The sequence below is a fragment of the Taudactylus pleione genome, unplaced genomic scaffold, assembly GCF_031769625.1.
Source record: "Taudactylus pleione unplaced genomic scaffold, aTauple2 ptg000248l, whole genome shotgun sequence".
Taxonomy (NCBI): domain Eukaryota; kingdom Metazoa; phylum Chordata; class Amphibia; order Anura; family Myobatrachidae; genus Taudactylus; species Taudactylus pleione.
This window is the reverse complement of record NW_028284650.1, coordinates 3,754,579-3,826,667: the sequence shown is the minus strand read 5'-3', so window position 1 is coordinate 3,826,667 and position 72,089 is coordinate 3,754,579. Positions and strand designations below refer to the sequence as shown.

The following is a 72,089-nucleotide window of genomic DNA, read 5'->3' as shown; positions in this document are numbered from 1 at the left end:
ACAACAATCAGCTTCCAACTGTCATCTGTTTGAAAAATGACAGTTGGGATCTGATTGGCTGGAGAACCATTTATCATACACAACGAGTTTTAAAACTCGTTGCATATGATAAAACTTGTTGATAAATGGGCCCCTTAAATTTGTAACCAGCTGTGTTTGTGAAGTCCTGATTATGAGCGTGGTGCACTCCTGGACCACAACGTCATGGAGGCTCCAGCATTAATTAGAGCCTTCCACAGCATTAGGTGGCTGTGGGCCACCAGGGGTTAAAATTTGTGGGTGCAAGCAGAAATCCAACCCAAATAGGACTTTTGGGCACCTTAACCCTATCGCGCCCAGCTTTTTTAGGGATTAGATACTTTATGCGGCTATTCCCTTGCATTGTAGGTTTGCCATCTGTAATAAGTGATGGGTACCCCCTACCCGTGGTCCCGCGAATCACGGCATTTCCCTGTGGTGGGGCGGGGCCTAGTTACATATACACTCCGGCCCCCGCCCCCCAAAGTAATCAACAGAATCTCCTCCACGGGCTTCTCCCAGGGATATACAAGTGTCACATATCAAATTAATCAGTACTGTCTTCTGGTGCGTCCTAGTTGTATTGCATTGCGACTAAGATGCATGGCAAAAAAGACACCCATTGCTAGCAGAGTTGCACGGGATCTGGCGGCTCATTCACATCAGACGTATTGAGGCTAGATTTACGAGGGGGAAGCAGTTGGGAAGCCGGGAGAACTTAGGGTCAGGCACCCCCCCCGGGAGGTTTAGGCAAGGGGAGGTTAGGGTTAGGCACCCCACCCGGGAGGGTTATGTTAGATCCTCCCGGGGGGACTTAGGGTTAGGCACCCCCCCGGGAGGGTTAGGCAAGGGAAAGGGGAGGTTAGGGTTAAGCACCACCAGGGGGAGGGTTAGGTTAGAGGCTCCCGTGGAGAGGTTAGGGTATGGCACCTCCCCGGGAGACTTAGGTATAGGCTGCGGGGAAGGGGGGTTAGGGTTAGGCACTTGGGGGGGAGGTTAGGGTTAGGCACCCCTAAAGGAGGGTTAGGGTAGGGAATTAGGTTAGCGATACTTACCAGAAAGAACGATCAGGATTTTCACCTCTGACAGGCTGCCGCTGTCGGGATTAGAAGGTAACTCATACTGATTCCGTACAAGGACAGCTCTGTAGATGCTATTCCCCTTTATTTATGTTAACTGTACAAATCTTGCAGTTCTTTACTAAATACTAAAGATTTTTAGATCAACACTTTATACTGTTCCTTATCTGTATGCACCATCTTGTAAACAAAGATCTTTTTATTCCTAAATAATGCATTTTATATATACTGTAGGAACATCTAAAGACCTTAAACACTTTAGTCTAGCTGGCATATAATTCAATATTACTTATTAATGCTTTTAGCCTTACTCTATCTTAGTTTGCATATAAGATTGTGTTAATGCTTGATATCTGCTGGTCCTTAGAATTATAGATTATTAATGTGTGGTCAAACAGACTTAATCATTAAATATATAGAAAAATCAGCATTTCTGCGTTATCAGCTCCAACACGAACCGTGGTCCTCAGCCAGTCCTGTCTCCCAGGACATCACTCTGTTCTGGTTCCCACTTTAGTGGGTTGTGGGTTCTATAAGGGGGTCAGTCTCCAAGATTGTACCAGTTGATGGTCCTTATCTGAGGGGGGGTTTAGGGACTTTGTATCTGCCTTTGATCTCTAGGACCATGTGCCTGTGGATGGCACCCCAATGACTAGAGGTAAAGGGCGCATAAAACGGGCACTAGCCTTATCTAACAAATGACATTCAACACTTTAGATAATTCATAGTATTTATAATCTCCAATATTTTTTCCATGCTTGTCATTATGGAGCCTTTGATAGATTGGAACTTACAGGTATTTCCAGTCGCCATGTGCTTGGCCATTGCAGAATGATGTCTGGACACATAGAGGTCAGTGATTGTTTGAAATGGTGCTGGGGAGCGCCACTGATAGTTTGTTAGGATGAGTAACTCAGGGTGACTAAGACTATTGAAGTTCAAAATATAGTTTTATACTCCATGCATACATTAATTCAGAGCCGGATTTATACCTCATGGGGCCCTAGGCAAGATACCAGTTTGGGGCCCCCCTCCCTCAAACAATCCATAGCACTTTATTTGCATTCCTGATTCATGCAAAGCATCCCTATCCTAATCCTTACCCTAACTCAACCCTAAGCTCAAACCTGACCCTAACCATAAGCTCTAACACTAATACCCTAACTGCTGAACCCTACACCGTCCCTAATACAACAACTCAAACACCTAACCTGACCCTAATGCCCTAACCCAAACTGATACACCAACCCTAATACCTTATCCCTAATGCCAAATCCCAAACTAAACCTAATACCCTAAAGTTTTACTCCTCATTATCCATTGAATACATCACATAAGCCTGAGAAGTGCTAAGGATTAGAAGGTGGCTGCGAGGTGGCATCTGCAGTGGGGGTTGTGGTGTGGCCATGCCCAGTATTGTGTGTGACTGTGCTCAGCTGAGTACAATGATGGGGATGAGTCATCACCATTACACCCCTCCCCCCCCCCCTTTTTTTTTTTTAAAGTACACTATAGGATTTAATTTTGTAATGGTAGGTGGGGAGTGGACAGTATATGCATTATAGTACAAGTATATTGCAAGTACCTAACATGAAAATACCATCATCCTGGATTGATGTACTAATAATATCATGATCATCATAATGTATATTACTATATGCTTGTAATACAAGGCAGTCCTGTCCACTTCCCAGACCCCATCTACCATAAAAAATAAATCCTACATAATTCAATCTATATTAGAGTAGTTGAGAATAGCACAGTACTTGACCCTACCTGCCTGGCTGCGGTGCTCCACTCTGATCTGGATCCCCAGTCACTGTCTCATTCAGCCAGACTCTGCCTTGGCCTGTCCCTCTGCTCCTCGCTGGGTGCCACCGATGCATGCTGCTGGTGGCAAGCTGCAAGCCTGGCAGTCAGTGGCAGAGGCTGCTGTGCTGGGGGTGGGCTGGAGCTGGATGGGGCTGGTCGGAGGACCCGGTGACCCTCCTCCTCCCTCTTATGCACAGTCACTCTGTGACAATGCAGACAGTGGTGCCGCAGCGGGACTCTATTTCCGGGTCCTCATGACATCATGATGTCATGCGGTACTTGTACAGTGCTCCTCTGGGAGCATTTTGACCGGACAGGTTTCTTGAGGAAAAGGGGCCTGTCTAGGGCCCCGCGAGTCAAAAGGGGCCCTAGGGTGCCTTGTGGGAAATCCGGGCCTGCATTAATTCCATATGGCTTCATTTAAGAAACTTAGGGTGGGTACACACTGCATGATTTGTTGTTTCCAGGCAAATTGGAACGACAAATTGCGCGTATCCTGCAGTGTGCGTGCACAATTGCGTGGTCCCGCGGGTTGTGCACAATACAGTATCTTTTGGCTGGCTGTGCTACACGGCCAATAAGAAGTTATCATGTACGAGGTGGTGCAGAGATATTGGTCCATCGTTCATTAAATTGCACAGTGTGTACGGGCAATCACGGATGGTCTAGAACGGGGGTATTCATCCTCACCATCATCCTGATTGTCCATAGTTGTTGTATGTAACCAGCTTTATATACAATGGGCTCTATTTATTAATATTATTTTTACTAAAATAAAGTGAAAAAGGGTGTTTTCACACCCTTTTCACATTATTTTAGTTTCACCTGTAGTTATTACAGGGCAATTGGAGTAGAATTAGTAAAATTCTACTCCAACCCCCAGTATCACTTATTTTTAGTAAAGCAGATCGCATTTCCCATAATTGTAATGGGAAATGTGATCTGTGTGCAAGTTACTAAAAATAAATTGTAAAAAAATACCGGGGAAGCCCTGTGATAATAACGCCACCTGGGGGTGGCGTTAACCAGGGTCTCCCCCGGTTACCGGGCTCCCACTCTGCTCTAACGGGGAGAGCAGAGGCGGGAGCCGGTACCAGTAATCAGCTATGTGGTCTAAGCAGACCGCAAGCTGATTGCTGTAAAACTTACCTGAATCCAGGGACCGGTGATCGGGCCTCCGATGATGGCTCCTCTCCGGTCAGCTGGTCTCCCATAGTACACTGGGGCCCGGTCATCAGGTGATCGGGTCCCAGTGCAGTATGGGAGATCACCTGATCGGGGAGCCCGGAGAAGATCACCTGAGGCCAGGAGGATGCAGGTAAGTGTAATGAAGGGAGGGGGGGGTTGCGGGGGGGGGGGCGCGGGGGGTCCGCGATCGCGGGGGGCGGGGCTTAGTGCCGGGGGCGGGGCTTAGCGTCGGTGGGGGGTAGTAGCGGTGGTTGGTCGGCGCATGCGCGGGCTCTTAGTCGCGGTATTTTTTCCGAAAATACCGCGACTAGAGTGCGGATGGGATCCGCAGGGACAGAGCTTTATCGCAAGCTCTGTCCCTGCAAGGGATTTATAGTAAATCCCTGTGATATTGCCTGAATTCGCAATGCGAATTCACTCGGTAATATCACACTACAATCCGCATTCAATATGCGGATTGTAGTAAATAGAGCCCAATGTCACCAGGACTTCTGCCAGGAGAGGGTAGAGGTATAGCAGACATTACTAGGACCTCCCAGCAGAAAGCATTCTAAAGGTGCCCATACATGGTGCGATAAAGCAGCCGCTCCGACGGATTGGTACGATTTGGCTGCTATATCGCACTGTGTATGGGCATGATATCGGACAGAGAGCGCACCCGTGGGGTCGTACATCGCACCCCCAGATCTTACTGCAGGTTCAGTCGATCTGGAGATGCGTTATGCGATCCCATGCAGCGCTATGCGGGTGGGGGAGAAGGGAGCAAACATATCTGGCTGTCGGCCACTCGATCGCACCGTGTGTGGGAACCACCCGATATGTCGGACGTCAGATCCCCCGTCGCGTTGCACGGTGCATATCGCACAGTGTATGGCCCGCTTTAGAGAAAACTTAACGTAGACTTTTTCCGGCAGAGGGCAGTGTTATGGCAGACCTTGCCTGGACTTCTCAAAGCAGGGAATAGTGTTATGGCAGACATCACCAGGACTTCTCCCAGCAGGGGGCAGTATCATTGCAAGCATTGCCAGAACTTATCCAACAGATCTAATAGCACAGTGATACTAACAATTTAACATAACTTATCTCCCTGGTGAGTTCCAACGTTGTCCTGCTCAACGCTCCACTGTCTGTGTAGTACACTTTAACCCAGTGGGGACTCTGCAAAGCCTGGAAAGTCGGAAATGATTGTACTGTGTTCCCATTGTTGGTGACAGGCTAGGGCTAAAGGTGATTATGAAATGGAACCCACCTTTGCTCACCGTGCTATAGACTGGTAAATTAATTGTATTTTACTTACTTGACATTCCCAGTATCCTTCATACCTGCATTCCCTGTAAACCATAATTCGTTTTTTCTAGGTCCATAGTAACCTGCAGTCTTTATCATGCTCTCCATTTCTATGTGTCTTCTGTCTGTTTGAGTCTTTGGGTTGCTTACTTGCCAGCCGCTGCTTCTCAGCCTGCGCCCCACATTTTAAAATAAAATTATTTTAATAGCAAAACAATGTGCTGTCATTTTAAATCTGGGGCCGAGAAGCGCTGGCTTGCTTAGTAAATAAGCCTCTTCATCTCTATTTGTTTCAATCCCAGCTGGGGACTTCTCCAACACATTCTTTTGACTTTTCACCCACTTTTGCAACATTATATTTTTTTCCGTTTTTTTTTTTCTTTCCTCTCACAATTTGGTTACTGTTATTATTCTATATTATCTTGTCACTGTTCTCCAGTCACCTGTAACTACCCCAACCTCATTCATTTGTTGTGTGCTGCTGACTGCTATTACATAGCACAGTGCAGCACATTTTCTTCCCACCTGCTTCCATTTGTCTGTATACACATATTTTTACAGTAGCATCTAATTATGTTTCCTAGATTGCTATCACAGGAGCTGATTCAGACCCGGACGCTAAGCTGCGCTCTCACGCTGCCAAAAGAGGCCGGGTATGCAAATGCCGCAATCGCACTGTCTGGTGTAAGGACGCCCTCTATGCCTTAGAGAGTGACGGCAGAGTGAGCGCACGCCGGTATAAAGACGCCCACTTTTCTTTCTCAGCACACGTCATCTCCAGGAAGTGTGTGATTAATCAGAACCATCGAGAGCCATCGGAGCTGCACGCAGCGCTTGAGGTAGACCCTACCCCGCCGCAAGCACTGTGATCACTGCTGGCTAAAATACAACCAAATGACGTGTACAATGACGTCTCCATGCTAATTATGCACACCCATAAAACTCTGCCCAGACACGCCTGCGTTTGCAGCACCACTGCCCCGTTCACAAGCACTTTCCCGTTACCACCCACAAATGGCGCTATCTGTCACTCAAAGTAGCGTCCAGTCTGTGTACTACGAGCACACAATTCCCAAGCGCAGTGAGTGAGCCGCGCATGCGCATATTGATGCATACGCATGCGCAAACGTGCGTTTATCGGCCATAGCATGTGTTCACGGCTTAGCGTCCGGGTCTGAATCAGGCCCACAGTTCACAATTGATCTCAGGTCACGATGTCAGCTATTATTTATGCGGAACACTGCTAAGAGTCTTCATGCTTGATGGCATACCATACTTTTATTCTGTTTAACCTTTGAACAGTAACTCGGAAGTATGGGGGTGGTGTGTTAGGTCGACAGTTCTCATGTTGACATGCATTACGCATGGTGAGAATGTTTACATTCATGTCTACACGGATGACATGTCGACATGATAGATTGGCGACCTAATGTCCCTGGTGGCCCAGCGCTTACTTACCTGGTCCCATGGCAGAGGCGTCTTCAGCATCACCATTCGGGTCCCGGCAGTCATGTGATCGTCAGTTCCATAGGAATGATCTGATGGACCAAAGTTCCGGTAAGTATACCAGTCCTTTCCCTAACCCCTACCCCCTAACTTCCCCTCCAACAGCCTATCCCTAACCTCCCACTGCAGCCTATCCCTAACCTCCCACTGCAGCCTATCCCTAACCTCCCACTGCAGCCTATCCCTAACCTCCCACTGCAGCCTATCCCTAACCTCCCACTGCAGCCTATCCCTAACCTCCCACTGCAGCCTATCCCTAACCTCCCACTGCAGCCTATCCCTAACCTCCCACTGCAGCCTATCCCTAACCTCCCACTGCAGCCTATCCCTAACCTCCCACTGCAGCCTATCCCTAACCTCCCACTGCAGCCTATCCCTAACCTCCCACTGCAGCCTATCCCTAACCTCCCACTGCAGCCTATCCCTAACCTCCCACTGCAGCCTATCCCTAACCTCCCACTGCAGCCTATCCCTAACCTCCCACTGCAGCCTATCCCTAACCTCCCACTGCAGCCTATCCCTAACCTCCCACTGCAGCCTATCCCTAACCATCTGCATTCTGTGAATGTCGACATTTCACATGGCAACATTTCAGTTGTTGACATTGTGAACATGTTGGCATTCTGAGGATGTGTACTTGGTGACTGTCGACATGTCTAACCATAATGACATTCTAGTGTTGACATTGTGGTGTCGGCATTATGAATATGGACATGGTAAATGTCGACTATGAGACTGGATATCCAAAACCATATGTTTTGTCTCTTTTCAAGGGCTTATCTACACCAATATGTTAGAATAGCACTCCTGGTCTAGATAAATATGCAAACCCTCTTTTTGTATTTTGTCACTATATTGGGGGTACCCCCGGAACTGAGCAGCTTTAAGTCCTTTTTTACATACTGTAGGACACAATAGATTGCTGCTATCTCATATCCTGTTCCTAATTTTAATCATAGCCTAAAATTCGGGCCTTAGCAGGTGGCAGGAGTGTTGAAAAAGCATCTAAAATTAATCTCACCTAAAGCTTCAAGGGTCCTAGGCAGCCCCCCGGCTTCTGGCCATTTCCATTCCCCAACAGTGTGTGCATGCGGCATACATCCCTGCTCTTGCGCTTCCCTTAGCAGGGTCTATATGAGAGTTCAGTGTAATACCCCTTTTCCACCTAAATTCCGGGTCTGACCCGGAGTTGGAACAAAGGCGGAGTGCATTGTTCTCACAGCAGGGTTTCATGGGCTACGCCCGTGTTAAACCCTGCTAGTTACCTGGGTTGGATTGCCGGGTCACTCGACCCGGCGATCCAACTCTCTCTCCTTTTACACCAGGGAGCTGCCTGGGTTAACCCTTCAATTCTCAAGATACACCATTTATACCCCTTTCAGACAGAGAAAAGAACCCGGTAATTTTCCAGCTCTAGCCGGGTCGACCCGGGTTTTTTTTCTGTCTGAAAGGGTCAACACGGGATCTAATTCCCGGTACTTCGACCCAGGTATTTACCTGGGTTTTTCCCGGGTCTTACACGGGTTGGTGGCTGTCTGAAAGGTGCCGACCCGGGTTTTTCTACTCCGGGCATAGTAAGCAGCACTTATTGGCTGAGATGGCGGTGCACGGGCTGCACTTTTCATGGCCTCATCTCTGTGTGCCATAAAAGCAGTCCATTTATTATGACACACTGTATATTGCAGGGATAATCTGTGTTCTCTGTGAAAGGGGTTGACCCGGGAATTTCCAGGGAATTATGTGCTGTGTGAAAGGGGATTAGGAGCAAATTCCCGGGTCCTTCCCGGGTAGAAAGATATGGGAAAAACACAGGTTTTAGGGATTTTTCTGTCTGAAAGTGGTATTATTTATTTATTTGCTCAGGGTGCCCTCAAATTTATACCCCTTTTACACCGATATAAAAATCTCAGGTTGATGCACGTGAACGCACATCAAACCGGAATTTTTGTCAGTGTAAATGGATCCACCCTGTCCAGGGACCCGGGGATCCAACTCGGGTAATTTGCAGGATTGGCCACGGGTCATTGTCGTGGCACCCTGCAGTGTAAATGTCGCAATCCGGGTCACAATGACCCGGATTGTGGCGCATGCTGCCCTATTGGCCGGCTTCAGTGGTGCTTGGAGATTACATCATCTCCAACTGTCCTCTGCAACGCCGGAAGAGCCGGGTCACTGCAGACCCGGCTCCGGTGTGAACGGTGCCGACTCTGGAATATCCTGGGTCGGCACCGCAATATGAAAGGGTTCTGTGCCGGGTCTGATCCAGGTTGGAACAGTGTTCTAACTCCCAGATCAGACCCGGCACTTTGGTGTAAAAGTGGTATTAGTTATGCCTCTAGTGTTATGGCAGATACCATCAGGACTTCTCCCAGCAGGGTCAGTGTTATGGCAGATATCACCAGGACTTCTCCCAGCAGAGTCAGTGTTATGGCAGACATCACCAGGACTTCTCCAGCAGGGTCAGTGTTATGGCAGAGATCACCAGGACTTCTCCCAGCAGGGTCAGTGTTATGGCAGACATTATAAGGACTTCTCCCAGCAGGGTCAGTGTTATGGCAGACATCGCCAGGACTTCCACCAGCAGGGTCAGTGTTATGGCAGACATCACCAGGACTCCTACCAGCAGGGTCAATGTTATGGCAGACATCACCAGGACTTCTACCAGCAGGGTCAATGTTATGGCAGACATCATAAGGACTTCTCCCAGCAGGGTCAGTGTCATGGCAGACATCGCCAGGACTTCTCCGAGCAGGATCAGTGTTACGGCAGACATCGCCAGGACTTCTCCCAGCAGGGTCAGTGTTATGGCAGACATTGCCAGGACTTCTCCCAGCAGGGTCAGTGTTATGGCAGACATCACCAGGACTTCTCCCAGCAGAGTCAGTGTTATGGCAGACATCACCAGGACTTCTCCAGCAGGGTCAGTGTTATGGCAGAGATCACCAGGACTTCTCCCAGCAGGGTCAGTGTTATGGCAGACATTATAAGGACTTCTACCAGCAGGGTCAGTGTTATGGCAGACATCACCAGGACTTCTCCCATCAGGATCAGTGTTATGGCAGACATCGCCAGGACTTCTCCCAGCTGGGTCAGTGTTATGGCAGACATCGCAGGACTTCTCCCAGCAGGGTCAGTGTTACAGCAAACATCACCAGGACTTCTCCCAGCAGGGTCAGTGTTATGGCAGACATCACCAGGACTTCTACCAGCAGGGTCAATGTTATGGCAGACATCACCAGGACTTCTACCAGCAGGGTCAATGTTATGGCAGGCATCATACGGACTCCTACAAGCAGGGTCAGTGTTATGGCAGACATTACCAGGACTTCTCCCATCAGGATCAGTGTTATGGCAGACATCACCAGAAGTTCTCCCATCAGGATCAGTGTTATGGCAGACATCGCCAGGACTCCTCCCAGCAGGGTCAGTGTTACGGCAAACATCACCAGGACTTCCACCAGCAGGGTCAATGTTATGGCAGACATCACCAGGACTTCTACCAGCAGGGTCAATGTTATGGCAGACATCATAAGGACTTCTACAAGCAGGGTCAGTGTTATGGCAGACATCACCAGGACTTCTCCCAGCAGGGTCAGTGTTATGGCAGACATCATAAGGACTTCTACAAGCAGGGTCAGTGATATGGCAGACATCATAAGGACTTCTACAAGCAGGGTCAGTGTTATGGCAGACATCACCAGGACTTCTACCAGCAGGGTCAATGTTATGGCAGACATCATAAGGACTTCTACAAGCAGGGGGCAATGTTAGTGTATCGCAGGACAGACCTGTTTCCTATTTTTCCTGCTTGTCTGCTAGACAACCATGAAAAACTGATTTGTCTAAACTGACGATAAAGATATTAGCTGTATTAGATTATGTTAACACTGAATCCATAGTCTTGGCCAAAGGTGAGACACATGTAAAAAAAATAAAGGTGAATAAGATTATCATAAAAACTTTAAAAAATAAAAGAAAGAAAAATCAGATTCTAGCTGTTATCTTCTAGAAGGTACTAGATAAAAATGGGCAACAACCCGCACTTTAGTAAATATGCACCTAAGAGTATGATTCATGCTATTGCACCTACTGTGTAAAAGGGGTATTTTCTTAATTGCTCCTTATCACTTACAAGAAAAACAAGTAATAAGGAATATTACAGTCACAATATGATGGTAGGGTAATATACTGCAGTCATTATGTAGTAAATCTACCTGTGGACTGTACCTTTTATCTAGCTGTGCTCGGTCATCAGTCTAGCTGTGGACTGTAGTGTTTAGATGTAAACTGTACCGTTACTAGCCAATGACTGTGCCAATCACCTACAGTAGCTGTGCTCTATGTAATAAATGTACCTGCTGAATGTACCATGCATCTGGCTGTAGACTGTACCATTAATTTATATGTAAACTATACTGTCACTATCTATGGACTGTGCATCATAAGTAATCCAGTTGTGAATTTCTCCTTTGATCCAAAGGGGAGAGGGCAAAACCAGGATAGGGGAGAGTTATATACATATCTCTTGCCCAAATTAACTTTTGTATTTTCTTTCATGCTTTCCTGTGTATTCTAGGCGTTACAGAGACGATGGCGTATAATGTATGAACAACTCATTTTACAAGGTTTTCTGCCAATGGACAGAAAATTCAAAACATACAGTAATATAAAAGTGTGGTTACATCAGTGGAAAATTACAGCTGAATTCTCAGCCATTATGCAAATCATCTCCTTGTGCAAATACATCTATGTTACTAAACTAAAATGTAGCAGCACAGGTATGCAAATCTATAGCAGTCTTCTGCTCCTGCTAATGTAGTTTTGTAGTGCAGGGCTGCCAGGACATCAGGTGGGCCCCAGTGCTAAAGAAGGGGTGTGGCCAATCATGGGGGCGTGGTCATAGCCTGCACAGTGTACTGTTAAGAATGTGCACGCAGAAATGAGAACATTGATCCATCTCTCTGAATGAACCTGGCTCCCGCCAAGCCCCCCCCCACCTGAAAGGCCTAGGACTCAGTAAACTGTACCGACACCACCCTCAGAGTTGGACTGGCCCACAAGTGTACAGAGGAAATCCCCTGTTGGCCCCATTGCCTGAGGGACCCACCCCTCCGCTTGGGGTCAGTGACTTGGTTGAGCAGGATCATGGATGAACTTGGGTGCTTGGTTTATTTCTATGGAAACTACACCAGGATTAACCCTACTACCAATCCTGACACACCCCAGCCCTCTCCTTTGTATAGGGGTCCTGTATTTTTCATGTACTATTTAATAGTTGGCCAAGTCCCTCTGTGATGGCTGCCCACACCCGCCTTTGGTGGCTGGCCAAAACCCTTAAGCTTGGGCCCCTACCACTGCTTTCCCTGGTGGCCCCTATACGGCCCAGTCCGACTCTGGTCTTCCATGGTTTTGATTGCAGAAGCAGTGACCACAGCTTTCTATGGGGACTGAAAAAATGACTGATTTATTCAACTCCGAGAAGCTTAGCTGTTCGGAACACAGCCCCTATAGCTGGGATGCAATCAGGAAGCCGGCTGACATTATACCGACAGCCGGCTTCCCGACTGTCATATTCCGACGATGGTGAAATGCCCGGCGTCTAGATGTAGACGCCGCTAATTTCACCGATGCCGGGAGACAGGCGCCCGGCATCCCGATCGAAGGGATGCCGGGTGCCGCGAGCGGACAGCCGTGGGAGGGGGGAGGGTTAGGTTTAGGGCACCCGGGGGGGACTTAGGCACCACCCGGGAGGGTTAGGCTAGGGGGAGGGAGGGTTAGGCACCCCCCGGGGGGACTTAGGGTTAGGCTCCCCCCCGGGGGACTTAGGTTTAGGCAGCGGGGAAGGGGGGGTTAGGGTTAGGCACCTGGGTGGGACGTTAGGGTTAGGCACCCCTAAGGAGGGTTAGGGTTAGGGGGTTAGGTTAGTCATTACTTATGACGATCGGGATTTCCAGCGCTGTCGGGCTGCCGCTGCCGGGATCTGTACCAGTGTCAGGCTTCCGCTGCTGGGAATCGAGCCGCCGGCCATTTCATACTGATTCCCTATAGCTAATGTCATTGTAGCCTTAAGGATCCCTATCCACTAGCCTCAATATGCACATGTGTAGTAAGCAAGCCCGGGTCTAAACCTAACAGTAAACTGATCGCTCTAGCTAAAGCTTTATTATTTACTTCATGGTGACAGAGAGCATTTTGTTACATGGCCAACTAAGACAATTTCTTAATGGCTGCGATATGTAGCAATCAGAAATGACAGATAACGGAAGACTTTGCTGATTTTCGATAAGCCACCCCCATGTATAAATAAATCATGCTGTATATGACATTATAATGTTAGTAGACGTATCAACGTATCATGCCATTTAAAAACAGTAGCAAAAAAACAAACAGTAATAGTACAGTGTGAATAAAACCTGCAAACAAATCTTTTGAAAAAAAAACCTGATATGTAAATGTGCACAGACTTCTCTGTTACTTCCGCCAGTGCTGCAGGAAATCAGCTGTTTGTCTTGGAAGCTGCATTATTTCTCACCATTTTATATCGCAGAGAGTCTCTGGACTGCAGGGAACATGTTTGCTCCCAGTATATGGGATGTTCACGCTCATTAACAATTTCAGAGCCAGAGTTTTCACTTGTTATGGTTACTCAGGAGGCTAGAGAAATTGTTGTTTCCTTCTTTGTAAACAGAGCTGAGAGGGATGTTCCAAAGTCATCAGACTGTGGTTGCTATGGTAGTCAATGACACTGCCCGGAATTCAAAATAATTGACAGCAGTCTGATTAAACAAATCAAGGAAAAGGGTAATTGCCAACATTCTTTTTACAGCAATCTATGTTAGATAGATCAATCTCTCCCACTCCCTCTTTTTTTTTTTTTTTTTTAAATTAGGCTAGTTTAGCAATCTGCATCATTATGTAGCTGCATATGTAACAGGTTCAGTATTATTATTAACAGTTATTTATATAGTGCACACAAATTCCACAGCGCTTTACAGAGAATATTTGTCCATTCACATCAGTCCCTGCCCCAGTGGAGCTTAGGGTTAGGAACCTGGGTGGGAGGTTAGGGTATTCCCTACCACATATACAAACTAGGGTTAATTTTTTTGGTGGGAGCCAACCAGTATATTTTTTGGTGTGTGAGAGGAAATCCAAGCAAGCACAGGGAGAATATACAAACTCCACACAGGTAGGGCTGTGGAGGGAATCGAACCCACAACCTCAGTGCTGTGAGGCAGTAATGCTAACCATTACACCATCTGTGCTTCAGCACACGGATACCATGTAGAGCAGTGTTTCCCAAACTTTCTTGAATCGCGGTGCTCTAGAGTATAAGCATTTTTTCTACGGCACCCCTAGGTCAAATGTTTCCATTTGGGAAATTCACAAAAAAATATATTAAGTTAAGTAAATGGTGATTACTAGGGGTGAGCGGGTTCGGATTTCTGAAATCCGAACCCCCCCGAGCCCCCCCGATCCGAGTCCGATCCGAGTCAGGCTCGACTTTTCCCGCCTGACTCGGATCTGACATCGAGGCAAAACGTCATCATCCCGCCTTCCGAGTCTCGCGGGTTTTGGATCCTATATAAGGTACCCGCGTCGGCGCCATTTTCTCACTCGGCTGTGGACAGTGAAGAGGGAGGGTGGGAGTTAGTGCTGTGTAGTGTAGTGTAGTGTAGTGCTGCTGTTGTCCACTACTTCAAAGTCCATAGGGGCTGGCTGTGTTGTGCTGTGCTGCTGTTGTTAATAGGGGCTGTGTCCACTACTTCAAAGTCCATAGGGGCTGGCTGGACTGTGTTGTGCAGTCAGTTCCAAAGTCCTGTGCAGTGTCCCAGTCCTAAAGGGGTGCTGTAGTGTTGTCCAGGGGGTGCTCTGTCCATCAGGGGTGCTCCCCCCAAGTGCTAAAAAAATAATATATTTTCTGTGTTTGTGAATTGTGTGCGCAGTAGCCGCACGTGCATCAACAAAGTAGTGCCAAGCGTGCGCCTGTGTCATAAGTAAAGGGCCGGCTGGCTTGACCGTTAAGGGTGCTGTAACCCCCGAAAGTACACTCCAGTCCAAACCAAAAAAAAAATTATTTTCTGTGTTTGTGAATTGTGTGCGCAGTAGCCGCACGTGCATCAACAAAGTAGTGCCAAGCGTGCGCCTGTGTCATAAGTAAAGGGCCGGCTGGCTTGACCGTTAAGGGTGCTGTAACCCCCGAAAGTACACTCCAGTCCAAACCTAAAAAAAAATTATTTTCTGTGTTTGTGAATTGTGTGCGCAGTAGCCGCACGTGCATCAACAAAGTAGTGCCAAGCGTGCGCCTGTGTCATAAGTAAAGGGCCGGCTGGCTTGACCGTTAAAGGGTGCTGTAACCCCCGAAAGTACACTCCAGTCCAAACCAAAAAAAAATTATTTTCTGTGTTTGTTAATTGTGTGCGCAGTAGCCGCACGTGCATCAACAAAGTAGTGCCAAGCGTGCGCCTGTGTCATAAGTAAAGGGCCGGCTGGCTTGACCGTTAAGGGTGCTGTAACCCCCGAAAGTACACTCCAGTCCAAACCTAAAAAAAAATTATTTTCTGTGTTTGTGAATTGTGTGCGCAGTAGCCGCACGTGCATCAACAAAGTAGTGCCAAGAGTGCCCCTGTGTCATAAGTAAAGGGCCGGCTGGCTTGACCGTTAAGGGTGCTGTAACCCCCGAAAGTACACTCCAGTCCAAACCTAAAAAAAAATTATTTTCTGTGTTTGTGAATTGTGTGCGCAGTAGCCGCACGTGCATCAACAAAGTAGTGCCAAGCGTGCGCCTGTGTCATAAGTAAAGGGCCGGCTGGCTTGACCGTTAAGGGTGCTGTAACCCCCGAAAGTACACTCCAGTCCAAACCAAAAAAAAAATTATTTTCTGTGTTTGTGAATTGTGTGCGCAGTAGCCGCACGTGCATCAACAAAGTAGTGCCAAGCGTGCGCCTGTGTCATAAGTAAAGGGCCGGCTGGCTTGACCGTTAAAGGGTGCTGTAACCCCCGAAAGTACACTCCAGTCCAAACCAAAAAAAAATTATTTTCTGTGGTTGTGAATTGTGTGCGCAGTAGCCGCACGTGCATCAACAAAGTAGTGCCAAGCGTGCGCCTGTGTCATAAGTAAAGGGCCGGCTGGCTTGACCGTTAAGGGTGCTGTAACCCCCGAAAGTACACTCCAGTCCAAACCTAAAAAAAAATTATTTTCTGTGTTTGTGAATTGTGTGCGCAGTAGCCGCACGTGCATCAACAAAGTAGTGCCAAGAGTGCGCCTGTGTCATAAGTAAAGGGCCGGCTGGCTTGACCGTTAAAGGGTGCTGTAACCCCCGAAAGTACACTCCAGTCCAAACCAAAAAAAAATTATTTTCTGTGTTTGTGAATTGTGTGCGCAGTAGCCGCACGTGCATCAACAAAGTAGTGCCAAGCGTGCGCCTGTGTCATAAGTAAAGGGCCGGCTGGCTTGACCGTTAAAGGGTGCTGTAACCCCTGAAAGTACACTCCAGTCCAAACCAAAAAAAAATTATTTTCTGTGTTTGTGAATTGTGTGCGCAGTAGCCGCACGTGCATCAACAAAGTAGTGCCAAGCGTGCGCCTGTGTCATAAGTAAAGGGCCGGCTGGCTTGACCGTTAAGGGTGCTGTAACTCCCGAAAGTACACTCCAGTCCAAACCAAAAAAAAAATTATTTTCTGTGTTTGTGAATTGTGTGCGCAGTAGCCGCACGTGCATCAACAAAGTAGTGCCAAGCGTGCGCCTGTGTCATAAGTAAAGGGCCGGCTGGCTTGACCGTTAAGGGTGCTGTAACCCCCGAAAGTACACTCCAGTCCAAACCAAAAAAAAAATTATTTTCTGTGTTTGTGAATTGTGTGCGCAGTAGCCGCACGTGCATCAACAAAGTAGTGCCAAGCGTGCGCCTGTGTCATAAGTAAAGGGCCGGCTGGCTTGACCGTTAAGGGTGCTGTAACCCCCGAAAGTACACTCCAGTCCAAACCTAAAAAAAAATTATTTTCTGTGTTTGTGAATTGTGTGCGCAGTAGCCGCACGTGCATCAACAAAGTAGTGCCAAGCGTGCGCCTGTGTCATAAGTAAAGGGCCGGCTGGCTTGACCGTTAAAGGGTGCTGTAACCCCCGAAAGTACACTCCAGTCCAAACCAAAAAAAAATTATTTTCTGTGTTTGTGAATTGTGTGCGCAGTAGCCGCACGTGCATCAACAAAGTAGTGCCAAGCGTGCGCCTGTGTCATAAGTAAAGGGCCGGCTGGCTTGACCGTTAAAGGGTGCTGTAACCCCCAAAGTACACTCCAGTCCAAACCAAAAAAAAATTATTTTCTGTGTTTGTGAATTGTGTGCGCAGTAGCCGCACGTGCATCAACAAAGTAGTGCCAAGAGTGCACCTGTGTCATAAGTAAAGGGCCGGCTGGCTTGACCGTTAAAGGGTGCTGTAACCCACAAAGTACACTCCAGTCCGAACCAAAAAAAAATTTATTTTCTGTGTTTAGCCGCACGTATATATCAAATCGATATAACATAAATGGAGGACCAAACTTTCTCCGATAAAAATAAAATAGAGAAAGATCAAGAACCACTTCCTCCTAGTGCTGAAGCTGCTGCCACTAGTCATGACATAGACGATAACATGCCATCAACGTCGTCTGCCAAGGCCGATGCCCAATGTCATAGTAGAGGGCACATACAATCCCAAATGGCAAAGTTCAGGAAAATGACCTTGAAAAAGACATTTAAATCAGCTGAAGAGAAACGTAAACTTGCCAATATGCCATTTACGACACGGAGTGGCAAGGAACGGCTAAGGTCGATCCCTAGTATGTTCATGACTAGTGGTTCAGCTTCACATGACGATGGAAGCACTCCTCCCACTAAAAAAATCAAAAGAGTTAAGCTGGCAAAAGCACAGCGAAGAACTGTGCTTTCTAAGAAGATATCACAAATCCCCAAAGAGAGTCCAAGTGTGGTGGTGGTTGCGATGCCTGACCTTCCCAGCACTGGACGGGAAGAGGTGGCTCTTTCCACCATTTGCACGCCCCCTGCAAGTGCTGAAAGGAGCACCCACAGTCCACTTGCTGATATGCAAATTGAAGATGTCACTGTTGAAGTACAACAGGATGAGGATACTGGTGTAGCTGGCGCTGAGGAGGAAGTTGGCGAGGAGGATTCTGATGGTGATGTGGTTTGTTTAAATCAGGCTCCGGGGGAGACAGTTGTTGTCCGTGGGATGAAAAAGCCCATCACGGTCATGCCTGGGCAGAAGACCAAACATTCCACCTCTTTGGTCTGGCAATATTTCTATCCAAATCCGGACAACAACTGTCTTGCCATATGTACCATATGTAAAGGTGAAATAAGTAGGGGTAGGGACGTCAACCACCTAGGAACATCCTCCCTTATACGGCACCTGCAGCGCGTTCATAAAAAGTTACTGTCAAGTTCAGAAACTTTGGCTCAGACCGTAAGCAGTCCAGGGACACCTAAATCCCGTTGTCCTGTTGTATCCAAGCGCCTGCAAACCACACCGTCAACTCCCTCCTCGTCAATTTCCTCCTTAGTCAGGATCGGAAGTAGTCCTGCAGGCCATATCACTGGCATGACTGACTCTCCTATCCGGGATTCCTCCGGAGGATCCTGCATTGCTACGCCTACTGCTGCCGCTGCTGCTGTTGCTGCTGCTGCTGGGAGTCGTTCATCATCCCAGAGAGGAAGTAGGAACACCACTACTTTTACTAAACAATTGACCCTCCAACAGTCCTTAGCGAGGAGGATGAAGTACGACAGCAGTCATCCTGAAGCAAAACGTATAACTGAGGCCTTGACTGCTATGTTGGTGTTAGACGTGCGTCCGGTATCCGCCATTAGTGCAGTGGGATTTAGACAATTGATGGAGGTAGTGTGTCCCCGGTTCCAAATCCCGTCTAGATTCCACTTCACTAGGCAGGCGATACCGAGACTGTACAGAAACGTCAGAAAAAGTGTCCTCAGTGTCCTGAAAAATGCCGTTGTACACAATGTCCACTTAACCACGGACATGTGGACAAGTGGAACAGGGCAGACTAAGGACTATATGACTGTGACAGCCCACTGGGTAGATGTATCACCTTACGCAGCAACAGCAGCAGCGTCACCAGTAGCAGCATCTCAGAAACGCCAGCTCGTTACAAGGCAGGCTACGCTGTGTATCACCGGTTTCAGTAAGAGGCACACCGCCGACAACCTCTTAGAGAAACTGAGGGAAATCATCGCCCAGTGGCTTACCCCACTTAGACTCTCCTGGGGATTTGTGATATCTGACAACGCCACCAATATTGTGCGGGCATTACATCTGGGCAAATTCCAGCACGTCCCATGTTTTGCTCACACAATAAACTTGGTGGTGCAGAATTTTCTGAAAAGCGACAGGGGCGTGCAGGAGACGCTTTGGGTGGCCCGAAAAATTTCTGGCCACTTTCGCCATTCAGCGACTGCGTGCCGAAGACTGGAGCGCCAGCAAACACTCTTGAACCTGCCCCGCCATCACCTGAAGCAAGAGGTTGTGACGCGGTGGAACTCAACCCTCTATATGCTTCAGAGGATGGAGGAGCAGCAAAAGGCCATACAAGCCTATACATCCACCTATGACATAGGCAAAGGAGGGGGTATGCACCTGACTCAAGCGCAGTGGAGAATGATTTCCGTGTTGTGCAAGGTTCTTCAGCCCTTCGAACTTGCCACACGTGAAGTCAGTTCAGACACTGCCAGCTTGAGTCAGGTCATTCCCCTCATCAGGCTTTTGCAGAAGCAGCTGGAGAAAGTGAAGGAGGAGCTAAGACGGAGCGATTCCGCTCGGCATGTGGGACTTGTGGATGAAGCCCTTCATTCGCTTTGCCAGGATTCCAGGGTGGTCAATCTGTTGAAATCAGACCACTACATTTTGGCCACCGTGCTCGATCCTAGGTTTAAAGCCTATGTGGTGTCTCTCTTTCCGGCCGACACAAGCCTGCAGAGGTGCAAAGACCTGCTGGTGAACACACTGTCAGCTGAAGCGGAACGTGACACGTCAACGGCTCCTTCTTCATTTTCTCCCGCAACTGGGGCTGCCAGGAAAAAACTTAGGTATCCTAAGCAACCCGCTGGCGGTGATGCAGGGCAGGCAGGACCAAGTTTGGACATCTGGTCCGGACTGAAGGACCTGGCAACAATTTCTGACATGTCTACTGTCACTGCATATGATACTGTCACCATTGACAGAATGGTGGAGGATTACATCGGTGACAGCATCCAAGTAGGCATGTCAGACAGTCCATACCTGTACTGGCAGGAAAAAGAGGCAATTTGGAGGCCCCTGTACAAACTGGCTCTATTTTACCTGAGTTGCCCCCCCTCCAGTGTGTACTCCGAAAGAGTGTTTAGTGCAGCCGGGAACCTTGTCAGCGAAAGGCGTAGGAGGTTGCTTCCACAGAATGTGGAGAAGATGATGTTCATCAAAATGAATTATCAGCTCTTCCAGGGAGACCAGCCTCCAGAAGGTACAGAGGGACCTGTGGTGGTGGATTCAAGTGGGGACGAGTTAATACTTTGTGAGGATGAGGATGTACACACTGAAGAGGGTGAGGAATCGGTGGATGAGGAGGATGAGGATGACATCTTGCCTCCGTAGAGCCAGTTTGTGCAGGGACACATTAATTGCCAGCTTGTTTTGTGGGGGCCCAAACGAACCAATCATTTCAGCCACAGTTGTGTGGCAGACCCTGGCGCTGAAATGATTGATTTGTTAAAGTGTGCATGTCCTGTTTATACAACATAAGGGTGGGTGGGAGGGCCCAAGGACAATTCCATCTTGCACCTCTTTTTTTCTTTGCATTATGTACAGTTTGGGGCCTAGTTTTTCTAACTGCCATCCTGCCTGCCACTGCAGTGTCACTCCTAGATGGGTCACGTGTTTGTGCCGCCCACTCGTGTCGCTTAGCATAGTCATCCAGCTACCTCGGTGCAACCTTTTGGACATAAAAACACTATTGTGAGGTGTGAGGTGTTCAGAATAGACTGGAAATGAGTGGAAATTAAGGTTATTGAGGTTAATAATAGCATAGGAGCAGAAAAACCTACAAATTCTGTGATTTTAGCTGTTTTTATGCTTTTTTTCAAAAAAATACAGATCCAAAACACAAAACCCAGAACCCAAAACACGGAAGGGTGGTTTTGGCAAAACCAATCCAGATCCAAAACACGAAGAAAGATCCAGATCCAAAACCAAAACACAAAACACGAAAAGTGGCCGGTGCACACCCCTAGTGATTACCTGTCATCATTAGGGTCAGTTATCATTAGGGTCAGTTATCATTAGGGTTAGTCATCATTAGGGTCAGTCATCATTAGGGTCAGTCATCATTAGGGTCAGTTATCATTAGGGTCAGTCATCATTAGGGTCAGTTATCATTAGGGTCAGTTATCATTAGGGTCAGTCATCATTAGGTTCAGTCATCATTAGGGTCAGTTATCATTAGGGTCAGTCATCATTAGGGTCAGTTATCATTAGGGTCAGTCATCATTAGGGTCAGTCATCATTAGGGTCAGTTATCATTAGGGTCAGTCATCATTAGGGTCAGTTATCATTAGGGTCAGTCATCATTAGGGTCAGTTATCATTAGGGTCAGTTATCATTAGGGTCAGTCATCATTAGGGTCAGTTATCATTAGGGTCAGTCATCATTAGGGTCAGTCATCATTAGGGTCAGTTATCATTAGGGTCAGTCATCATTAGGGTCAGTTATCATTAGGGTCAGTTATCATTAGGGTCAGTCATCATTAGGGTCAGTTATCATTAGAGTCAGTTATCATTAGGGTCAGTCATCATTAGGGTCAGTCATCATTATGTGCTTCTGTTTGTCCACGTATTTTCTGATTGGCAGCCGCCAGCACTGGTTTTGCCTATCACAATGATCAGAAATAATTGTATTTGGTCATGGTTCATCAACCCATGGCACCCTTGCAAGTGCCCCACGGTGCCATGGTACCAGGGAACCACTGATGTAAAGTATTTCTAAAGGTGCCAAAAGGCTTAGCCCTCATTTATTGTCAAACTCGCAAACATAACAATAATATTATCAAAATAGTATTACATTAATAATAATATGTTACATAATAAATCTGAATTTAATAAATAACAACAGAGCATTATATAAAGCTGTTGTCACACCTGTGTTTTGGAAGCAGTGTTTTTATTTGTCACGAAAAATTATGAATATCAGTAAAGCTTATAGGTTCTGCTCATTACTAGGCGTTTCCAAAGCGTCTGACCCAGGGCGCTACAAGCAGTGCGTTCGCCCACCAGATGATAAAGCTGCTGAAATATAGATCCATTAAAATTATTATAACACTTTATCCGTTCACACAGAAAGCGTAAATTATTATTTAAGTATCAAAGCAGCATTTTCCCACTTAAATAACAATTGCTCTTCATTCCCAATATGCTTTTGAACTTTTGTTAGCAGCAGAAATGCTTTGCTCTAAAATGCAGGTATGACACCAACCTTTTACAGTACAGAGGTAATACATTAATCTGTGAAAACTGTATATGAATTTCCTTGTATTTAACATTCACATGCCAAATTGTTCATTAATAATTTATAAATACACATCGGTAAGAAAATGTCAGATTTAAATATTAAAATATGTTTAATAAACTATGTATTTTTTTTTTTAATACATTACATCATCAGTTCATTTTGTATCATTAAAGTGGCAAGTGGATAAGTATTGTTCGGTAAAAGAGAGAAGCAAAAACGTTCATTACAGTTTGACATTTTCTACATTCTGTTGGATTTGTTGAAAAAAAAATATTTAAACTGTAGTTGTAAAATTGCAAATTCTAAAAAATAAAACTTTATTAAACTCATTTATAACAAATACATTTTTAATGCTTGCACAATGTATTATAAATAACTTTTTTTAACCAGTTACAAGAATTTGTAATTGATATTGGAAAATAAAAAACTAAGTGTATATTTGTTTATCTTTAGTAGTTAAACCTTATGGTGAGCTGCAGGGCAGGCAGTTTGTCCAGAAAGGTATATATATCACCTACCAGACCCCACACTTACATCCCACATTACATAAAATTGTTTAATAAAATTCATATTATCCAGTTGAAGATTAATACGTTCTGCAGACAATGGCCCCTATTTATTAACGAGTTGTATCACCAAAACGAGTGATAAATGTCACTGTATATGATAAATGATGCTCCAGCCAATCACATCCCAACTGTCAATTTTACTAACAGTTGACAGTTGGGAGTGATTAGCTGGAGCATCATTTATCATAGACAATGACAATTATCACTCATTAATAAATTAGGCCCAATGTTGCTTATTATTTTCTGATATCTTTTGGTGCAAAAACAATATTTAAATTTATTATCATATCTGCAGTACTATGATTTAAACGTTTTGCATTGGTGAAGGTGGTTTTAGAGTCTGAACTGCTGCTTGATATGTGATACCTGATAATTTAGCTTACAAGTAGATATTACTATTACTTTGTTATTATTTTATGCTATGGTTGTATACACGTTGCTTTCCAGAGTACATGAACCCTGCATCAGATGCAGCTGGCCTGAAAGGCGCCACAAAGCTGTTTTCGCTCACCTCTCCGCTGCAAGGGGGCGCAGGGGCCTGCCCCTCCCAGTACCTTCCTATCTCTAGGTGTTGGTTGAAACCCCCCTAGTCAGTTTTCCCGCCGCCTGCGTGGAGTGCAGCAGTGACCTTCCTGGCCTCTCAGGCTCATTGCGCCCAAACTCGTCTGACTGTTGAAGGGACGTATTTCTGTTTATTTTCTCACAATTTTGTGTGTTTTGCTCATTTTATGAATGAAAATTACAAAGGTTGTGGGTATTTTACGGAAATATGTAGGTTTGTCCAGGGTGGCCTCTTAGGCACACTGCGCCTTTTAAAATTAAGTATTTTTTGTTTTACTTGCTTTAAGGTTAATAAATATGGTTTTGTGAATCAGATTTCCATATATTCTCTCTTTGTACATCCTAATGAAGGTCACTGATCACTTTAAGAACGTTAGAATTGAGTTAATTAGGTGGTAATGATGATTTTATAACAGGCGCCTGTCAGGCACACTGCGCCCGAACCTGGGAGTCCCAGAGGTTTGCCTGACGCAGGGTTAGGGGCCGTATTCAATTAGTTTCGCAACCGCGATACTTTTTCACATGCCGGACTTATCGCCTACATCGCGTATTTTAGCTGCGGAAACTTATCGTGCGCGCCCACGCTATTCGCCGTATTCAATTCCAATACACGCAAAGGCGCAAGCCGGCGAATGCAAACCAGCCGAAAAGTGCTGTCAGAATTGGGGAAATCAGCCTGACAACCCCTAAAACATGCACTAACATTGGGGATCAATGTACAGGCCCCCGATTAGCCCTAATAAAGCTATTTGGGGTACTTAAAGTTTGTCAATTTCTTCTAATTAGCGTCTTTGCACTAGTGGTGAAGAATAATATTAAGCAGTTTTTTTCTATAAAATAAGTAGTCCTGTCAATTTTGGGGTACATGAAAATGGGTGCAAGCATGGTTCAAAGTCGCTAGAGTAAAGTTTTTAAAAATCTAAAAAATGCACCTCAAGCAAACACCTGCAATCAAAAAAACACCTCCCCCATACTTACAGACCCCCCAAAAGTCTATTTCACTAGTTTAAAAGTTTGTACCCCCACTGTGCACTGTTTTGTCACCATTTTCAAAGTGCTTTTTTGGGGTGTTCCTCGCTTTTTATGTTTTTTTTTTTACAGAGTTATCCTTTGGGGGCTGTCCCAAGGGTGCTGAGTGGTTTCCCACCTTTGCACCCAAAAATAGCGATTTTGCCCTTTTTTTCGACCCCTATTCATATTAGAACCTTTTTCGCCTATTACATTGCATTGCGTTTCGTGTAAGCGAAAAGAGTTTGCAGTTGAATGTGAAGATAAGTTTCCGCCTGGCGAAAAGTCGCAATCGGCGATACTTTTTCGCAGATTCCGACTTTTCGCGGCTAATTGAATACGGGCCTAAGGGCCTAATTCAGACCCGCTCGCAAGCGCAGGACACTCGCAAGCGGGTCGATGGTGCCCGAATGCGCATGCACACGATGTAGGGAGCTCCATCGTGCGCATGCGCGAGACCCGGCGAGCGACGAGGAAGCCGTCGCTCGGGGTCTCGCACCAAAGGGGGCGTGCTGTCGATGTTGAGTGACAGCACACCCCCTTTGGTGGGCGTGCCGGGGGCGTGGCTGCCAGACGGAGGCGTTCTCCTGGGAACGCCTACCGTCTGGGTCCGGCCCCACTGACATCACTAGTGATGTCAGTGGGAGTGATTTTGGCTCTGATAGAGCCAAAATCACTCCAGGGCTTGCGGCAGCGAGACCCTACCGCAGGGTCTCATCGCAAGCCCGATGGTCGCGATGGTCTTGACCATCGCGACCAACATCATGGACGCTCGCTATAGCTGTGGGTGGTAACCCACAGCTATGCGAGCGTCCAAGAGGCCGCTCCATTTTTAGGTAGGAGGGCCCTGATTCAGAGCGAGCGCTCTGGTCAGAGCGTCTGGCTCTGAATCAGGACCTAAATGTGTTATTATTTAATATTATGGTTAAATCATAATACCCATTGCTTTCCAAACTATATTAAATTGTCCACACTAATCCCTGCCCTATTGGAGCTGACTGTCTAAATTCCCTACCGATGGATGCCAAGACAGTGTGTGGTGGGAGCAAAGTGTCTGGGCCAGTCCGGGAGTCTGGCCTGCAATGACCCTAATTTAATCCAGCCACGCCCCCTCCATACTCACAATGTTTTAATAGCCACGCCCCCAACACTTCTCACTGCCGTCATGTCCCCTGAGAACTGGGCTCCTGTCCCTATTATTCAAACGCACACACATTAGGGTCTATTCTTTGGATAACATCAGAGAAATTATAAGGTGTTTTACTTTCTATTAGTAATAACAGTGGTTATTAATAAGAGGATTCATTTTCCTTTAAAGCAATAATATTGCGCTAGGATATGTATTTATATACACTATCTGTAAGGTATACTTTTGTTTTCGGAATTTGGACGCATTTTCCATATGTACCAAGCTTCGGAATGCGATACCCAGAGGTGGCCAATAGAAGCCTATGGGCTTCTTATCACATTCTCCTTTGGGAGGGATCCCACCCAGTGTCTCCCCTGCGGGGATCCCACCCAGTGTCTCCCCTGCGGCACGGATCCCACACAGTGTCTCCCCCGCGGCACGCGGCATTGTGTGCATGCGCAGAAGGATGCCAGGAGGAATTCTGGGTCATAAACCCAGAGTCCCTCTATCACAAAGGACAGCTCTTATCGGGAGAGCCGTCTTTTGCGAGTGTAAGTGCATTTCTAGGTAAATACCAACATTATTTACGCCGATATGTACCCAATAAGTGGCGGAATGTGCGGCATCCACAATGCAATGCTTACTACATCCCACCCTTAGAGTATTTGCCCTTCGATACAGGTTCTCTATTAAGAACCCGTATCTAAGGGGAAATATCAGAACCATTATAATATACTTTAGATCAGTCTGAACCAGAAGAGTTACAGAAGGTTCCTTCCAATGCTATGAGAGGCATTATCCTAAAAGTGATACCCACATCTGACACCATTTTATTTCTAGAGAGTAGTACCGCCATACCGTCTACAAATGTGACTGCTGTTGTCTGCACAGATATTTAGCTGTTGACGAATGTAGGCTGTAATAAGGGGCTAATAAAATGCTGCAACATAAAATCAGTATTTTAGAATAATTACATCTGTGCACTGATTGTACATTATAATGAGAACACCAGGCAAAAAAAAAAAAGTATAAGTAAACATCCATAAAAACTAGTAGAACCAGAGGTCTGACACCCAGGATCTGGATTTTGGTACCCGGTCGTCACTTATAGCTAGCACCAGCAATTGGTAACTCCCTAATGTTACGCCTGGTGAGGTGTCAGAGAATATATATGACACTGACTAGACGGGCTACAGCAGCCATTTAATGATCTACTTTGACAACCATTAAATCCAGGGCAACCAGCAGCGGGAGAGCAGCCACTGAACTTCAGACATCAGACTGCCATCATTTTACTAGTTATAGTTTTATAATTCATCTACTATGACATTCTTAGAAAGTACTGCGTTATCACACAATCCTGCCTTAGTGTAAAGTGACTATTTAATACATTAATGGTCAGAATGATCGCCTTTTTTCTCTTAGCTGCATTAAATGACATCAATACCGTGAGCTATAATGTTATTGCTTAGTCAGCGTTGTTCCTATGTTAGGTATCTAGTCTGCCTGTAAGGACAAGTATTCACAAGATAAACAGAGGGCTGAATATGGGCCCTATAGCTCCAGGCGCTCAGACAGGCATAACCCTCCTGCGGAAGCAGTTGCAGGTAATACATTTTAGGAGGTTGAGGCTAAAGTGAAAGAGGGAGCCGTAGTTGAAGAGAAGATTGTAGTAGGTCCTCACAGAGAGATTACCACTGTTATCTGCATATTTCATGGCTGTCAGGGGAGTGTACAGAGGGTTGGTCTGATGGCGTAAGGCCGGCTGCTCCATTCCGATCACCTTCACCGTAGCCTGCAGGAAAGTAGATATATAGTTTGTAAATACAAATAAGAGCTTCAAAGAGCATCATATCTCTTATTGTCATAGTCCTGAGAGTCATTCAGCTCGTATGTACAGTTTGGTTCTTCATCCACAATCACATTCACAATGTCAGCATAGACATAATGTCGACAGTCCATTTCAGGCTTAGGCTGCGGCTACGGTTAAAGCTATAATCGACTGAAAATGCGGTGTCGACATGCCGACTGTCAACAGGCACAGTGTAAACAATATGTTAATGTTGACACTGTGAATGTCAACATAATGTGAATGTCGACTTTCTGAATATCGACATTTCATAAAACACCCTTGCAGACAACTGGTAGGCACAAAATGCATGGCTCAGCCTGAGCACTTCTCTCTCCCCTGAGCAGAGGCATCGGAGCCATGGCATATGGGGAAGGGGGCACTAGTACTGCTCTGAGCTGCTGGAAAGTCCTTTAGGGGTGATTGTGGCAGTAAATGGTCCTCCACATGATCATCATGGACCGTCTTATAGCATTTCTATAATGTGTTCCTGCAATATGACATATTGTGCAGAAATGTACCCACTGTCTAATCCAGACTGAGGGGGAGATGTACCAAGGTTTGGAGAGAGGTAAAGTGGAGAAGTCGCCCAAAGCAACCTATCAGCTTCTGTCATTTACCCAGCACAGTATTTGAAATGACAGTTAGAAGTTGATTGGTTGCTTTGGGTAACTTCTCCACTCTACCTCTCTCCAAGGCTTGGTACATCTCCTTGCGAGAAACTCCTCTGACCTGCACAACTCTCCTGGCACCTGCCACAAACACCTCCATCGTAGGTGGCATACCCATGCCAGTACAGGTGTATGATGGCACAGGGGAGCGCTCGGGCTGCCATTTTCCACTTTTCTGGCTTTTCCATGTTCATAGACTTATTATAATCAATATATTATTAAATTCTTATTAATACATGAAATTTATAGAGCGCCTACAAACAGTCCAGCACATATAGCACTACAAATCTCAGCACAGCCACTGATGTAATGTGTGCAATAGAGAAGTACAGCGTCAGCTGAAACCTGTAGATGTCAGTGTTGGGGCAAATGACAGGTCTAGTTCCACTGAATAAACAAAAACAGATGATTGGGGTCCAGGGACAGAGAACCCAAGGAGGATGTGTAGCAGGTGAGAAGTAGGTGATGAGAACAGGAGGGAGGAGGGCCCTGCTCATAGAGTTCCAGTCTAAGAGGACGGGGGAGACAAATGGTGTATGAAGAATGGATGGTGCAGAGCTTAGTGCTCACACATACACCTCAGGAGAAAAGTGTGAGGGATGCAGGAGGGTAGCCCTCCATCCCAGGAGCCTTGGGGAAAGGGGGTGGAGCCTCAGAGCATCCCGTAAGCATCACTGTAGGAGCGTGCCCAGCATTCTCCAAGATGCTGAGCTGCCCCCAGGCTCCCCCTACCCTGTGAATAGATGTGTGTTAACCCCAACCCCCCCCCCCCCGTCTGCCACAGCGGACACTGCAGTCTGCAGGTGGGACAGCTGGACAGTCCCAGAAAATGGGACTGTCCCACTGAAAGCGTGTAACACACAGGGCAGTCTCGGCAGGCCTCGTTGCACTACAGGCCCCATAAGGACATACTGTGATCTTATGTTTGCATTTTAGATGCTAATCTTAAGTAACCATTAACTTACCAGACAGACAATCACAACAGATAGTGAGAATTGCATCACTGTTTGTCATTTATGGAATAAAGGGAATGGGAACATTTCCGGGATCAAAGATTCACAGGAACAAATTTCTAAAGACTTTGGTTTCATATAAATAATGTTGCTGAACAAACATTTTGGTTTACACACAACATAGGAAATAGGACAGGTGTAGATTTTGTCATAGCAACCAATCCAATTGTAGCTATCATTCATCTAGTACATTCTATGAAATGATACCTAGGATCAGTGGCGTAACTATGAATTTTGCTTCCCCCTGCCAAAAATATTCCTGATGCCCCCTAATGGCATGTTGGTAAAATAATTACAGGGCCATTTATACGCAATTTGGCTCCCAGTGCAAAAGTAAAAATGTGCCCCACCCCCTTAGACAGTTTGCAGTACCACACACCGTAATGCCCCTTACACATTATTCTACACACCATAATGCCCATTACACATTATACCGCACACTGTAATGCCTATTACCAAAGTGCCACTTACATATTTACCCCCTGACACCATTTTATACCCCATAGTAAGGCTTCTAATTACTTTTAAATTACCTGCTCATTGTCAGGGGTCTTATACAGTGCCCCCAGTAGTGGCCTCCCTATGCAGTGCCCCTTATATAATTCCCCCAGTAGTAGTCCCACCAGTGCAGTGCCCCCAGTAGTAGTCCCACCAGTGCAGTACTCCCAGTAGTGGCCCCCCCAGCAATGCCCCCAGTAGTAGTCCCCCACAGCAATGCCCCCAGGAGCAGTCCACCCCCCAGCAGTGCACCCAGTGGTAGTCCCCCAGCAGTACTCCTAGCAGCAGTCCCACCCAGTAGTGCCCCCAGTAGTAGTCCCACCCAGCAGTGCCCCCAGTAGTCCCCCCCAGCAGTGCCCCCCAGTAGTAATCCCCCCAGCAGTACCAGTAGTAGTAACCCCCCCAGCATTGCCCCCCCAGTAGTCCCCCGCAGAAGTACCACTAGTAGTAACCCCCCCCAGCGTTGCCCCCAGTAGTCCCCCCAGCAGTACCAGTAGTAGTACCCCCCAGCAATGCCCCCAGTAGTCCCCCCCAGCAGTACCAGTAGTAGTAACCCCCCCAGAAATGCCCCCCAGTAGTAGTCCCCCCCAGCAGTACCAGTAGTAGTAACCCCCCTGAGCAATGCCCCCCAGTAGTAGTCCCTCCCCCCAGCAGTGCCAGTAGTTAACCCCCCCACCCCCCCGCCGGCCAGACAGACACACACAAAAAAAAAGACCTCCACTTACCTTGATCCCCGCACCGGCATCAGCTCCTCCATCTGCCGTCCATCTGGGCCGGCCCACTCTGCATGATGGGAGAGCTCTCCCATCAGCCACTGCGGGAGCCAGAAGATGCCCAACTCTGGCAGTGGGCGCAGCAGCCGATGAGAGTCTGTTTGACTCTCATCGGCTGCTAAAACAAACACACAGCAGCCGGCGCTGGTGGCTGTGTGTTTGTTATACTAATAGTGAAGTGCAGACGGCACTTATGTACTGTCCGAACTACCGCCCTGCCTGGGTGACTAACAGATGCTAGAGGTCCAGTAGGACCTCTAGCATCTGTCTCCTCCGAGGCGGCCGCCATTTTTGGAGGGCCTTTTTCTGCAGATTTCATGCGGACAGCTAGTCCGCATGGAATCCGCAGCCACAGTGCCCCACAAGCCCCCGCGCCCCCAAACCACCGCGGGGTCTGCGGGGGCTGTAATTACGCCACTGCCTAGGATCTCATTGGTTGTTAGGGGCAACAACTACACTTGTCATCTATAGAAGGTTTGATACATCTCCCCCTTTATTTCTTTGTGCTTGGTTAAGAGCAGGGGTATTCAACATGCTGCTTTCCAGCTGCTGTGGAACTACACATCCAAGCATGTCCTGCCACAGTTTTGCTATTAGGGTATGCTAAAACTGTGGCAGGACATTCTGGGAGGTGTAGTTCCTTCTATAGAGGACAAGTGTGGATGTTGCCATAGCAACCAATGAGATTCTAGCTATCGTTTTATATAATGTACTAGATAAATGATAGCTAGAAGCTGATTGGTTGCTATGGTCTACATCTACACTTGTCCTCTTTAGAAGGTTTTATACATCTCCCCCCCCCAAGAGCGATTACTAACCTTGGCTACTGCATCTGGTGTCTGCCCCATAGTGACAAAGATCTCGTGTGCAGCAGGGAGATAGACCTCCTTAAAGTATCTTATGGTTTCAGCATCGGTTCCAGGAAAGTCCGAGCGAGACACCTCCTCCATCAGCTTCATCTCAAACTCTGTATTCACAGGGCCTGGCTCTATTAATGAAACACTGCACACCCATAAACATGCATTAGCCAAGTTTGCCACATTTGTTTCCAACAGTTACGCTGCAAAATAGACTATGGACAGAACATATAGCACATCGTTTAGTCTGAGACTCCAACTAACTACCCATTCCAACTATTGATGGAGAGGTGGAGCTGAGGACGAGCATGACTGGTGGTCGTCTCCTGTCTTAGTGGGAGGTGTGAATTAAATGTGGCACCCGGTTGGTCGCAGCTCCTGTCCAATCAGGCGCTGCGTTCTCTACACACCTCCCATCCTATGCAGTTTTCAGCTGTCTCTCAGTCTCCACTTTCGGAGGGTCTCTTATCTCTTCCTCCTCTCCCTGTCCTCTGAGTAGCAGATACTTTGAGATCACAGGTTAGAAACCTTCACTAATGTGCTACCCAAGGGCTGTACTCGGTTAAGAAGGTGGATTAAGGGTCATTTATGAATGTGAAAAGTACACCATTGCAATACATTTGTATTTATGCAAATCATCCTATATATATTTCATATATAGGTACATACCCCATGTCTTCTCTGCCAGAATGTCCGATAGACACCCAAGTCTCGGGGAGTCTCACGGACTTTGGGGAAAACAGGTTGCCCTTCTGCATACTGCTCACTTACTAGTGAGACAGTGTCAGCCCCATCTCCGTGATTCGGTAATTAACATGACCCCAATTAACATAAAATATTATTGTCAGTTATTTCATTTACAAATAATATTTACCCCTAATATTTAATAAGTATTATAATGTCAGAGTAACTAAACACATTTTTAAATATTTATATTATTCATTATTAATTTATCACAATAATGAATTAATTTAATAATTTGCACAATAAAATGTTTTAGCGAATTGTTTGAGCCACTTTGTTAAATGTTAAGTAGTGGCGCTGGGTCACAGCAGATACAGTCAGGTGCATAAATATTGGGACATTGACAGAATTTTCATATTTTGGCCTCTATTCACCACCACAATGGCTTTGAAATTAAACAAACAAGATGTGCTTTAACTGCTGACTTTCAGATTTAATTTGAGGGTAATTACATCCAAATCAGGTGAACGGTGTAGGAATTACAACGGTTTCTATATGTGCCTCCCACTTTTTAAGGGGCCAAAAGTAATGGGAGAAACTAAACAATCCTAAATCTAACTTTCACTTTTTAATACTTTGTTGCAAATCCATTGCAGGCAATTACAGCATGAAGTCTGGAACGCATAGACATCACCAGATGCTGGATTTCATCCCTGGTGATGCTCTGCCAGGCCTCTACTGCAAATGTCTTCAGTTCCTGCTTGTTCTTGGGGCATTTTCCCTTCAGTTTTGTCTTCATCAAGTGAAATGCATGCTCAATCGGATTCAGGTGAGGGGATTGACTTGGCCATTGCATAACATTCCACTTTTTAGCCTTAAAAAACTCTTTGGTTGCTTTTGCAGTATGCTTCGGGTCATTGTCCATCTGCACTGTGAAGCGCCATCCAATGAGTTCTGAAGCATTTGACTGAATATGGGCATATAATATTGCCCGAAACATGTCAGAATTCATTATGCTGCTTTTGTCAGCAGTCACATCATCAATAAATACAAGGGAACCAGTTCCATTGGCAGCCATACATGCCCACGCCATGACACTATCACCACCATGCTTCACTGATAAGGTGGTATGTTTTGGATCATGAGCAGTTCCTTTCCTTCTCCATACTCAAGTTGATCTTTGTCTCATCTGTCCATAGGATGTTGTTCCAGAACTGTAATGGCTTTTTTAGATGTTGTTTGGCAAACTCTAATCTGGTCTTCCTGTTTTTGTGGCTCACCAATGGTTTACATCTTGTGGTGAACCCTCTATATTCACTCTTGTGAAGTCTTCTCTTGATTGTTGACTTTGACACATATACACCTACCTCCTGGAGAGTGTTCTTGATTTGGTCAACTGTTGTGAAGGGGTTTTTCTTCGCCAGGGAAATAATTTTTCTGTCATCCACAACAGTTGTTTTCCGTGGTCTTCCGGATCTTTTGGTGTTGCTGAGCTCTCCGGTGCGTTCTTTATTTTTAAGAATGTTCCAAACAGTTGATTTGGCCACACCTAATGTTTTTTCTATCTCTCTGATGGGTTTGTTTAGATTTTTCAGCCTAATGATGGCTTGCTTCACTGATAGTGACAGCTCTTTGGATCTCATATTGAGAGTCGCATCAACTGATTCCAAATGCAAATGTCACACCTAGAATCAAGTCCAGACCTTTTACCTGCTTAATTGATAATGAAATAACGAGGGAATAGCCCACACCTGTCCATGAAATAGCTTTTGAGTTAATAGTCCCATTACTTTTGGCGCCTTAAAAAGTGGGAGGCACATATAGAAACCGTTGTAATTCCTACACCGTTCACCTGATTTGGATGTAATCAGGGGTATATCTAAGGGTCAGGGCGCCAATGGCAAAATAAGGGACTGGTGCCCCCCAGCTCTCCCCCCTCACAGCCCCGTCCCCCCACACAGCTTTTACTATTTTTAATAGTAAAAAACACACTTTTACTTCCGCATGGAAAAAAAACAGCCTGCCACTCTTCTAAGACCCCACTCCCCAGCCAGCCCTAGCAGGTCCCCTTCTGTGACCCCACTCCCCAGCCAGCCCCCATTCTAAAGTCCCCACTCCTAGCCAGCCCCGGCAGGTCCCATTCCGTGCCCCCAATCCCCACTTACCTTGTTGTTCCACTGGAGCTCCTCTGTCCTCTCTTTAGCACTGGTCACGCGCCGCCGGGTCTTCCTTTCACACAAAAAAACCCCAGATCTCATGGCACCGGCAGGTGCGTAGCCGTGCACTTCAGGAAGCTGCGAGGATGAGGCTGCTGCTGCCAGCCCTCCCCGGGCTTGTGCAGCTTCCCAAAGTGCACGACTGCCGGCACCGTGAGATGAAGGGTTTTTTTTTTTGCAGAGAGGACCCAGCACGTATCTACCTCGGCCAGCGCCCCTGGCGACTGCCATCCTGGCCAATGTGTAGATACGCCCCTGGATGTAATTACCCTCAAATTAAATCTGAAAGTCTGCAGTTAAAGCACATCTTGTTTGTTTCATTTCAAAGCCATTGTGGTGGTGAATAGAGGCCAAAATATGAAAATTCTGTCAATGTCCCAATATTTATGCACCTGACTGTATATCTGATGACTTGTTTAATACATATGCGGATCCATATATGTATCCAGGAGACTCCTGATCGCCATCAACATGGGAGCTGGGTGTTTCCCAGTGCCCTGAACAGACAATGGGGGAGATTTATCAGCATTTTGAAAGAGATGAAGTGGGGAGAGATAAAGTACCAATCAATCAGCTCCTAACTGTCAATTTACAGGCTGTGTTTGAAAAATTACAGCTAGGAGTTGATTGGTTGGTACTTTATCTCTCTCCACTTTATCTCACCCCAATATCAATAGCAAAAAGATATTTTTTAAATTAATCATTGGAGTTAAGGAACTGTCTAACTGTCGCTATTACAATGTGTCACTTTTGGGTGTTTGAATGCACTATGTACTTACAAGATATTAAATTTTAACAGCTGCACAGCCAGACTTTCGCAAAACCCTTCAATTGCAAACTTTGATGCCGCATAGATATCATTAAATACAATCCCTGGAAGATAAAGATACGATTATTAAGGAGCGATAGAGCTGAAATTGGTTTTATTCAGCCCCAGCAATAAGATTCTCTAATACATACCATAGTATAATGAACGAGATGTAGTTATGAGACCGGCGGCCGTAAACAGCCGCCAGTATTTCAATCCCATTTAGTTATTCCGCCGGTCTCAATCCCGACATCGGAATCCAGGCAAGGGATTTAAGATAGGCGTTGAAATACTGTCGCCTATCTGAATCCCGACGGGAGGGTTAGGGTTGGGGGGGACAAGAGAGTTTAGGGTACTCACCTGCCCCTGTCGGGATCTTCATCCTGTTAGGCATCTGCTGTCGGGGGTTTGAACTGGCGGCTAAACAGCCACTGGTATTTCAATCCCATTCCTAATGTACAATGTACAATCTACAGTATATGGAAGTTGGAAGGAAATCTGAGTATACAAGCACTAGGGCGCAAGATTACATAACGATGAAACATAACAACCATTATTACAGTCATTTACATATTATTTATTACTTGTCAGATATTAGATATAAGCATTCAGTAGTTATGAAGATTTCTGTCTTTTGTTTTATTTGAAAGGGTAAATAAAATATATCTATCCATTGCTTGTCATCTAAATTTAGATCTGCTTTATTTATTTTTTTAAGTGGTGAATCTTTTTGCACACCACATTAAAATGGCTTCAGCACTGGGTGTGAGCCCTTGGTCTTCCTTCTTATACCCCGTTCCAAAACATCACACTCACCCGGCTTTCAGCCAGGGCAATAAGACTAACCAAAGGAACAACGGTGCATTGCGCAGCCCCTGACTGTGGGGAGGGGTTGGAGATATATGTACAGTAGAGGTGTGAACGTGCCCTTCAGATTTGGCCTACTAAAGTAAGGGCTACATTTCCAGGTAGACCCCTTAGGAAGTGCAAGTTATGTGGCTCCTGAGTCTGGTGTAAAGATACATGATGATAATGATGATGACGATGACCAGCCGCACATGTTTACTGTGTTTAAAATATATATAAATGTACATTTTAAAAAGTATACTGTTCCTCAACATTCCAAATAGGTATACTGGGCCTGATTCAGACCCGCTCACGAGCGCTATGCAATCCGTCGCTCCGGGTCTCGTACCAAAGGGGGCGTGCTGTCGATGTTGAGTGACAGCACGCCCCCTTTGGTGGGCGGGCCGGGGGAGTGGCTGCCCAAACTGAGGCGTTTCCATGTGATGGCCTCCGTTTGGGGGCGGCCCCACTGACATCACGAATGATGTCAGTGGGAGAGATTTCGGCTCTGTGAGAGCCGAAATCTCTCTGGGGCTTGCGGCAACGAGACCCTACCTCAAGGATCTCGTCGCAAGCCCAATGGTCGCGATGGTCTTGACCATCGCGCCATCTTCCTGGCTGCTCGCTATAGCTGTGGGTGGTCACCCACAGCTATGTGAGCAGCTAGGAGGCCGCTCTAAAAAACAAGAAGGCTGGCCCTGATTCAGAGCGAGCGCTTTGTCAGAGCGTCCGGCTCTGAATCAGGGCCACAGTACCAGTGCAATATCCTCTGCAAAACAAGCATGGGGCAGCCTGAAATCACTGCAGTCTACACCAAGCTAGTCACACAGTACAAGAAAACCCCAATGGGGTCCATGCCCCAAATTACAATGCAATGTCTCTTCTTCACCACCGGAATCAGTACTGACAGTGAACTACTGAACTCTTGGGGATATCATGCTATATGTGGCAATGACAGATTGATTTATTGAGGTTTATTTATTAAGGCTAAATAAGTAATTTGGGGGAGAGGTATCAAACCATCTAAAGAGAATGAGTGGAGGTGTTTCCCATAGCAACCAATCAGCTTCTAGCTATCATTTATCAAGCACATTCTATAAAATGTTAGGTAGAAGTTGATTGACTGTATGGGCCAGAATTTACTGAATGAGATATCATCCCACCTTGTAGTCCCATGACGCTGCTTATCACCACAATATGGCCGCTTCCTCTCTTCTTCATTGCTGGGAGGACTTCTTTGACCAAGCGCACAACCCCAAAAAAGTTTGTTTCAAAGACTTTCCTCATGTCATCAATCGAAAAGCTTTCAATAGGGCCGATTTGCCCCACCCCAGCATTGTTCACTGTGAGGAGACAGCATACATTACATCACTATCAAACTCCAGCTCCTGGACAAGAGAACATTTACACCTTGTAGAAGTCACGGGGATGGGTTTACTGTATTGAACAAAGTGGCTCTAAACCTTTATTTTTATCTTAGGGCCTGAGTCAGACATGGACGCTAATGCATGCGCAGCTGCCATCTTGTACGCAGCTGCTGTGCGAAACTATGTTAATGCTGTAGCCGGCTGGAAATGTATTGAGATGCCGGCAGTGGTTCCATAGATCCAAGCAAGTGAGTACAAACGCAGCCGCCATCACAGATCATTCCATAATCAGCCATCTGAGTAGACCATTGCTCACGCAGAATGGCCGTCTGAACTGAGACGTTGGAACCACTTTATCTGCATATGGGATCGCAGAAGCAGTCTATGACACCCCCACCCCAAAACGTCTGGGACATGCCTGTGTTTTTTGCTATCATTCCCAGTTACCTCCCGCTAATGGTCCCTGACTGTAAATCACTTTGTGAAGTAATCCTCACAGCGCTCTGCATCACAGTCGATCGATAATCGCTCAACTGCGTAAGTATTGGAATAGCGTACATCTCTGAATCAGGCCCTTAGTTCCATGGTTATCCCTTACCCAAGATGTCAACTCTTTGGTCAGGCAGTGCATCCAAACATTTCTTCACTGAGTCTTCGCTGGTCACATCCAGCTGTTTGATCACCAGTGTCTTATTGAGCGAGTCTCCGGCTTCCGCTTCCAGTTTCCCGCTCTTTTTCAGGTCCCTCATTGTAGCGATGACTGTAGACAGAGGATCATATGGCCATTAACACTAGAGAGCAAGGCTATAGTAACAATTTATAAAGCTACAGAGCGAGGTCCTGGAAACAAATGTGACCGTCACAGTGCCTAAGACAGAGTTCCCTTTACCAGGGGCATTAACTTATTAACCACTAAACAATGACATCTTTATGTTGTTAGGGAGGAAAAATAATGAATATATTTGGAGGAAGGAAATGGGGGATTATGAGGTCAGTCGAGGAAAAAGGTCACAAAGGCCTGTTATAAAATTGCTGAAAACCTCACTTCAGTGTCTGAGCCGGGTATCAGTGGGTGTTTATCAGCAGGCAAAGGGTGCCTTAAGGAGCTTCATAACCGTAAGGAATAATCTTCTTAAGGATAAAGAGATTTACTGGTCAACAGGTCAGACTCTGTATATTTATAATGACAGCATGTTCCCGTGAGAGTCCCTGTGTTGGATTTAATGTAGGAAAACTATGTGAGCAATAGTAGGACATGCAGTGCTATTTACTAACAGGCAGAACTAAATGTGCATTAAGCAAGCATCTAATCACCTCTCAGAACAATAAAAATGTGGTTGTGTTAATAGATGTAAGTGCTTGACTTTAAAGCCAGAGATGTTACATAGCACATCCAGCCAGCCTCCTCTGATGGTGCAGAACCTACGGTACATAATAGATTACAGATATACCAGCCCGGTCTAGCTGGCAGATGTACTTCTTGGCCCCTATTCTGTAGGCACCATATAAGGAAATGACACCAGCTATAGGTGTACTGACCGTTACATTGTGGGACCAGTAGAGACATCTCCGCCCCCACCCAAGTGACATAAAGAACTGAGGGTCTCATTCAGACCCGCTCGCGAGTGCAGGTCGCTTGCAAGCGGGTCGATGTTACCCCAATGCGCATGCGCACTATGGAGGGAGCTCCGTCGTGCGCATGCGCGAGACCCAGACAGCGACAGCCAAGCTGTCGCTCCGGGTCTCGCACCAAAGGGGGCGTGCTGTCGATGGTGACTGACAGCACGCCCCCTTTGGTGGGCGTGCCGAGGGCACGGCTGCCAGACGGAGGCGTTCCCATGGGAACGCCTACCGTCTGGGTCCGGCCCCACTGACATCACTAGTGATGTCAGTGGGAGTGATTTTGGCTCTGATAGAGCCCAAATCACTCCAGGGCTTGCGGCCACGAGACCCTACCGCAGGGTCTCGTTGCAAGCCCGATAGTCGCGATGGTCTTGACCATCGTGACCATCATCATGGACGCTCGCATAAGCTGTGGGTGGTAACCCACAGCTATGCGAGCGTCCAAAAGGCCGCTCCACATTTAAATAGAACGGCCCTGATTCAGAGCGAGCGCTCTGGTCAGAGCGTCCGGCTCTGAATCAGGGCCTGAGTTCTGCTGTAAAACAGAACGAGCACTAAAACATTTGTATTGTATTGTATTCAATAAGGACGTCTGGGTTAGTCACATGGTGTTAAAATACCCTAATCAGGGGCGTATCTATAATGGGTGCAAGGTGTGCAGTGCACATTTTGCACCCATATTGTTTAAAACTTTCCTCTCCGAGGTCCCGCGCCGGGCTGTCAGGGCTGTACAAAAAGCCGGATCCCGCAGCTTTGCACCCCAAAACCCCAATTGTGCACTTTCTTCCGACACCTATTCATAGGCAAAACTTTTTCGCAGGTCCCATTGCATTGAGTTTCCACACCGGCGAAAAGTATTCGGATTTGAATACGGAGGAAACTTTTTGCAAGGTGAAATTACATCACTCGCAATGCTTTTCCGCAGAAACTGACTTTTCAATGTAATGCTGCTTAGTGTAAAATGATGCAGAATTTAATACTTGGTCAGAGTATTGGGGGTGATGTAATGAGTAAAACTACAGAGGAGACAGAAACACATAAGGTTTGTAGAAGTCTTAGCTGCAGACGCAGAGGGATTTTCCATTCCACTGCACAGTTGGACCTCACTAAGGGGCCTATTCATTAAACCTAAAAATTCTCTAGAGATAATTAGGTTTAGAACTCGCATGGAGTTCTACCTAATTATAGGTGGAATTCATCATTCCTCCTCTCCATAAGTATCTATTCCGAAAAGCTGTCATTTTTGCGATGACAGCTTTTCGGGAAATAGATACTTTTCCCTGCCTACACTACCTTATCGCATCTGGAAACAGTGCTGCGCATGCGCTGTTACATCTGTAAAACTAGCGCATGCGCAGCACTGCCTACAGATGCATTAAGTTTGTGTACCCCCCTCGACCCCCCCTCCCCCCTCCGCTCACCTCCCCCCCCGACTTACCTGTCCGCGCAGCAGCCTCCAGCTCTGTCCTGCTGGTCTGTCATGTGGTTTCTGCAGACCACATGACAGATTAGAAAAAAAAAAAAACTTTTTTTTTTTTTTCTAAACTATCTTGTGCTCTGCCATGTAGCACACATGTCCGACCAGCCTACGGAGCCTGAGGACGGAGCAGAGCGCCGGAGGGACTCGTCGGGGGACCTGCACACGCGGATACAGGTAAGTCGATTCTGCTATTCGCCACCTCACAGTGGCGAATAGTAACTGCATCAAATTCCGAAAATTCATAATTTTCGGAATTTGATGAAAACCACAATTTCCACATCCCCATACTAATGTATGGGGAGTGTGGAAATTAACGCAGGGGAACTTAGGCCCTCATTCAGACCCACTCGCAAGCGGGCGCACGTACGTTAGGCGTACGTACAAAAATATTTAAATTCAATGGCTCGCTCGTATTTTCGTTCGCATCTAAAATTCCTCCCTAAACTCCGGCGACCCCTCCTCTAACTAACGAGCGTGCGAAATAGCGAGCGTACATCCCCGAAATGGCTTGAAGGGAACGCACGCACAAGTGAAACCGGAAGTGGCCTTGTCAGATGTCGATTACCTGCTCCTTTATTCTGCCTACCTCCCTCAATCGTATCATGCCAATCAATGTATCAATTAGCTTAATTGTTTTTTTTTTTTCAACACAATGCAAGAAACTTTACTCTTGTCCGTGTTTGTGTTTACCCGCAGAATACGTACGGATGGAACATTCGCTTTTATTGTTCAAAAAACATGTGAACCACAATTAAACAATTGTTCTATTGCTGTGGATCCCCGCATATTTTCCGGGGTTCATTTCTTTATTTAAATTTGCAAACGCATGTCACTGCATCAAGCCTATCATAACTCTCCAGAGATTTGTGGCCCTGTTGAACACATGACTCATACACTAACCAATAAAATTGCTCCTGTTAATTTCCAAAATACATTAGCCAATCAGAAATTTTGGCCACACTTTATCAAAAATGTTTTGTATGAAAAACTCCATTGCCATCATGAGAGCCTCCGCATTCACCAGGCGCGAGCTGCTGGTGCTTACGGAGGTGATGGATAGGCGGATCACCAGCCAGCCTCCACCCATCACCAACCGGCAGAAGCGCTCCGCGTATGCGGAGGCACGGTCCCGCCTGCGGTCGATGGGTTCACGCTGCAACATCGGGCAGCTTGAGCGCAGGTGGTCAGACCTGCAACGGCGAACGCCCCGCTTGCTGGCATGCTTTCGCATGCAGATCGTTGAAAGTAAGTGTTATGTATTGTGGTTTTCATGTTTGTGTTTGTGGGGCAAACTGCGTGTGCATGTTTTCCTGTCTGTCCTATTAATTATTTGTCCTCATATCTGCGTGTGCATGTTTTCCTTTCTGTCCTATTAATTATTTGTCCTCATATCTGCGTGTGCATGTTTTCCTTTCTGTCCTATTAATTATTTGTCCTCATATCTGCGTGTGCATGTTTTCCTGTCTGTCCTATTAATTATTTGTCCTCATATCTGCGTGTGCATGTTTTCCTGTCAGTCCTATTAATTATTTGTCCTCATATCTGCGTGTGCATGTTTTCCTGTCTGTCCTATTAATTATTTGTCCTCATATCAGCGTGTGCTTGTTTTCCCTCTATTTCTGTTTTTTTCATTCTACTCCTTTTTGCATGTTTTTTGTTGCTGGTTTTTTTTTTTTAATTTGGGCCCCGGATTTGCCCAGAAACTAACCTCAATTTGTTTGACATATTTTAGGAGGACAGCCAAGACTACGCCGTCACCGTCCGGCCAGACGGCGTTCCCGGCCACTATCCCCAACCCCCAGCCAACACTCCACCCCAAATATTTCCCCTATACCCCACTCCTCCCCAGCCTTCCCAGACCCTCTCCCGGAACTGTCGGGCCTCCTTCCCCTCCGTCCCACTTCCCCCTCTCCTCCACCCACCCCTCTTCCAATTACCCCCTCCCTGGAGTCCATCATTACCCCTCCCCGTTCTTTGGGGAATGAAGGCTCCTCCGAGGAGGAACATGGAGGGACTTCCGGAGCTCCCGGTTTGGCTCCCGGTATGTTTTTATTTCTCATTTTTTTTAACCACAAACTGTTTGTATGTAATCATGTGTCGTGCCTTTATTCGTGCTTGTTTGGTTTACTTTTGGTGATTTAGCAGTTTGCCTTTACCTCTTCCTGCTGATTTCAACATACACATATCACACCTGTGTGAATTTGTACATAGGCCTTGTATTTTTGCCAGCACCCCCTTTTTATTTTGGTTTTTTTTTTTTCGGTTTAGGAGTGATTTCGTTGTGTTTTTGTTTTTTTAATGTGGATTCCCTATTGTTTTATTAATCCACACACTTTTCTCACCCACAGAGGAACAGAGGCGTCGTCAAGAGGTGGAGGATTGTGTTGGCCAGATGCGGCAACATGTAATTGGCCTTCTTGTGGCCCTTGACCGGCTGTCTGGCATCCTTCGCCAGTAGTTTTTTTTTGTTTTTTTTCGTTTTGTAAATAAATTTTGTAGTTCTAATATACGTTCTGGCTCATTCTTTTTTTCTAAAACACAAATAGTTTTCCCTGACATAAGTAGACTGTTCCTGCACGGATTTCCATTTTTTAAAAGTTAGATTGGATTTTGTATTTGTATGTTAAACAGCCACAAGAAACACATAACAGTAACAATGTCATTTCCCTTTTTGGGTGTAGTGTCAATTAGATATTTCGCCATTTTACAGGTTCCTAGTTGGTGTGCAAGATGCTTAGGCCAATCTTCAAAATCCAAAGGTTTGGACAGGCTTCCTTTTGGTGTGGGTTGGGAACCTGCAAACATATTTCAGTTTACATCAACTGGTGTCAGTACTGGATTACCCCTTAGTCAATTGTAAGGTGTGTTAACCTGGTTCCACTTGCTGTTAACGTCCAAAAAAAGGAAGACCATTTCACTCTCCAAACATTTATTCACAACATAAATGAGAAATCAAGGTGGTCAGTCCCAAAACAAAAAAACAGTGATAATCTCAAATACAACACATACAAATAAAATATTTATTAAAAAAAAACAATCAAGAACTGGTTGACGAAGGACCATGCCAACATGATTCCACAAACATGGCGTTGCGATATGGGTTCCAGTATATATGGACAAAATCACCAGATCCAGGTTTGGTAAGGGTAGCAGGAAGTAGTGAGCGTTGGAGTGGCAAAGATTATGTGAACAAACAGAAGATGGTGAAAAAATAAAAATAAATTAGATGTTCGCAAACAAACACAAACACATTAGGTATAAACACTGTAGTTTGGGTCCAACTTACCTTAAAAATCTGGCCACCACATCATCGCGTATGGCCCCCCCACATACTGACCTCCGACCAACCTCGGGGGGGCCATCCTCAGGTAAGGCATCCTCTGGCTGCATTGGGACACCACTCCTTATGGCGATGTTGTGAAATATCCCACACAGGACCACAATTTTCGACACCATATCCGGCAAATACATGAGCTCGCCACCAGAGCGGTGGAGGCATCTGAATCGGCCTTTTAAAAGGCCGATACAGCGCTCCACCACTTCTCTGGTGGCTGTAAGTGCGGAATTATACTCACTTTGTGGGCCTGGTGTGGGAGCCAAATAAGGAGTGAGCAGACAGGACATGCAAGGGTATCCACTGTCTCCTGTGAAAAATAAGAGACAACATCAGGAACACTGTGTATCAAGCTTAACATTGTTATGTACTAAAGGTCTCCACTTACCCAGAAGCCACGCATCACCAGCTTGTAGGTTGGTTAATTTCTGCCATATCCCTGATTGCCGGATGATGAAGGAGTCATGTGCACTTCCTGGTAACTTAGCATTCAGGGACAGGATCTGGAGGGAGGCATCACATACCACCATTACATTCAGGGAGTGATAGTGTTTCCTGTTTCTAAATATTGCCTCCAGCCGTGCTGGAGGCTGAAGTGGTATGTGAGTACCATCCACAACCCCTATGATGTGTAGGAAGCCAGCTATTTGGTAAAAATTGGCCTTGGCCACACTAAGGGCACCCATATCCAAAGGCATTTGAATAAAATGATGGAGGTGCTTGAAAAGTGCCTCCATCACTGCCCTCAGGATCCGGGAAAAGGAGGATTGGGAGATGCCCGCCACTATTCCCACCGTTGTTTGAAACGATCCTGAGGCACAGAAATGTAACACCGCCATAAATTGCGTCAGTGGTGGTATTGCTGTTGGACTGTCAATTTGCCGCTCAAGATCACTTTCTATTAATGAGAGAGTGTCTATGATGATTTTGGGAGGTAGACGGTAGCGTCTTAAAACCTCATCATCGGGCATTCCAAAAAGGGTGACACGTGTTCGAAATATCTGGGGCCTTGCATGCCTATGATGCCTATGCCTGGGATGAGATTGAGGTTGGTCGGCTTCCGGGAGCATGGCCAGAACAATCCTCCCCAGATCAACCTGAAATTCCAAAATTTAAAAGTAAGGCTTTTGACCCACCCCCAAACTATATTAAAACAACTTAGCTTGATGATACCATCCATTGCTGCTTACATGCCGGGGTATTGTCATGATACGTCCAAACTGAAAATAAACAACAAAATTACTTGACACATTTCACTCTGTGCATTTTTGTGGATACATTTTGTGCTAGACCAAAGTTCAAATATGCCAAACACCCATTTAGCAAAACCGCAAAGCGACATTTAACACAGTACATCAAAACGGGTCGAAATGTTGGCTCAAAAAGCGAAAGCTAAACCATCAAAAAGTTAGAATGATTATTAAGCTGTTTAAAATGCGCTAATTAGTTCGCTAATACAAGTCACAAGAGTAACTACTAAAAATGTGCTAATTAGTTCGCTAATACAAGTCACAAGAGTAACTACTAAAAATGCGCTAATTAGTTCGCTAATACAAGTCAAAAGAGTAACTACTAAAAATGCGCTAATTAGTTCGCTAATACAAGTCACAAGAGTAACTACTAAAAATGCGCTAATTAGTTCGCTAATACAAGTCACAAGAGTAACTACTAAAAATGCGCTAATTAGTTCGCTAATACAAGATAAAAAATTGACTTACCAAGAGCAAATATCTAAGATGAAAAATCAAAAGGTCTTTGGGGTCGAAAATAAACAAAATCTAAAATAGAATAAATTAGGTATCCAAAAATTACAAAATATACGAAACACAATGAAACAACAATTGAACAAAAGTTAGACTTCACAAAACTTACCAAATCAACAAACGAGGTCCCAAAAATATAACCAACAAAGATAACGGAAAAAAAACGCAAATCTAACCAACAAACGATTCTCCAACCTCCAACTCCTTTCTACACAATCAATAAACTCCAGCCAAGATAACCTCCAACAATCCAAAAACGCCACCTCGACTTGAGACACACCAAGCCATAAATAGTGTTTTGTTTCCCGCACAAATTAAGGAGGGATCATAGGGCCGCACAATCAATGATGCGGCCGCAAAATAAGGACGCATGTATAAATACGTCATGAAAACACATTCAAATTCTGGTGTATTTCATGTTTGGACCGCAGACATGGCGACAGACCAGGGAAAAAATTTTTCATGCATTTTCTATCAACGATTAATTTGAAACATAAGATGAGGCAAGTTGTGATTTTGTGAATTCTGTAAATTTACACAAATAGGTGAGGAGGATGACATGGAAGAGGCTGCTGGGCCCAGTATTCCGGCCAAAGCGGCCAAAAAAAAAAGGCAGCCACATTTCACAAGAAAGGAGATGGAGGTTTTGATCCAGAAGTGTGTGGACATCCTGCCACAGGCAGACAGGAATATGAGTGTAAGCCAGAAGTGGAGAATGTGGGAAGAGGTAGCCGTTGCTGTCAATATGGTGGGTGATTATGTCCGTCTAGCCCGGGATGTCAAACGGCGGTAAGTAAACCCTTGCCCCCCCTAAAAACAAACCCCATTTTAAACCAAAGGATAATGGCTTCCATTTTTCCCCACAGATGGGGCGACTTCAAATATCGCCTAAAGCAAAAACTCGCGGACAGGGCTAGGCATGCAAGGGGGACAGGTGGGGGTCCCACCCCTGTGTCATTGGAGTTGACGGATTTAGAAGAGCTGGCACAGGGGTGTGTGCAGCCTGTGGAGGTGTTTGGCGTGTCCAACATGGATACGGACATGCCAGACTTTGCGGCTCCTCATGTTGGCCCAGGTAAGTATTGTGATGTCACCAACTCTGAAATGCTATTGTGCCAATATGTAGATTCTAATGTGAGTCTTTTCTCATTTTTCCAACAGAGACACAGGCGGATGAGTCTGCTCCAGAGGGAAGCCTTGGCCGCAGAATTTCTGCTGGCTCTGCAGGGGAGGAACCAGTACATCCGGCTGAGGACCCTGCAGATGCCAGTCCAGGGCGTGCCCCCTCGCAGGCAGTGGGCCTCCTCACAGAACTCAATTTCAAATCGGATTTCCATACGGAGATTCTGCAGAGGATGGACGCCAGTCTGCTACGGGTGGCTGAGGCCCTGGAGCAAAATGCTGCGGCCAACGTGACCATTGGTCAGGCCCTGGCGGAAAATACCAGGGCCAACATCCGCATCGCCGATGCCCTGGAGCAGCTCGTTCGCCAGCACATGGTGGAGCCGACCTCCCTTCCTGCCGGAACATCTGGATCCTCCACCTCTGGCACAACATCAGCCAATCCTCCAAATGTGCCTAGCCCTGTGCCTAGTCCAGAGGCCACAACATCTGCCTCTGGACAGGCCAGCCCGATGGCATCCCGGACCCGGTCTGGCGCCCACCCTCCCCCATCCAAACGGGCGAAAAAACGGTGACAGCAATGGCGACTTTTCCCACACTCCTTCTGTGCTTGGCTCATATTCCTTTCTGGTCAAAACTTCCCTCTCCTTTCTTGTGAAATGTTTTTAAGTTATTTGTGTACGTTTATGTTATCAGTTATTGATTTTTTTTTTTTGATAAAAAGTATCTTTGGCAGAAAAACCAAAAAAAAATATTATGCCAATTGGTTTGTGTTTAAACAATAAATTTATGAAAAAAATCTGACATTGTATTGTGACATTATTGGACAAATGGGTTACATTTAATCCTGGCCCTAAAGGCAAAAACTGCCACAAAAAACCATTTCATTTGTATAAAAAAAAGGCCTCTTGAAGGAACGTTTAAAAAAACACATAACGATGCAAATTGCACATTAAAAAAAAAAGGGGAGCTAATTAAAACATGATGACATTATTGTCACAATAGGCCATAAACAACAAATTGAGGCCAAAAAAACCCCCCAAAAATGTACGCCAATTGATTGTGTAATCCTGACATTAGCAGGTATGATTTCCACCTGCGTACGGTTTTGTGCTATCCCAATAAACTGCTTTCCAAACACATACCAAGCCGGTTTTCAATACTACACTAATTGCTTTTGTGACCACCCGCGATTAATCGCTGCAACATCGTGGAGTCCCGGGACGGAGGAGAAGGCCATCGCCAATGTGGTCGAGTAATCCAGACCCTAAACTGTGCGAGCATTTTGAAGGGAAAGAGGATGTTCCAGTGACGTATGTGACGGTCCGAACACATTTGACGTTCGCATCTGCTAATGTATGTACGCCCCAAAAATGCCTCGCCACGCCTGCGTTTTTCCATCTCCACCCCCGTCAACACCCAAAAACGCCCTGTTCTGTCAATCACATTTGACATGTCACTTCCTGTACGCTATTTTAGGAATGACAGATAAAAAGCTCGCAAACTGCCGTACGCACATGCGCAGTGTAACACCGACGCATGCGTGGTTAGTCAACATCGGAACGCAACGAGCGTACTGCAGTTTGCGAGTGGCTCTGTATGAGGGCCTTAGCAAGGAGATATCTGTGATATCTCCTGTGCTAAGTCTGTTCATGAATACCAAAATAACGTTATTTAAGGAAAATGTCCTTAAAAACGTTATTTTAGTGTTGATGAATAGGCCCCTAAGGAGGGTATGTATCAAACCTTGTAAAGTGGGCAGGTGGAGATGTTTCCAATAGCAACCAAGCAGCTTCTATCTATCATTTTGTAGACTGTACTAGATAAATTAGTTGGAATCTCAAATGGTTGATAAAGGCAACTTTGCCACTTGTCCTCTTTAGGAGGCTTGATACATCTCCCCCTTAGAGTGGTTAGTGTGGGAAATGTGACCCTCTGGAGGGTATAGATAGAAAAAAGAAAATACACAAAAATGATTATAAAGCACAAAATACATCATGAAAAAATGTCGCGTTTGGAAGGAGTAGGAAGGAGGGATCATATCAATAGAACGATTATGTGCATAAATGTTTTCCAAAAGAATTAAGAGGTTGGGTACGAGATGCCGGCGCTCGGTATACAGACAGCAGCGTCCTGGCAGTCAGAATGCGGATGCATGCAGGTACCCTAACTCCTAAACCTCCCTCTAACCCTAATCCACCTTTCCCACAGCCTAACCCTCTCCCCACAGCCTAACCCTAACCCTACCATAACCTAACCCGAATCCTTCCCACCCGCAGCCAACCCTTCCCTACCACAACCTAACCCTAACCCTTCTCCCCCTCCCTCCAGCCTAACCCTCGACCTAGTACCTAACCCCAAGCCTAATAAATACAGATGGTGTGTCAACGGTCTGGATTCCGGCACCAGGATTCTGAACACCAGCATCCTGACTTTCGGGATATCATATAACCTCTCCTACTATACAAAACCTCTCCCTAAAACTCCTGTTACTTCATATAATCTCCATAACCTCTTACTTTAACTAATGTTACTCCATATAACGTCTAACTATAACTCCTATTAATTTATATAACCTCTCCCTATATCTCCTCCTAATAGTCCATAAAAACCTCTCCCTATATCTCCTCCTATTACTCCATATAACCTCTCCATATATCTCCTCCTATTACTCCATATAACCTCTCCCTATATCTCCTCCTATTACTCCATATAACCTCTCTCTATTACTCCTCCTATTACTCTGTATACCCTCTCCCTATATATCCTCCTATTACTCCATTTAACATCTCCCTATAACTCCTACTATTACTCCATATAACTTTTCCTATAACTCCTCCTATTACTCCATATAACCTCTCCCTATATCTCCTCCTATTAATCCATATGACCACTCTCTATATATCCTCCTATTACTCCATATAACCTCTCCCTATATCTCCTCCTATTACTCCATATAACCTCTCCCTATATCTCCTCCTATTACTCCATTTAACCTCTCCCAATACTTCATCCTATTAATCCATATAACCTCTCCCTATATCTCCTCCTATTACTCCATATAACCTCTCACTATACCTCTTCCTATTACGCCATATACCCTCTCCCTATACCTCCTCCTATTACTCCATATATCCTCTCCCTATATCTCCTCCTGTTACTCCATATAACTTCTTCCTATATCGCATCCGATTACTCTATATAACCTCACACTATATCTCCTCCTATTACTCCATATAACCTCTCCCTAGATCTCCTATTACTCCATATAACCTCTCCATTTTTCTCCTCCTGTTACTCCATATAACCTCTCCCTATATCCCCTCCTATTAATCTATATAACCTCTCCCTATATCTCCTCCTATTACACCATATAACCTCTCCCAATATCGCCATCTATTAACCAATATAACCTCTCCTTATATATCCTCCTATTACTCTATATAACCTCTCAGTATAACTCCTAATATTACTCCATATAACCTCTCCCTATATCTCCTCCTATTAACCCATATAACCTCACCTTATATATCCTCCTATTACTCTATATAACCTCTCACTATAACTCCTCCTATTACTCCATATAACATCTCCCTATATCTCCACCTATTACTCCATATAACCTCTCCTTATATCTCCTCCTTTTACTCCATATAACCTCTCAAAATATATCCTCTTATTACTCCATATAACCTCTCCCTATAACTCCTCCTAATACTCCATATAACCTCTCTCTATATCTCCTCCTATTACTCCATATAACCTATCCCTATATCTCCTCCAATTGCTCCATATAACCTCTCCTTATATCTCCTTTTACTCCATATAACCTCTCCCTATATCTCCTCTGATTACTCTATATAACCTCACACTATATCTCTTCCTATTACTCCATATAACCTCTCCCTATATCTCCTCCTATTACTCCATATATCCTCTCCCTATATCTCCTCCTGTTACTCCATATAACTTCTCCCTATATCTCCTCTGATTACTCTATATAACCTCACACTATATCTCCTCCTATTACTCCATATAACCTCTCCCTATATCTCCTATTACTCCGTATAACCTCTCCATTTTTCTCCTCCTGTTACTCCATATAACCTCTCCCTATATCTCCTCCTAATACTCCATATAACCTCGCCCTATATCTCCTCCTATTACTCCATATAACCTCTCCTTATAACTCCTTCTATTACTCCATATAAACTCTCCTTATATCTCCTCCTATTACTCGATGTAACCTCTCTATATCTCCTTCTATTACTCCATATAACCTCTCCCTATATCTACTCCTATTACTCCATATAACCTCTCCCTATATCTACTCCTATTACTCCATATAACCGCTCCCTATATCTCCTCCTAATACTCAATATAACCTCTCCCTATATCTCCTCCTATTACTCCATATAACCTCTCACTATACCTCCTCCTATTACTCCATATACCCTCACCATATACCTCCTCCTATTACCCCATATATCCTCTCCCTATATCTCCTCCTGTTACTCCATATAACTTCTTCCTATATCTCCTCCTATTAATCTATATAACCTCTCCCTATATCTCCTCCTATTACACCATATAACCTCTCCCAATATCTCCATCTATTAACCAATATAACCTCTCCTTATATATCCTCCTATTACTCTATATAACCTCTCAGTATAACTCCTCCTATTACTCCATATAACCTCTCCCTATATCTCCTCCTATTAACCCATATAACCTCCCCTTATATATCCTCCTATTACTCTATATAACCTCTCACTATAACTCCTCCTATTACTCCATATAACATCTCCCTATATCTCCACCTATTACTCCATATAACCTCTCCTTACATCTCCTCCTTTTACTCCATATAACCTCTCAAAATATCTACTCTTATTACTCCATATAACCTCTCCCTATAACTCCTCCTATTACTCCATATAACCTCTCTCTATATCTCCACCTATTACTCCATATAACCTCTCCCTATATCTCCTCCAATTGCTCCATATAACCTCTCCTTATATCTCCTTTTACTCCATATAACCTCTCCCTATATCTCCTCTGATAAATCTATATAACCTCACACTATATCTCTTCCTATTACTCCATATAACCTCTCCCTATATCTCCTCCTATTACTCCATATATCCTCTCCCTATATCTTCTCCTGTTACTCCATATAACTTCTCCCTATATCTCCTCTGATTACTCTATATAACCTCACACTATATCTCCTCCTATTACTCCATATAACCTCTCCCTATATCTCCTATTACTCCGTATAACCTCTCCATTTTTCTCCTCCTGTTACTCCATATAACCTCTCCCTATATCTCCTCCTAATACTCCATATAACCTCTCCCTATATCTCCTCCTATTACTCCATATAACCTCTCCCTATAACTCCTCCTATTACTCCATATAAACTCTCCTTATATCTCCTCCTATTACTCCATGTAACCTCTCTATATCTCCTTCTATTACTCCATATAACCTCTCCCTATATCTTCTCCTATTACTCCATATAACCTCTCCCTATATCTACTCCTATTACTCCATATAACCGCTCCCTATATCTCCTCCTAATACTCAATATAACGTCTCCCTATATCTCCTCCTATTACTCTATATAACCTCTCACTATACCTCCTCCTATTACTCCATATACCCTCTCCATATACCTCCTCCTATTACCCCATATATCCTCTCCCTATATCTCCTCCTGTTACTCCATATAACTTCTTCCTATATCTCCTCCTATTACTCTATATATCCTCACACTATATCTCCTCCTATTACTCCATATAACCTCTCCCTATATCTCCTATTACTCCATATAACCTCTCCATTTTTCTCCTCCTGTTACTCCATATAAACTCTCCCTATATCCCCTCCTATTACTCTATATAACCTCTCCCTATATCTCCTCCTATTACACCATATAACCTCTCCCTATATCTCCTCCTATTATCCCATATAACCTCTCGTTATATCTCCTCCTATTACTCTATATAATCTCTCAGTATAACTCCTCCTATTACTCCATATAACCTCTTCCTATATCTCCTCGTATTAACCCGTATAACCTCCCCTTATATCTCTTCCTATTACTCTATATAACCTCTCAGTATAACTCCTCCTATTACTCCATATAACCTCTCCCTATATCTCCTCGTATTAACCCGTATAACCTCCCCTTATATCTCCTCCTATTACTCTATATAACTTCGCACTATAACTCCTCCTATTACTCCATATAACATCTCCCTATATCTCCACCTATTACTCCATATAACCTCTCCCTATATCTCCTCGTATTAACCCGTATAACCTCCCCTTATATCTCCTCCTATTACTCTATATAACTTCTCACTATATCTCCACCTATTACTCCATATAACCTCTCCCTATATCTCCTCCTATTACTCCATATAACCTCTCCCTATAACTCCTCCTATTACTCCTTATAAACTCTCATTATATCTCCTCCTATTACTCCATGCAACCTCTCTATATCTCCTTCTATTACTCCATATAACCTCTCCCTATATCTACTCCTATTACTCCATATAACCTCCCCCTATATCTACTCCTATTACTCCATATAACCGCTCCCTGTATCTCCTCCAAATACTCAATCTAACCTCTCCCTATATCTCCTCCTATTACTCCATATAACCTCTCACTATACCTCCTCCTATTACTCCATATACCCTCTCCCTATACCTCCTCCTATTACTCCATATATCCTCTCCCTATATCTCCTCCTGTTACTCCATATAACTTCTTCCTATATCTCCTCCTATTACTCTATATATCCTCACACTATATCTCCTCCTATTACTCCATATAACCTCTCCCTATATCTCCTATTACTCCATATAACCTCTCAATTTTTCTCCTCCTGTTACTCCATATAACCTCTCCCTATATCCCCTCCTATTACTCTATATAACCTCTCCCTATATCTCCTCCTATTACACCATATAACCTCTCCCAATATCTCCTCCTATTAACCCATATAACCTCTCGTTATATCTCCTCCTATTACTCTATATCCTCTCAGTATAACTCCTCCTATTACTCCATATAACCTTTTCCTATATCTCCTCCTATTAACCCATATAACCTCCCCTTATATCTCCTCCTATTACTCTATATAACTTCTCACTATATCTCCACCTATTACTCCATATAACCTCTCCCTATATCTCCTCCTATTACTCCATATAACATCTCCCTATAACTCCTCCTATTACTCCTTATAAACTCTCATTATATCTCCTCCTATTACTCCAAGTAACCTCTCTATAACTCCTTCTATTACTCCATATATCCTCTCCCTATATCTACTCCTATTACTCCATATAAGCTCCCCCTATATATACTCCTATTACTCCATATAACCGCTCCCTATATCTCCTTCAAAATACTCAATATAACCTCTCCCTATATCTCCTCCTATTACTCCATATAACCTCTCACTATACCTCCTCCTATTACTCCATATACCCTCTCCCTATACCTCCTCCTATTACTCCATATATCTTCTCCCTATATCTCCTCCTATTACTCCATATAACCTCTCCCTATATCTCCTATTACTCCATATAACCTCTCAATTTTTCTCCTCCTGTTACTCCATATAACCTCTCCCTATATCCCCTCCTATTACTCTATATAACCTCTCCCTATATCTCCTCCTATTACACCATATAACCTCTCCCAATATCTCCTCCTATTAACCCATTTAACCTCTCGTTATATCTCCTCCTGTTACTCCATGTAACCTCTCTATATCTCCTTCTATTACTCCATATAACCTCTCACTATACCTCCTCCTATTACTCCATATAACCGCTCCCTATATCTACTCCTATTACTCCATATAACCTCTCCCTATATCTACTCCTATTACTCCATATAACCGCTCCCTATATCTCCTCCTAATACTCAATATAACCTCTCCCTATATCTCCTCCTATTACTCCATATAACCTCTCACTATACCTCCTCCTATTACTCCATATACCCTCACCATATACCTCCTCCTATTACCCCATATATCCTCTCCCTATATCTCCTCCTGTTACTCCATATAACTTCTTCCTATATCTCCTCCTATTAATCTATATAACCTCTCCCTATATCTCCTCCTATTACACCATATAACCTCTCCCAATATCTCCATCTATTAACCAATATAACCTCTCCTTATATATCCTCCTATTACTCTATATAACCTCTCAGTATAACTCTTCCTATTACTCCATATAACCTCTCCCTATATCTCCTCCTATTAACCCATATAACCTCCCCTTATATATCCTCCTATTACTCTATATAACCTCTCACTATAACTCCTCCTATTACTCCATATAACATCTTCCTATATCTCCACCTATTACTCCATATAACCTCTCCTTAAATCTCCTCCTTTTACTCCATATAACCTCTCAAAATATCTACTCTTATTACTCCATATAACCTCTCCCTATAACTCCTCCTAATACTCCATATAACCTCTCTCTATATCTCCTCCTATTACTCCATATAACCTATCCCTATATCTCCTCCAATTGCTCCATATAACCTCTCCTTATATCTCCTTTTACTCCATATAACCTCTCCCTATATCTCCTCTGATTACTCTATATAACCTCACACTATATCTCTTCCTATTACTCCATATAACCTCTCCCTATATCTCCTCCTATTACTCCATATATCCTCTCCCTATATCTCCTCCTGTTACTCCATATAACTTCTCCCTATATCTCCTCTGATTACTCTATATAACCTCACACTATATCTCCTCCTATTACTCCATATAACCTCTCCCTATATCTCCTATTACTCCGTATAACCTCTCCATTTTTCTCCTCCTGTTACTCCATATAACCTCTCCCTATATCTCCTCCTAATACTCCATATAACCTCGCCCTATATCTCCTCCTATTACTCCATATAACCTCTCCCTATAACTCCTTCTATTACTCCATATAAACTCTCCTTATATCTCCTCCTATTACTCGATGTAACCTCTCTATATCTCCTTCTATTACTCCATATAACCTCTCCCTATATCTACTCCTATTACTCCATATAACCTCTCCCTATATCTACTCCTATTACTCCATATAACCGCTCCCTATATCTCCTCCTAATACTCAATATAACCTCTCCCTATATCTCCTCCTATTACTCCATATAACCTCTCACTATACCTCCTCCTATTACTCCATATACCCTCACCATATACCTCCTCCTATTACCCCATATATCCTCTCCCTATATCTCCTCCTGTTACTCCATATAACTTCTTCCTATATCTCCTCCTATTAATCTATATAACCTCTCCCTATATCTCCTCCTATTACACCATATAACCTCTCCCAATATCTCCATCTATTAACCAATATAACCTCTCCTTATATATCCTCCTATTACTCTATATAACCTCTCAGTATAACTCCTCCTATTACTCCATATAACCTCTCCCTATATCTCCTCCTATTAACCCATATAACCTCCCCTTATATATCCTCCTATTACTCTATATAACCTCTCACTATAACTCCTCCTATTACTCCATATAACATCTCCCTATATCTCCACCTATTACTCCATATAACCTCTCCTTACATCTCCTCCTTTTACTCCATATAACCTCTCAAAATATCTACTCTTATTACTCCATATAACCTCTCCCTATAACTCCTCCTATTACTCCATATAACCTCTCTCTATATCTCCACCTATTACTCCATATAACCTCTCCCTATATCTCCTCCAATTGCTCCATATAACCTCTCCTTATATCTCCTTTTACTCCATATAACCTCTCCCTATATCTCCTCTGATAAATCTATATAACCTCACACTATATCTCTTCCTATTACTCCATATAACCTCTCCCTATATCTCCTCCTATTACTCCATATATCCTCTCCCTATATCTTCTCCTGTTACTCCATATAACTTCTCCCTATATCTCCTCTGATTACTCTATATAACCTCACACTATATCTCCTCCTATTACTCCATATAACCTCTCCCTATATCTCCTATTACTCCGTATAACCTCTCCATTTTTCTCCTCCTGTTACTCCATATAACCTCTCCCTATATCTCCTCCTAATACTCCATATAACCTCTCCCTATATCTCCTCCTATTACTCCATATAACCTCTCCCTATAACTCCTCCTATTACTCCATATAAACTCTCCTTATATCTCCTCCTATTACTCCATGTAACCTCTCTATATCTCCTTCTATTACTCCATATAACCTCTCCCTATATCTTCTCCTATTACTCCATATAACCTCTCCCTATATCTACTCCTATTACTCCATATAACCGCTCCCTATATCTCCTCCTAATACTCAATATAACGTCTCCCTATATCTCCTCCTATTACTCTATATAACCTCTCACTATACCTCCTCCTATTACTCCATATACCCTCTCCATATACCTCCTCCTATTACCCCATATATCCTCTCCCTATATCTCCTCCTGTTACTCCATATAACTTCTTCCTATATCTCCTCCTATTACTCTATATATCCTCACACTATATCTCCTCCTATTACTCCATATAACCTCTCCCTATATCTCCTATTACTCCATATAACCTCTCCATTTTTCTCCTCCTGTTACTCCATATAAACTCTCCCTATATCCCCTCCAATTACTCTATATAACCTCTCCCTATATCTCCTCCTATTACACCATATAACCTCTCCCTATATCTCCTCCTATTATCCCATATAACCTCTCGTTATATCTCCTCCTATTACTCTATATAATCTCTCAGTATAACTCCTCCTATTACTCCATATAACCTCTTCCTATATCTCCTCCTATTGAACAATATAACCGCCCCTTATATTTCCTCCTATTACTCTATATAACCTCTCCTTATATCTCTTCCTATTACTCTATATAACCTCTCAGTATAACTCCTCCTATTACTCCATATAACCTCTCCCTATATCTCCTCGTATTAACCCGTATAACCTCCCCTTATATCTCCTCCTATTACTCTATATAACTTCGCACTATAACTCCTCCTATTACTCCATATAACATCTCCCTATATCTCCACCTATTACACCATATAACCTCTCCCTATATCTCCTCGTATTAACCCGTATAACCTCCCCTTATATCTCCTCCTATTACTCTATATAACTTCTCACTATATCTCCACCTATTACTCCATATAACCTCTCCCTATATCTCCTCCTATTACTCCATATAACCTCTCCCTATAACTCCTCCTATTACTCCTTATAAACTCTCATTATATCTCCTCCTATTACTCCATGCAACCTCTCTATATCTCCTTCTATTACTCCATATAACCTCTCCCTATATCTACTCCTATTACTCCATATAACCTCCCCCTATATCTACTCCTATTACTCCATATAACCGCTCCCTGTATCTCCTCCAAATACTCAATCTAACCTCTCCCTATATCTCCTCCTATTACTCCATATAACCTCTCACTATACCTCCTCCTATTACTCCATATACCCTCTCCCTATACCTCCTCCTATTACTCCATATATCCTCTCCCTATATCTCCTCCTGTTACTCCATATAACTTCTTCCTATATCTCCTCCTATTACTCTATATATCCTCACACTATATCTCCTCCTATTACTCCATATAACCTCTCCCTATATCTCCTATTACTCCATATAACCTCTCAATTTTTCTCCTCCTGTTACTCCATATAACCTCTCCCTATATCCCCTCCTATTACTCTATATAACCTCTCCCTATATCTCCTCCTATTACACCATATAACCTCTCCCAATATCTCCTCCTATTAACCCATATAACCTCTCGTTATATCTCCTCCTATTACTCTATATCCTCTCAGTATAACTCCTCCTATTACTCCATATAACCTTTTCCTATATCTCCTCCTATTAACCCATATAACCTCCCCTTATATCTCCTCCTATTACTCTATATAACTTCTCACTATATCTCCACCTATTACTCCATATAACCTCTCCCTATATCTCCTCCTATTACTCCATATAACATCTCCCTATAACTCCTCCTATTACTCCTTATAAACTCTCATTATATCTCCTCCTATTACTCCAAGTAACCTCTCTATAACTCCTTCTATTACTCCATATATCCTCTCCCTATATCTACTCCTATTACTCCATATAAGCTCCCCCTATATATACTCCTATTACTCCATATAACCGCTCCCTATATCTCCTTCAAAATACTCAATATAACCTCTCCCTATATCTCCTCCTATTACTCCATATAACCTCTCACTATACCTCCTCCTATTACTCCATATACCCTCTCCCTATACCTCCTCCTATTACTCCATATATCTTCTCCCTATATCTCCTCCTATTACTCCATATAACCTCTCCCTATATCTCCTATTACTCCATATAACCTCTCAATTTTTCTCCTCCTGTTACTCCATATAACCTCTCCCTATATCCCCTCCTATTACTCTATATAACCTCTCCCTATATCTCCTCCTATTACACCATATAACCTCTCCCAATATCTCCTCCTATTAACCCATTTAACCTCTCGTTATATCTCCTCCTGTTACTCCATGTAACCTCTCTATATCTCCTTCTATTACTCCATATAACCTCTCACTATACCTCCTCCTATTACTCCATATAACCGCTCCCTATATCTACTCCTATTACTCCATATAACCTCTCCCTATATCTACTCCTATTACTCCATATAACCGCTCCCTATATCTCCTCCTAATACTCAATATAACCTCTCCCTATATCTCCTCCTATTACTCCATATAACCTCTCACTATACCTCCTCCTATTACTCCATATACCCTCACCATATACCTCCTCCTATTACCCCATATATCCTCTCCCTATATCTCCTCCTGTTACTCCATATAACTTCTTCCTATATCTCCTCCTATTAATCTATATAACCTCTCCCTATATCTCCTCCTATTACACCATATAACCTCTCCCAATATCTCCATCTATTAACCAATATAACCTCTCCTTATATATCCTCCTATTACTCTATATAACCTCTCAGTATAACTCTTCCTATTACTCCATATAACCTCTCCCTATATCTCCTCCTATTAACCCATATAACCTCCCCTTATATATCCTCCTATTACTCTATATAACCTCTCACTATAACTCCTCCTATTACTCCATATAACATCTTCCTATATCTCCACCTATTACTCCATATAACCTCTCCTTAAATCTCCTCCTTTTACTCCATATAACCTCTCAAAATATCTACTCTTATTACTCCATATAACCTCTCCCTATAACTCCTCCTATTACTCCATATAACCTCTCTCTATATCTCCACCTATTACTCCATATAACCTCTCCCTATATCTCCTCCAATTGCTCCATATAACCTCTCCTTATATCTCCTTTTACTCCATATAACCTCTCCCTATATCTCCTCTGATAACTCTATATAACCTCACACTATATCTCTTCCTATTACTCCATATAACCTCTCCCTATATCTCCTCCTATTACTCCATATATCCTCTCCCTATATCTCCTCCTGTTACTCCATATAACTTCTCCCTATATCTCCTCTGATTACTCTATATAACCTCACACTATATCTCCTCCTATTACTCCATATAACCTCTCCCTATATCTCCTATTACTCCGTATAACCTCTCCATTTTTCTCCTCCTGTTACTCCATATAACCTCTCCCTATATCTCCTCCTAATACTCCATATAACCTCTCCCTATATCTCCTCCTATTACTCCATATAACCTCTCCCTATAACTCCTCCTATTACTCCATATAAACTCTCCTTATATCTCCTCCTATTACTCCATGTAACCTCTCTATATCTCCTTCTATTACTCCATATAACCTCTCCCTATATCTTCTCCAATTACTCCATATAACCTCTCCCTATATCTACTCCTATTACTCCATATTACCGCTCCCTATATCTCCTCCTAATACTCAATATAACCTCTCCCTATATCTCCTCCTATTACTCTATATAACCTCTCACTATACCTCCTCCTATTACTCCATATACCCTCTCCATATACCTCCTCCTATTACCCCATATATCCTCTCCCTATATCTCCTACTGTTACTCCATATAACTTCTTCCTATATCTCCTCCTATTACTCTATATATCCTCACACTATATCTCCTCCTAATACTCCATATAACCTCTCCCTATATCTCCTATTACTCCATATAACCTCTCCATTTTTCTCCTCCTGTTACTCCATATAAACTCTCCCTATATCCCCTCCTATTACTCTATATAACCTCTCCCTATATCTCCTCCTATTACACCAAATAACCTCTCCCTATATCTCCTCCTATTAACCCATATAACCTCTCGTTATATCTCCTCGTATTACTCTATATAATCTCTCAGTATAACTTCTCCTATTACTCTATATAACCTCTCAGTATAACTCCTCCTATTACTCCATATAACCTCTCCCTATATCTCCTCGTATTAACCCGTATAACCTCCCCTTATATCTCCTCCTATTACTCTATATAACTTTGCACTATAACTCCTCCTATTACTCCATATAACATCTCCCTATATCTCCACCTATTACTCCATATAACCTCCCCCTATATCTCCTCGTATTAACCCGTATAACCTCCTCTTATATCTCCTCCTATTACTCTATATAACTTCTCACTATATCTCCACCTATTACTCCATATAACCTCTCCCTATATCTCCTCCTATTACTCCTTATAACCTCTCCCTATAACTCCTCCTATTACTCCTTATAAACTCTCATTATATCTCCTCCTATTACTCCATGCAACCTCTCTATATCTCCTTCTATTACTCCATATAACCTCTCCCTATATCTACTCCTATAACTCCATATAACCTCCCCCTATATCTACTCCTATTACTCCATATAACCGCTCCCTGTATCTCCTCCAAATACTCAATCTAACCTCTCCCTATATCTCCTCCTATTACTCCATATAACCTCTCACTATACCTCCTCCTATTACTCCATATACCCTCTCCCTATACCTCCTCCTATTACTCCATATATCCTCTCCCTATATCTCCTCCTGTTACTCCATATAACTTCTTCCTATATCTCCTCCTATTACTCTATATATCCTCACACTATATCTCCTCCTATTACTCCATATAACCTCTCCCTATATCTCCTATTACTCCATATAACCTCTCAATTTTTCTCCACCTGTTACTCCATATAACCTCTCCCTATATCCCCTCCTATTACTCTATATAACCTCTCACTATATCTCCTCCTATTACACCATATAACCTCTCCCAATATCTCCTCCTATTAACCCATATAACCTCTCGTTATATCTCCTCCTATTACTCTATATCCTCTCAGTATAACTCCTCCTATTACTCCATATAACCTTTTCCTATATCTCCTCCTATTAACCCATATAACCTCCCCTTATATCTCCTCCTATTACTCTATATAACTTCTCACTATATCTCCACCTATTACTCCATATAACCTCTCCCTATATCTCCTCCTATTACTCCATATAACCTCTCCCTATAACTCCTCCTATTACTCCTTATAAACTCTCATTATATCTCCTCCTATTACTCCATGTAACCTCTCTATATCTCCTTCTATTACTCCATATAACCTCTCCCTATATCTACTCCTATTACTCCATATAACCTCCCCCTATATATACTCCTATTACTCCATATAACCGCTCCCTATATCTCCTCCAAATACTCAATATAACCTCTCCCTATATCTCCTCCTATTACTCCATCTAACCTCTCACTATACCTCCTCCTATTACTCCATATACCCTCTCCCTATACCTCCTCCTATTACTCCATATATCTTCTCCCTATATCTCCTCCTATTACTCCATATAACCTCTCCCTATATCTCCTATTACTCCATATAACCTCTCAATTTTTCTCCTCCTGTTACTCCATATAACCTCTCCCTATATCCCCTCCTATTACTCTATATAACCTCTCCCTATATCTCCTCCTATTACACCATATAACCTCTCCCAATATCTCCTCCTATTAACCCATTTTACCTCTCGTTATATCTCCTCCTATTACTCTATATAACCTCTCAGTATAACTCCTCCTATTACTCCATATAACCTCTCCCTATATCTCCTCGTATTAACCCATATAACCTCCCCTTATATCTCCTCCTATTACTATATATAACTTCTCACTATAACTCCTCCTATTACTCCATATAACATCTCCCTATATCTCCACCTATTACTCCATATAACCTCTCCTTATATCTCCTCCTTTTACTCCATATAACCTCTCAAAATATCTCCTCTTATTACTCCATATAACCTCTCCCTATAACTCCTCCTATTACTCCATATAACCTCTCTCTATATCTCCTCCTATTACTCCATATAACCTCTCCCTATATCTCCTCCTATTACTCTATATAACCTCTCACTATACCTCCTCCTATTACTCCATATACCCTCTCCATATACCTCCTCCTATTACCCCATATATCCTCTCCCTATATCTCCTACTGTTACTCCATATAACTTCTTCCTATATCTCCTCCTATTACTCTATATATCCTCACACTATATCTCCTCCTATTACTCCATATAACCTCTCCCTATATCTCCTATTACTCCATATAACCTCTCCATTTTTCTCCTCCTGTTACTCCATATAAACTCACCCTATATCCCCTCCTATTACTCTATATAACCTCTCCCTATATCTCCTCCTATTACACCATATAACCTCTCCCTATATCTCCTCCTATTAAGCCATATAACCTCTCGTTATATCTCCTCCTATTACTCTATATAATCTCTCAGTATAACTTCTCCTATTACTCTATATAACCTCTCAGTATAACTCCTCCTATTACTCCATATAACCTCTCCCTATATCTCCTCGTATTAACCCGTATAACCTCCCCTTATATCTCCTCCTATTACTCTATATAACTTCGCACTATAACTCCTCCTATTACTCCATATAACATCTCCCTATATCTCCACCTATTACTCCATATAACCTCTCCCTATATCTCCTCGTATTAACCCGTATAACCTCCTCTTATATCTCCTCCTATTACTCTATATAACTTCTCACTATATCTCCACCTATTACTCCATATAACCTCTCCCTATATCTCCTCCTATTACTCCATATAACCTCTCCCTATAACTCCTCCTATTACTCCTTATAAACTCTCATTATATCTCCTCCTATTACTCCATGCAACCTCTCTATATCTCCTTCTATTACTCCATATAACCTCTCCCTATATCTACTCCTATAACTCCATATAACCTCCCCCTATATCTACTCCTATTACTCCATATAACCGCTCCCTGTATCTCCTCCAAATACTCAATCTAACCTCTCCCTAAATCTCCTCCTATTACTCCATATAACCTCTCACTATACCTCCTCCTATTACTCCATATACCCTCTCCCTATACCTCCTCCTATTACTCCATATATCCTCTCCCTATATCTCCTCCTGTTACTCCATATAACTTCTTCCTATATCTCCTCCTATTACTCTATATATCCTCACACTATATCTCCTCCTATTACTCCATATAACCTCTCCCTATATCTCCTATTACTCCATATAACCTCTCAATTTTTCTCCACCTGTTACTCCATATAACCTCTCCCTATATCCCCTCCTATTACTCTATATAACCTCTCACTATATCTCCTCCTATTACACCATATAACCTCTCCCAATATCTCCTCCTATTAACCCATATAACCTCTCGTTATATCTCCTCCTATTACTCTATATCCTCTCAGTATAACTCCTCCTATTACTCCATATAACCTTTTCCTATATCTCCTCCTATTAACCCATATAACCTCCCCTTATATATCCTCCTATTACTCTATATAACTTCTCACTATATCTCCACCTATTACTCCATATAACCTCTCCCTATATCTCCTCCTATTACTCCATATAACCTCTCCCTATAACTCCTCCTATTACTCCTTATAAACTCTCATTATATCTCCTCCTATTACTCCATGTAACCTCTCTATATCTCCTTCTATTACTCCATATAACCTCTCCCTATATCTACTCCTATTACTCCATATAACCTCCCCCTATATATACTCCTATTACTCCATATAACCGCTCCCTATATCTCCTCCAAATACTCAATATAACCTCTCCCTATATCTCCTCCTATTACTCCATATAACCTCTCACTATACCTCCTCCTATTACTCCATATACCCTCTCCCTATACCTCCTCCTATTACTCCATATATCTTCTCCCTATATCTCCTCCTTTTACTCCATATAACCTCTCCCTATATCTCCTATTACTCCATATAACCTCTCAATTTTTCTCCTCCTGTTACTCCATATAACCTCTCCCTATATCCCCTCCTATTACTCTATATAACCTCTCCCTATATCTCCTCCTATTACACCATATAATCTCTCCCAATATCTCCTCCTATTAACCCATTTTACCTCTCGTTATATCTCCTCCTATTACTCTATATAACCTCTCAGTATAACTCCTCCTATTACTCCATATAACCTCTCCCTATATCTCCTCGTATTAACCCATATAACCTCCCCTTATATCTCCTCCTATTACTATATATAACTTCTCACTATAACTCCTCCTATTACTCCATATAACATCTCCCTATATCTCCACCTATTACTCCATATAACCTCTCCTTATATCTCCTCCTTTTACTCCATATAACCTCTCAAAATATCTCCTCTTATTACTCCATATAACCTCTCCCTATAACTCCTCCTATTACTCCATATAACCTCTCTCTATATCTCCTCCTATTACTCCATATAACCTCTCCCTATATCTCCACCTATTACTCCATATAACCTCTCCTTATATCTCCTCCTTTTACTCCATATAACCTCTAAAAATATATCCTCTTATTACTCCATATAACCTCTCTCTATAACTCCTCCTATTACTCCATATAACCTCTCTCTAAATCTCCTCCTATTACTCCATATAACCTCTCCCTATATCTCCTCCTATTTCTCCATATAACCTCTCCTTATATCTCCTTTTACTCCATATAACCTCTCCCTATATCTCCTCCTATTACTCCATATAACCTCTCCCTATATCTCCTCCTATTACTCCATATAACCTCTCCTTATATCTCCTCCCTCTCCTTATATCTCCTCCTTTTACTCCATATAACCTCTAAAAATATATCCTCTTATTACTCCATATAACCTCTCTCTATAACTCCTCCTATTACTCCATATAACCTCTCTCTAAATCTCCTCCTATTACTCCATATAACCTCTCCCTATATCTCCTCCTATTACTCCATATAACCTCTCCTTATATCTCCTCCTATTACTCCATATAACCTCTCCTTATATCTCCTTTTGCTTAATATAACCTCTCCTTATATCTCCTCCTATTAATCCATATAACCTCTCCCTATATCTTCTCCTATTACTCCATATAACCTCTCCTTATATCTCCTCCTATTACTCCATATAACCTCTCTAAATCTCCTCCTATTACTCCATACAACCCCTCCCTATATCTACTCCGATTACTCCATATAACCTCTCCATATATCTACTCCTATTTCTCCATATGACCTCTCCCTATCTCCAGGGCCGGTGAAAGGTTTCTTGGCACCCTAGGCATTTCTTTAGCCTTTCGCCCCCCCCCCACCCTCGATAGCTACACAATCCCTTATACAGAGCCCCAGTAGTGCCAGCAGTAGTGGTCCCCCCTATGCAGTGACCACAGTAGTGGTCCCCCCAATATAGTACCCCTTGTGCAGTGCCCCCAGTAGTGGCCCCCCTATGCAGTGCCCTTTATATAGTGCCCCCAGTAGTAACTCCCCCTTTGCAGTGCCTCCAGTAGTGGTCTCCCAATGTAGTACTCCTAGTAGTAGTCTCCCCCCCAGCAGTGCCCTGATTAGTAATCACCCAGCAGTGCCTCTAGTAGTAGTCCTCCCAGCAGTGTCCCCAGCAGTAATCCCTCCCTATGCAGTGCCCCAAGTAGTGGTCCCACCAGTGTAGTACCCCCAGTAGCAGTCCTCCTTAGCAGTAGACCCCAGCAGTAATCCCCCCATGTAGTGCCCCCAGTAGTAGTCCCCCCAGCAGTGCCCCCAGGAGCAGTCCCCCCACAGCAGTATTCCTAGTAGTAATCCCCCTTTATGCAGTGCAACCTCTCCCTATATCTCCTCCTATTACTCCATATAACCTTTCCCAATATCTCCTCCAATTACACCATATAACCTGTCCCTATATCTCCTCCTATTACTCCACATAACCTGTCCCTTTATCTCCTCCTATTGCTCCATATAACCTCTCCCTATATCTCCTCCTATTGGACCATATAACCTCTCCCTATATCTCCTCCTATTACTCCATAAAACCTCTCCCTATATCTCCTCCTATTACTTCACATAACCTGTCCCTATATCTCCTCCTATTGCACCATATAATCTCTCCCTATATCTCCTCCTATTACACCATATAACCTATCCCTATATCTCCTCCTATTACTCCATATAACCTCTCCCTATATCTCCTCCTATTACTCCATATAGCCTCTCCCTATATCTCCTCCTATTACTCCATATAACCTCTCCCTATATCTCCTCCTATTACTCCATATAACCTCTCCCTATATCTCCTCCTATTACACCATATAACCTCTCCCTATATCTCCTCCTATTACACCATATAACCTCTCCCTATATCTCCTCCTATTACTCCATATAACCTCTCCCTATATCTTCTCCTCCTATTACACCATATAACCTCTCCCTATATCTCCTCCTATTACTCCATATAACCTCTCCCTATATCTCCTCCTATTACTCCATATAACCTCTCCCTGTATCTCCTCCTATTGCACCATATAACCTCTCCCTATATCTCCTCCTATTACACCATATAACCTCTCCCTATATCTCCTCCGATTACTCCATATAACCTCTCCCTATATCTCCTCCTATTACTCCATATAACCTCTCCCTATATCTCCTCCTATTACTCCATATAACCTCTCCCTATATCTTCTCCTCCTATTACACCATATAACCTCTCCCTATATCTCCTCCTGTTACTCCCTTTAACCTCTCCCTATATCTCCTCCTATTACTCCATATAACCTCTCCCTGTATCTCCTCCTATTGCACCATATAACCTCTCCCTATATCTCCTCCTATTACTCCATATAACCTCTCCCTATATCTCCTCCTATTACACCATATAACCTCTCCCTATATCTCCTCCTATTACTCCATATAACCTCTCACTGTAACTCATCATTACTCCATATAACATTTCCCATGACTGGTATTACTACACATAATTTACCATGGATAACTGTTATTAGTCTACTAAACTGTTCTATAAAACTTCTTACCATGGTAACGTTCCAGTGGGTCCTTTGCCAGCTGAACAGCAATCTTTAGTCCGATGCCCGATGAGCACCCTGTTACAAGAACATTCTTCTTTCTGTCACTAGCCATTGTGCCTTGTTCTGTGTGAGCTGCCAGCCCTCCTCTGTGAGAGATCCCGGATTATCATGACACCACGTGACAATGTATTTTCCTAATGACTGTCCCTCTTAACCTTTTCATTCCCTCAAGGGTTAAAGGTCCCATTCACATTGACAGATTACACTTGCTAATACTATAAACTCACATACAACTGTATGGGTACAATGGATATATATTGTTACAGCACAATGACAGACTGTAAATTGCACCAGCCAGAACTTTAGTGTTGTCTTTTATAGAGCACCAGTTGTAACAATCTGCATTATTTTCATAATTTAACCTATCAAAAGGCCTGCAGAACATCGCTGTCTCACATGTGAAATATTCTGCATAGATAGTAATATTTTAAAAATCAAAACTTTCTGCAAAACTTCTTACTTTCAGTTTTTTTATTTCTTTAAAAATAAAACACTCTCTAAACAGGAGCAACTGTAGGGAACGCGATTCATACATATCGTTTTCACAGGATCAGGCTTCCTAATTGTCATAGTTGCTTGTTACAATTCAGCTTTGTTTGGCTAAGTACTTTATGGTGGGTGTGGACGTGGTACAAAAATGTTGACATTTAGCAAGACGATATGGATAGAATGTCAACATGTCAAATATTAACATCCTCAATGTCGACACTGGCGTAATGTTGATGTGGCCGAAATGTCGACATGCAAAAGGTAAGGCACTGCACCAGGTTTTACTTTTGTTTGCTTGGAGCCTGTATTCTGACTGCAAATCTTGTGTGGTTGTGTTGTAGCTGCTCGTGGGCATTTTGTTCAATTGGCATCTGCACGTGCAACATGACTTTACCAGAAGTTTTTTGCTTAGTAGGGTTATTTAAGGGATGGGTGCAGCATGCTCCTGTGCCCGATGATTGCAGGCGCCTTATTACTCCTGCTCTGTTGGTACGTTTTGGTGTTGGCCCTTACGGCTCTTTGCTCCTCCTTGTACAAGTCCCTTTTGTTCCAGATCACTTTTGCGAAGGCTTTTCCTGGGGCTTTTTGCATCTGCAAGGCTGTTGCCTCCTCTAAGGGTTCACCCCCTCCTTTGCTTAGGTCACAAATACTAGTAGCCAACTCAGTTATGTGCCAAATGTGACTGATCAGCTGGGGCGTGGCTGTTGGGTTCCTGCATCCCTGTGCTGACTCCTGGATCTGCCTGGTGCACCTTTGCTACTTGTAGTTCAAGCCCCTGGCTGAGGGCGCCCAGTTGATGCATCTTGATGCTTCCCTGGTTATGGTCTATCAGTCCCTTTGAGTCTTTCAGTATTGTATTTAGTTGCTCCTTCTGATTATGGTAAACATTAATTTCATATAGGGGCTGCCTTCACAGCTGCTGGGATTTTCAGGCTCTTGGAAACTGGAAGTTTGACGATTCCAAAATATATTTTCGTTGATCATGCACCAAATGGTTCTTTGACAAAAATGTATTTTGTTTTGACTTGGAAGCTTTTTTCCATTCGTCACCATCCTGAGGGATTTGACGGATCCTGAAGGATATGGCCCTGTTTTGCCTTGATACCTGATGTCTGATTGGCATTTGTACGCTAGTCAGGATTTTCAGGTTTTTACCTCAGGGCAAGTCCTGCTCCTCCCCTTCCTCCTCACCACCAGCTATTGTCCTGCTAGTGCTTTGTGTTGCATGTGGGACTTTGGATGACTGTTCAATTTCGTTCAAAGGGCACTCCTACGATTGCTGTACACCTAGGTCCCCATTGGTCCATTCGTCCTCCTTATTTGTAGCGTGTCACATTATTCAGTGGTTGGGTAAGTGGGGTCTTTCCTGTCTCATACTGCGTAGGAGTTTGGCCCACTGTGGGTGCTGGCGACTCATCTGGGTGGGAATGCCCCATGGACCCGGTCATTTTTGGACTTACAGTTCTTGATTGACCAGGATTTGGAAATTGTTAATCAATGGTGGCCTTGGTGCTCAGTTTTATTGTCATCCATCATTACTTGCTAGTATTGGCATGGTGGCTGTAGTGGTGTGGTAATGGACAAGGCTAGGAGAAAGGTTAATTCCTTAGTGTCTTGGAAGTTTGTGGCGAAACATCCGCTTTTCAAGGATGTTGATGCTCACCTTTTCCGACCTAATGGTGTACACCTTACTGAGGATGATGTTCTTTTTGAATAATGTTTTTAGGGTTTTAGATACTTTAGATTGAGTGATGGCGGCGAACTCGACTCTTGGTCGGTGCCTAGCGTGGCAGGAAAGAACTGCAGTCAAGGGGCCAGTGAGCTGCTTGATAAATTAATCCCCTTTAATATACCTTTTGGCTGATTGTCCCTACTGGGATTAACGGCCTTGGTTGCCTAACCGGGCTTTGCTGGTATTGGGAATTTGTTTGACCCTTGTACTTGCTGTGAATGGGCCCTGGAAGTTTTTGTGGACATCTGATTGGTAGGCCTTTACCTCTGTCGGCTGCTGTTTCTTTTGGTCACAACCATATTACAGTTTATCTTTGATAATTTAAATAAAATGCTGACCAGGTTTAACCACCACATATGTGTCTTTGTTTATATTATAGATACGTTTTAGTGTTAAATGCATAAGGATGGGTTCATCTGTTATTGGCCGCTAGGTTGTCAAGTGCTCCAAAGCTCCCAGATGCTGCTTCTCAATGACAAGCTAAGAGTTATGAGCTGTGCTGTGATGGCACACTACCAGCCTGGGGGAGCAGAAGCATTGTGTATCACAGAACCATGTAAGCACATATTAATTTAAATATTTAAGCACTCTTCCCTTCTATATTGTTAGTCAATGAGTAAGGGGGTTTGTTTAATTTAAATTCCTGTACCAACCAACATTCGGGTGTGGGGACAGTCATTTACCTGTATTAATATTTTATTGCCCCTTACTGAGTAGCTAAAGGAGGAGGACATGGTGTTCCTTACAAGGGTAACCAATACATATAACAAATAAACTCCTAACACCACATCGGCTGATCTCCAGGTAGGAGCAGTGTGTAGCTCATCTTCTCAACCCTTTCCCCCTCCACATGGACAGTACCCTTGGCTATGACCCGGTTCAACAACCATTTGAAAATCCATAAAGCAAAATTGATAAATAAAATGGGAGACTGGTCTGGGGCTGATTGGCACTATGGCAGGGAAAACCTATGCAGTGTGTCCCCTTGTTATAGTACTACCATCCATGACTGGTAATGCCTAGTGCTGGTAATGGAAATACAGAAGGGGACCCTACGCTTTTTTATGAAAATTTTTTTTTTTCCATACTCGATGTAAACACAGTGGAATACCAGCGATTTGTGCGGCTTCAAAACCCGCTGCACATTGCCGGCAGGCTGGCAACATATCATGGGCTATTACATCCTGTGACTTGGAGGCCAAAGTCGCTGCTATCTTAACTCAAGTTATAGCGACTTATAGGTCTCCAAAGAAAAATCACATTATTGTTTGTTTTCCTCCCTAAGGGCCTGATTCAGAAGTCCACACTAACTGCAAGTAATGCCGATATGCAGGTAGTTGGGTGATGTTGGCAGTACAGAGCATGCGTTTGAGTCGCATTGTGTATGCGTGCCGACCGATTGTTCTCGCAGGGAGACACAGAACGAATTCAGAGGCAAGAGCTGTGGGCATTCCTGGAAAGTAACGGTGTGGCTAGACCCTAAAAAAAAATCCCTGTTAAGTGCAGCCTGTGGGTTTCACTTCAGGGCTAATTGAATAGCCCCGGGGGATCAATGAACATGCAGTAAATTACCATGGCTAATTGAATTGCCCCCTAAGTGTTGTTTTTACCACTAGAACACAACAGATAAAAAGCAAACATTCATTTTAACAAACAAGGAAAATTATATTTTTTAAAAAATATCTTAAAAACTTTCATCTTTACCTGTCAGTATGTTCACACATCACATATTTTAGCTGTATTAAGCTCTGCT

The 72,089-nt window shown here is 43.9% G+C and overlaps 1 protein-coding gene across 1 annotated transcript; it reads right to left on the bottom strand.

Annotated features, from left to right (window-relative positions):
• Positions 1 to 25,224: 25,224 nt before the first annotated feature.
• Positions 25,225 to 68,167, bottom strand: RDH8 (retinol dehydrogenase 8). The gene is made up of 6 exons (XM_088479877.1): positions 68,062 to 68,167; positions 37,885 to 38,046; positions 37,083 to 37,262; positions 35,045 to 35,138; positions 31,327 to 31,510; positions 25,225 to 27,499 (listed from the first exon to the last, which is right to left on the bottom strand). Exons 1-6 carry the CDS (start codon positions 68,165 to 68,167, stop codon positions 27,275 to 27,277), a joined length of 951 nt encoding a protein of 316 aa, XP_088336003.1. The 3' UTR covers positions 25,225 to 27,274.
• Between the last annotated feature and the right edge of the window lie 3,922 nt (positions 68,168 to 72,089).

What these genes read in the sequence shown, in the direction of transcription:
- RDH8 (XM_088479877.1), bottom strand. Translation starts at nt 68,167, where the DNA reads ATGGCTAGTGACAGAAAGAAGAATGTTCTTGTAACAGGGTGCTCATCG. An exon ending in CCAAAGAGTTGACATCTTGG is followed by an intron (nt 37,263 to 37,884) that starts GTAAGGGATAAC and finishes GTCTCCTCACAG; the next exon opens with TGAACAATGCTGGGGTGGGG. An exon ending in CAGCGTCATGGGACTACAAG is followed by an intron (nt 35,139 to 37,082) that starts GTGGGATGATAT and finishes TTTATCTTCCAG; the next exon opens with GGATTGTATTTAATGATATC.